The following is a 72,089-nucleotide window of genomic DNA, read 5'->3' on the forward strand; positions in this document are numbered from 1 at the left end:
CCAGCAGTGTCATTCTTAAATAATATTACTTAATTTGAGTGTATATGAGAAAGGAAAGAAAGAGCTAATTATTTGAACTAAAACACCAAAAGATCAAGACTAAAAATATGACAAACCAAACTAATCTGTTTAGTTTTTTGGGTTTTGTTTTGTTTTGTTTTGAGAAAGAGAGACTGGGAGGGGACGGGGCAGGAGTAGAGGGAGAAAGACTCTCAAGCAGGTTCCACCCTACTGTGGAGCCCATTGCAGGGCTCGATCTCATGACCCTGAGTTAATGACTCTGACTAAGATCATGACCTGAGCCAAAATCAAGAATCGGACGCTTAACTGACTGAGCCACCCAGGCGCCCCCCTATTTAGTTTTTTGATGTAATGTTAGTGTTATAACAGATTCCACAGTATTACAACATCATCTTCCATAAATTAATCATCAGTGCCTCTAAATCCTTGAATAGGAGGGCATTAAAAATAATCTCACTACAATAGATATTTTATTGATACAAAAAAGATCCAAATGATTTGGCAGATGGTTATCTTTTCCTCTCTCTCACTTCAAGTGCATCTTTCCAATTTTAGGCTGATTTCTTTTAAAAAAATTACTATGGTGTGACAATTTCCCTTCAAGTCTACTTGATTTGACAAAGATGGTATTTATGCATTAAAAATTATTTCCTGATTAGCTGGAATCATAAAAAGAGTATGTAGCTTTTAAGCATTTTAAATGTCCTTCAGATAAGCTTTGAATCATTGACACTAAAGACGAGCCATGCAGATGTCAAATAAAAGATAAATTTTCCATGCAAACATGTATACCATATGAAAGCCATGCAAATGCTGCTTTCAGAAGAAGAAAAAAGACTTGTTTTTGTTTTGTTTTCTCGAATTAAGTTCTTTCCTCAGAGCACAATTGCAAAGTAAAGATTTACATATTTTTGACTGAAAATATAATTTACATGTCACAAGGTAAGTGACTTCACAATGTGAAGATTTCAGGACACTGACAGTTTTAGGTACCAGGTTATTAAAAAAAGACACGCAGATAGCCACGTTTTATTGTTGAACTTGATTTACTATACACTGGATAGAAATATCACCCAAATCCTTCACACTAAAACTAACTAAAATCTAAATACCTTGAGTATGGAATGGATTCAATGGTGTTTAGATAGTAAACTTGACCTCAAAAATAATGCAGTTATATGAAGGTTGTGTAGGAAAAAAAAAATATATATATATATGATAAGGAATATGTCAATATAGAAAAGTTAGCAGTTGAGAAAAAAATCATCTAAAAGAAGCACAGATTCTTCCATCCATCCTATCAACAAAAAAGGAATCAAGAGAACAAGAAGGAGAGCGTTTCCCTCTGCATTTCATTTATGTGAGTATAAAGAGATTTAACGTTTGTTACATAAATGAATTTGTTAAAGATTATAATGATGGCATTTAAAGAAAAAAATGCCGAATATTAGATCCTATTCATCAAACTCAGCAAGTTTAGAATCATAAAAAGAAAAACTTTTACTAGCTATTCATTTAGTAACATTTGCACAAAATAATGTATTGTCACAGATTGTCAGTGAACTGACACTGTGCCAAGTAGCCTTTGATTCAAACTTGTAAAAGAGTGAGATGAACAAAGGATATCAGACTCCACAGGGAGAAAAAAAAAGAGACAAGACATAGGATCATAGAACCCATAGAATTTTAAAGCTAGACAGAATGAAAAAAACTATCTCATCCTTCTCCTATATCCTATATCTCTTTAGAAAAGCAAATAGAACAAGTAATAATAAGACTTTACTCAAGGGCTGATTACCATGCTATAAAGTAATAATTATATAAATAAAGAAAATGTAAGATGTTATATATAGTACACAAAAGCATATTGAATATAAAAATTACTCCCTCTATAGTTGTATTTATAGAGTTGAAATAACTCAGGCAGAACTTGAAATATCCTTACAAGTACTACTTTTACAATGTCTAAAGTTTAAAGATATATTTAAATTATTTAAATATTTAAAGTATTTTCACTATTCTTCAACTATTTATTTTAAAAATAATTTTTTAAAAATGTATGCTCATACCATCTTGAATAAAATTATGTCTTATGAAATATTTCACTTTTTTCAAGATAGTTTACACATTTTTAATTTGGAATTTAGGGAAATTTTGGTAGTCAGCGTGCACATTCCAAACTCAAGAAGTAGTGTCACTCTATTTGTACATTTACTAGTGTATGATTCACACTAGTATATATATGCATGATAGTGGTTAGTAACACGCTCTAAAATTTATGACATCAAATGCCAACAGTTCTTTTCCTTTGTTTGTTTGTTTCCTTTGTCTATAATATTTATCATATTGTAAAATGTCAATAAATATTAATATTTCCACCATATATCTGCTTTTTAAAGAATTCAACACCTTAGTATTTATATATATTGTCAGAATACAGTATTATCTATAAAACATAGTCATTAAACTTAAAAATGTCAAGTATGCCTTTGGGTTGTTAAGGGGACACTACAATTTTCCATTTGATTTGAAAATAAATCAAGCAGCCACAGCATTCTCAAAGTAACACTATTAATTACTTCTGCTAATTACCTCTGAGCCGAATGAGTGCTTTTGGGGAAGGAGTAAAACAGTCTCCTATGTGGATTGATTTGAGAGACATCACAGAATCTCACCCTTTATCAGCCTGCCTCTAACTTTCCCCCTCCTTGGGGCTAGACTCTGACCTTCCCAGAACAACAAAATCTGTCAGAACTTTTGTGCTGAACTCAAGTCTCTTCTGGACCTTCTGCAACATTGTCCTCTCCCAAGATTAATCTTCTAGCAGAAATAAAGGAAGAAAGGTATTTCTTAAAGAAGAGACACTCCTGTGCCAAACATAATTTATTTCCCAATTTTGACTAAGTTAGTGCTGTCTCTACTGGTGAGTTTATCATTCAGGAGACATTCTAGAACATAAACTGATAGTGATTCATTACTATCTTAGCTGCTCAAGCTTAGAAGAAAAATTATATATTGAAAGAATAGGAATTTTTTGTTCAACAATTTTTTTGGAAAAGGAATTTTGAAAATGTTCCTCCCAAGAGCTAATACAGACCCTTAATTCCCTGTCATAATCACCAGAAAGAGGTGAAGGTCATTTTCACTTAAAGGTAAATGGAAGAGAGAAACAATGTTTTAACATAGTCATGGTGTTCATCTATACACCAATAAACTGGAGCGCCTGAGTGACTCAGTTGGCTAAGTGTCCAACTCTTGGTTTCAACTCAGGTTCATGATCTCCAGTTGTGGGATTGAGCCCCACATCCAGCTCTGTGGTCAGTGCGGAGTCTGCTTCAGATTCTCTCCCCCTTCCCCTCCCCCATGCTCTCACTGTCTTTCAAATAAATAAAAATAAATAAATAAATAAATAAATAAATAAATAAAGAGTACAACAAACTTTTTAACATGAAAACTCATTTTCAACATTTTTATCAATTTAGTTTCAAAATGTTTTCTAGGAAAATGAGTCTCAATTTCATATATAAAACATACATATTTTACTTTTGCTGCCTCCTATAGATTTTTTAAAAATAAGAAAGCCCAAGCGTACAGAATTTGGTATTTGGAAAGAATTTCACATGAAACTTTGCTAAGGCTGATTATGCGTGTGATTTGCCAAAATGAGATAAACACCTGGGTATTCACCAAAATTTGCCTCAATCTTTTTATTTTTATATTTTTAAGAATGGATTCATTAAAAGAAGATATTGTGGTTTAGTAAGAAAAGCATGAGATTTGGGGGCTGATCACTATTGAGTAAATGTCTCACTCTGCTGGTGATCAGTTATAAGAATTGAGACTACTTACCTGATCTGTTGGAAAGGGGTCATCTTAGCTATTTCATAGGGCACCCACGTGGATAAAACTGATTTTTGAACATAAAATTTCTGCTACAAAGCCTGACAAACAGCAGACAGTTAATAATTGGCAGTTTCCTTTCCATTTCATTTTTTACTAGAGCTTTATAAAGTAGTAGTTTTAACGCTTTGTTATACCATATATCCCTTATTATAATGCTAACAGGGTTTACATTCATGTATCGGTCACTGAATTATTCTGCTTAAGCTATGTACTAAGGTCAAAGTTGAGGCTAGTGTAGTCCTTATGGACAGAGCCATTTGGTATATTCTTTACAAGAGCAGTAGATTGCTCTGATAATTGCAAAATCAAAACAGTGCACTGAAGGACCTAAGCCTGCTAGGGAATCAGGTAGCAGACTGTGAGAGTTCTAATCCCAACTATGCCATCCTGGTAAGATTACTCAGCTCTCCATGCCTCAGTTTCCTTATCTAAAAAAAATGGTGATAAAGGGGAGCTGTTGGAGGATGCTCAACTGAACCACACCTGTGGTTGCTGGGAGGTGGGAAGCATTTGAGTATAGGGAAGATAGGGTGGACAAATAATGAGGTATATCACAGCAATTAGAAGCAAAGAACACATAGCAACCTGGATGTATCTTTTTAAAAAAGCACAATGCTGGATGAAAGGTATTAAGAAACAGAATTAATATATAACACAACACTATTTAAAATATATGCATACAAAATAGCAATATACATTTTGCTGGAATAGATGTACATGAAATGTTTCATATCACAATGGTTATATGGGAGGTTGAGCATCAGAGGAGAGTATATAGTAGAAACTCAGTAAATGCTAATTCTCTAGCCCAAACCATAAAATAAATGTAAAGAAAAATGTGTGTGTAAGAGAGTGTGTTGTAATAAAAGCTCTTTCTGATAAGAAAAACATTTGCAGTTTAAAACAAGGGCTACAAACAGAGGACTAAAAACTTCATCGGGACATTTTATGATTTACTACATTGTTAATTTAATTTCCTACTGCCACATTAGCAGTTTCAGAAAAAAAATGAGAACGGGAAATAGCATGAGTGGAAACAAAGCAAATTTAGGATTAGCTAATTGACTAAAAATATTGAAAAAATCTTTTTCAGCTTGGCTGATTTTAATTAATTATTTGTATGCTTTTAAATCTGGCTAGCAAAAAAAATAATAAAGGCTAATTACAATGTTCAAGGATTTACAAAGATTTTAATCTCTATGTCATTTATAAAGCCTGCAATTAGCATATTTTCAAAGAATAGACTTGTATAGCAGGTAATATTATGATGACTCCGTCTTTAATTCAGTTGATTAAATATCTAGTTTTAAATTGAAGTCTCACATAATGAAGAAAACTCCTAATATTTAAGTTTTAAGCTAAGGAGTCACATCTTTAAAATAGGTATATTAAATTTTGTTAATAAAATCAAGTTAATATTCGTAACAAAATTATTGTATTCTGTTAGATTTAGATTTCTATTGAACCCATTTTTCTACCAAGCAGTTATTCAGAAGAAGAAAGAACAATACACCTTGATTTTCCAAAAGAAATAAACTCTTTAAAACTGTCTGTCAACTAATGAAACCACCAATTTAATTACTTTTCTCATTCTCAAGAATATAAAATGGTCTAATTTATAATTAGTGTTGTTATGACAAGTGCCTAATAAACTTATAATGATTTGACATAAGGACTGAATTTTCATTGGAACTAGTGGAAAGTTTTATGAGTTGGGGCTTTTCTAATCCCCAAGCATATTGATGAAATCCAAGTCTAATAAAAAATCATCCTGATCTTTGCAGTTTTCTAATTATAACTTTGGGTACTAAACACTAAAAGTATAAATAAATAATGAAGTTATTGACTCTTTATCAAAAGGAGCAAATCCTTATTGATTTTATTTTTATGCCTTGTTACTGCTTTTTTATGAATTATAATATAAACATGAAAATAAATTGAGAGATGTACAGTATAGCTGTACAATTAGTATAAATCAAACTATTTTCTCATACACCCTACCTACACACACTGATATAATAACAAGAGCCCCGATCTGAGGATAAGAATATGTTTTTGAATGTAAATTCTTCATTTTCAATACTTGGAACAAATCCTTCATTTTGAGTAGCACATTATATTACTTTAGAATGGAAAATTTGATTCCAAAAAACAACCAAAACACAAACCTACACCCACACATTCAGATTATAGCAAGTAAATGTTTTGTAAAGTCTCATTTTTGAAAAGGAAGTGAATGCAGATTTTTCTTACAATGTCCTTGTAATCACACAATATGTTCCCAGGAAATTAAAAGTGGAACAGCTAATCCAATATCCTGCCCTTTGCAGGGGTCTACAACTGATGCTTCCAGGGAAATTGACATTCCCCTCAGATTCCTATGTAGGTAACAGCCAGAACATTATATTTGCTTCCTTTAGAACCTGAGGTGATCCATTTGAATATAAAAATATGACATTCAAATACATTAGATCAATCATAAATTTTCTATCAGCTGAAGAAAACTCTCTCATGGCAAGACAGTAATCAAATAGTTATTCCAAATCTCAGAATATTTTTTCACGTCTCTAAACCAGTATTTCCTTCAAATGCCACACAAAAGGTATCTTAAAAAGAAATTGGTAAATTTGCCATTCTAGTCAATACTAGACAATATATCCCTTATTATAATGCTAACAGGGTTTACATTCATGTATCGGTCACTGAATTATTCTGCTTAAGCTATGTACTAAGGTCAAAGTTGAGGCTAGTGTAGTCCTTATGGACAGAGCCATCTGGTATATTCTTTACAAGAGCAGTAGATTGCTCTGATAATTGCAAAATCAAAACAGTGCACTGAAGGACCTAAGCCTGCTAGGGAATCAGGTAGCAGACTGTGAGAGTTCTAATCCCAACTATGCCATCCTGGTAAGATTACTCAGCTCTCCATGCCTCAGTTTCCTTATCTAAAAAAAATGGTGATAAAGGGGAGCTGTTGGAGGATGCTCAACTGAACCACACCTGTGGTTGCTGGGAGGTGGGAAGCATTTGAGTATAGGGAAGATAGGGTGGACAAATAATGAGGTATATCACAGCAATTAGAAGCAAAGAACACATAGCAACCTGGATGTATCTTAATTTTTTCCCCAAATATTTTCCTATTCTGAGTTTGAGCTCATAATGATTCAGGTACTATCTATGTAACCAATAAATATTATTTTCAAACAAACTTGCAATTGGAATTCTTTTTTGTACTGATTTTTTCTACTCCTTTATTCATTGTCCCCTCCATTTTGCATCTCTAAATCAAGTGTCTTCAGTGCATTTCCTGGTTTCCCAGGGTCTCCCACCAATGCCATACTCCCAGCCCAGGGTCCCCCACCAGAAGACACCACTCAGACCCCCAGCACACTCTCTAAATTTCACTACATATTGTACTGGTTGTTTCATCTTCTAGACCTACCTTCCCTCCATAGGGTATAAGGAATGATTGGCTAGTTGATCTAATAAGTCGTCTTAAACTAAGTTTTCAATAACTGCAGTTAATTTTCTCTATCAAAATAAGTCTTGTCTAAATGCATTGTGGCATTGTGAATTGTATCCTGGATCAGAAAAAGGCAAGCAGTGGGAAACCAGAAGAAATCTAAATAAACTTTGGAGTACAGTTAACAGTAATACACCAATGCTGGTTTCTTATTTTTGATAAACATACCAGCATAGTTTAATATGTTAAAGGAGAAAGAGCGGAATGGATGAGGAGTCTCTATGAAGTCTGTATTATCTTTGCAATGTCTCTGTAAAACTAAAATTAGTCCAAAATAAATTATTTAAAAAACAAGTGTTGCATTTTAAAATAAGACTTCAGTGGATGAACAAACATAAAGAATAAAGAATATGGAAATTTCAGGTATAATGATGGCTGCTGCAAAGAGAGAAATGAAGGTGACTCACTCCTCACTTTACCTTTGCATAAGGGTTGGCTGTGAAGGAAACTGCATTCCTTTGCATGATCTGGTCAGGCCAAGGCATAATCTCAGATCTACTTTTCAGAAAGATGAATCTTGTTGCATATAGAGTGTGGCATTTAGGAAGGCGAGAGAGCACACAGGTGAACAGGTAAGGGGTTGTTGCAGAAATGTCAGGCAAAAGCTGTCCCAGACTAGAGCAAGCAAAGAGAAAGAGAAATGCTGAATCAAAAGATATTAAGAAACTATACTGGATATGGTGAGAGAGAGGGAAGAGTCAAAAATGATTCCTAGATTTTTTTTTTTTTTTTTGCTCAGGTCACTGAACAGATGACAAAAAAAACTGACTGAAAAAGAAATTACAGGAGAAGGAGCCATTTGGATAGAAGGAGGCAAAGATGATAAGCATGCACACACTTATAAGTTTGTGGAAATTTTAAGTAGAGATGAAAGGATAAGCTCAGGAGAAGGGTCTGAGCTGAGATGAAGATTTGAAAATCATCACCCTGAAGGTGACATGGATGAATTTACTGAAGATTACCCAAATAGTTATTGAGATAACCCAAACAGAATGCATATTTAGAAGAGAAAAAGTCAAGTGCCATGCCATAAAAATACACAACCCAGAGATTACTAACCAGGTTATTTATTAAGGAGATTCACAGCCCTATGCTAAGGAATTTATACCAAAAAAAAAAAAAAAGTAGCTGGTAAGGAAAAAACTGATTCTTAAAAACTAATTTTGCTAATGTAAATATTTATATCATGTATCATTATTTATTCCCGAGAAATATTGTAACTGATAAAGAAATTTAAATATACAGATAAATATAGATAGAAATGATCCACATGTAATGCTTTTTAACTGTTTCCATAGACACACGTTTATTTCTCTATAGTCATAATGTTAAAATATCAGCATAGAGAGTTTTCTTTAATATTAAAAGATCATTAAGTCCTATGAGCAACAATACGTATAGTTACATTTTGATTGAAATCAAGTTGATAAAAGCTAGGATGATGAAAAATCCTACAGGAATAATTTTATATTTATTCTACTTAAATAGTTTTCTTGCAAGGAGAGTTATCACTACAGTGTAATTCTTGGTCTACACTTGGTATAATTCCCCCCTCATTTAGATTTCTCTATAAAAGAGATTTATTTCACAGAAGTATAAGACATTAGTAGTTGCACTTAACAGAGATTTCATGTTGCACTGGTTGTGAAATTGAACTAAAAGTCAAAAACATGATTTGCTGTTCCCTTTGGAATAGTATTTCATTTTAATGAGAATTTCACATTGGGAAAATCAAAAATGATTACATTGCACTTGGAAATCTGCACATTAAAAAAGTATTCACAGAGGGATATATAGATAATATATACAATATACACATATATTTTAGACCTCCATCCACAGAAAAAATTATATTGGCTTTATCCATATTTGTTAAACACTACTTATCTCTTTTAACTTCAATGTTGAAAAATAAGTTATATTGAATCTCACCAAAAGTAAGCCTACAAATTTATCCTATACCAACAAATGTCTTAGTCACAATGTAATTATTCAGAAGCTGAATTGAAATAATAAAAAACTGATATTTCTAAGAGTAGACTGGAAAAGTGAGACTTCTTACACTATGAAAAATCATTTCCCAAGAGAATAAAAAAAGAAGTCGCAAAGTAGGAGAAAATATTTGCAAAAGACACATCTGAAAAAGGATTGTTACCTGAAATATACAAAGAACTCTTAAAAATTAATAATAAGAAAACAAACTGACTAATAAATAGGCCAAAGGTCTTAACATACCTCACCAAAGAAGATATAAAGATAACAAATAAGCATATGTAAAGATGCTCATCATATGTCACCAGGGAAGTGAAAATTCAAACAACAATAAGATACCACTACACACCTCTTAGAAGGGCCAAAATCCAGATCACTGACAATAACAAATGCTGAGAAGGATGTGGTGCAGCAGGAACTTTCATTCATTGCTGGTGGGAATACAAAATGATACAGCTACTTTTGAAGACAATTTGGTGATTTCTTACGAAACTGAACATATTCTTACCATACAATCAAAAAATTGGACTCTTTGATATTTACCCAAAGGAGTTGAAAATATATATGCACACAAAAATCTGCACAGCTGTTTATATCAATTTTCTTCATAATTGCCAAAACCTGGACACACCATGATATCCTTCAGTGAGTAAATGGATAAACTGTGGCACATTCAAGTCATGGAATATTTTCAGCCCTGAAAAAGAAACAAGCTTTCAAGTCATGAAAAGACATGTAGGAAACTTCAATACATATTACTATGTATTGGAAGCAGCCAATTTGAAAAGTCTATCTACTACTATATGATTCCAAATATATGACATTCTGGAAAAGACAAAACTATGAAGATAGTGAAAAGATTAATGGTTGCTGGGGATTAGGGACAGGGAGGGGGGTTGGTGAGGAATGAACAGTCAGAGTACAGATTTTCAGGGCAGTGAAAATACTCTGTGTGATACTATCATGGTGGATACATGTCATTATACATTTGTGCAAACCCATGGAGTACAACACCAGGAATGAACCCTAAGATAAATTATGAACTTTGAGTGATTATGATGTGTCACTGTAGATTAAATCAATTATCATTTGTAACAAATGTAGCACTGTGACGGGGGACGTTAATAAAGGTGGAGGCTATGCATATGTGGGGACAGGAAGTATACAGGAAATCTCTTCCTTCTTTTCAATTTTGCTGTAAACCTAAAATGCTCTAAAAAAATGAAGTTAAAAAAACTTTGTGATGACAGAGATGAATTTTGACTCCTCTCTGTCTTTAACTTGCACTGTCCCTGAGAATGTAGGTACTCTGGCTTGAATATCTTACTATTTTAGTTTTAAATTGCCTTATAATACCAAGAAGAATTTTGCTCTGATTAACTGAAGACAGATCCTGCAGGAAGAATATTGATCTTTTTAGGTTATTTTGTGAAAAAGAAGTAAGGTGCTATGTGGAAGATTGTAATGAAATTATTGTTTCATAGAGATAAAACATGGCTATTCTATAGCTAATAATTAATACTCAAAGGTATGTACAGTGTAGCTATTACAATTTAAGTACAATGAATATGGAATGGCTGTTGTGTACATGGACTGACAAATCTGGATAGGCTTTAGAGGACTGGATTTAAAAAAATGCTAAGCATGACTTTAAAATAATGATATTCTGGGACTCCTGGGTGGCTCAGTCAGTTAAGTGTCTGCCTTCAGCTCAGGTCATGATCTCAGGGTCCTGGGATTGAGTTCCACATCAGGCTCCTTGCTCACTGGGGAGCCTGCTTCTTCCTCTGCCTACCACTCCCCCTGCTTGTGCACTCTCTCTCTCTACACAAATAAATAAATAAAATCTTTTTTTAAAAAACATAAAATAATGATATTCCTTTTTATGTTATACCACCTTATGGAACAGAAGTGACTTTAAAATCCATCAACAAAGTTATGAGATAAGCAATGGAATTGTACGCAGGGTTATTGAACCAGATATGGAAAGGAAGAGACCATATTAGACTCCCCAAAAATGTTTAAGGGAACCTGGCTTCCAATTTTAACTCTGTAGCTTACTAGTTTTATGACCTAAGTGAATCATTTTCCACACTTAAAAAAATATAAATACGAATATTTACCTCAAAGTTATTGTTAGTAATTTTGAAATTTATATGAGAAATAATTCTATAAATACTAAATATATTTGTATGCTTATTATTTTTAAGTTGTATTGCCTAATCAAACAAAATCAACCAAAAATGTTGCCTCGACTTTGATGAGTAAAATCCAATAATTGGCAATGTGAACTATATCCCACATGCAAAATGAAGTACAAACTTCCCAATTTTAGAAAATGAAGGCATACACAATGATATAGTCCCATTGAAATTAACAGGATTTCAGGAATCCTGAAATTAACAGGAATATCATATGCAGTTTATATTTGTAATATACATAACAACTGCTTTTTCAAATACAGCATTCCTCCTAAGACTCAGAAGTGGCATCTAGATGTGCCTATACATCATACATCAATTAAGTCAAGAAGAACATCAAGTGTGCCAGCCACTTGCTCAGAGCAAGTGAATGATGACAATAAATTGATATGCTTACTTGCATAATGATAGACAGTAATATGAAAGACAGTGAAGTCAAAAGAGCTCCCCACAAAGTTCTAGCAGACACAAGGCTCTAGTACCCCCTTGGTTCTGTTTTAGAGTATTGTCAAGGATGGTAGGAGAACCAAAACTTGCTTTGTTTTCTGGGGAAATGATTTTACAATAACTCTTTCCAGAAAAGCTTTACAATGACTCTTTCTAACAATGATTCTTTCAACCATTTCCTTGAAAAAATAATAAGAGAATCTCTGGGAACACATAAACTCCCCTTTCAATCTGCATCAAATCATAGAGATGTTGTTAAACATTTTAAAATAACTGGCCTAAGAAGCTGTTAAGAGTCAGCCAAAAACCTTGCAACCTTAATAAGGAGATGGATGTGCATTACCAAATGGTAAATGGCAATGTGTATAAAGAAACTAAGTGCAATATAAAATAAGCAGAGCTTGGGAAAATGACTGGAGCTTTACAGAAAAGTTTAGGAGACTAACTCTTTTAGCAACAAGTAGATCATATAAATTCTAGAAAGCAGGAAATTGAAATATAAATAAAAATCCTGAGTTTCAAAAATGTATGAAATAAGGAATATTGTATTTTTTAAGGGTAAGTGAAAGCATCTTTTTTTTTCATATTTTTTATTATGTTTTGTTAATCACCATACATTACATCATTAGTTTTTGATGTAGTGTTCCATGATTCATTGTTTGCGTATAACACCCAGTGCTCCATAAAAACGTGCCCTCTTTAATACCCAACACCAGGCTAACCCATCCTCCCACCCCCCTCCCCTCTAGAACCCTCAGTTTGTTTCTCAGCGTCCATAGTCTCTCATAGTTCATCTCCCCCTCCAATTTACCCCCCTTCATTCTTTCCTTCCTGCTATCTTCTTTTTTTTTTTTTTAACATATAATGTATTATTTGTTTCAGAGGTACAGGTCTGTGATAAGTGAAAGCATCTTAAAAAAGATTTGCTATATGGAAAACAAAATCCTATTAAATAATTAACTGTTCATTTGGGGAATATAGAAAATCAGTTATATCCTTAAAATGATGACATGAAGAAAAACTATCTTGGCAGAAAATTGAGATTGACTTCATCATCTGTAGCAATAGAGTATTTATAATTTCTTATGAAATGCTTATTATTTTTAAGTTGTATTGCCTAATCAAATGAAAACCGTGAAGATTGTCTTTACTTTAGCAAAATCCAAGTAATTGGCAATGCGATTATATCTCATATACAAAATAAAAATGTAATATTCTCAATTTTTAAGAATAAAGGCATACACAATGATGTAGACCTATTGAAATTAACACTGATTTCATATAATGTATACATATTATGTAATAGTATGTTATTTAGTAATTTAATTTATCAGATTGGAGATATAGAAATTAAAGATAAAAGTTAAACACGGATGGTTATGATTTACCTGTAATTAGTTGGTTTTATTATCGGTAATGTGCTTAGTAAATTCCATTAATAATTTGTCTCTCTAGTTTTTTTTTTTATCTAAATCAAATATATTTACAGATTCCAGGTAGGAGTTCCAACAAAACAGAACAGTTTCATTACCTATGCTATACATTTTATCACTTTGTTCAATCGGAAAAGGCAAATGCTTCAACTCATCTCAACAATGAGTTGAAAAGTGTGTGTAAATGCGAATTAGTAAAAACTCTCTAATGGGTAGTTTGACAATAAGAATAAAAATGTGTATTGTGCATAAAATTTGACCTAGCAATCTTATTTCTAGGATTTTACACTGATATAACTACATAGTAAATCATGTGACCGCAGGAATGTCCATCACAGTATTTTTTACAATAGTGAAAGAAGGGAAACAACCCAAACTTTAGTAGAGGATTGACTAAATACATTATGACATCATTTGCAGACACAAGTTATTATGTTCAAGAAATATATTTACTGATACAAAAAAAATAAAGGTTAATATTAATGGGATCTCATACTGACACATTATAAATGTGATTAAATTTAATTAATTTATTTGTAAATCATTCTGTAGTTTAGAATTATTTCAAATAGATCAATTCATGAAACAATTCCATGAGTCACTGTTTTTCCTAAAGGACAAAAAGAGGTTTAGAGACATTAATATCAATCAGAGTAACATAGGTAATAAGTTATTTGATCCAATAAATCACAAATTTAATATTAACAAGTTTTGTTTGTGCATCTAGTGGCTTTGTACTATCAGGTTTAACTGGAAACAAACTGACAGCACTGCACTAAATTCAGTGAAAAAAGTAGATATTGGCTGCCTAAATACATACAGAACTGATCTCACTAGTGTGAGCACAAAATCCAATTACCTATTCTTTTTTTCCTTTGAATATATGTTAGCATCATGATGAGCATAAATTTGTATCCCATCATTAATTTTGTTACTCAGAGCGATTACCCTAAGATTAACCAGGTCTCCTGTTTATCAAAGTAATGTTTTGAATATTTCTGACTCTGTGCACCTATTTTTAAAAAGTGAAATGTGAAAAGGTCTTTTAATTTATCTGCTTGTTTTTATTAAAGAAAAAAAGGTATCTATGCAAACTGCAGCTAACGTAAGAAAAATAAAATTGTATGAGCACCTGTTACTCTGACTTAAGTATTTGTAACTGAGGAATTAAAGTATTAAGACAATTTCTTAGACTATGAAGGAGAGAGATGTTTCTCAAATGAGGTGTGTCATGAAATTAAAGTAAAACTATAGCCAAATCTTTGCGCCATAGTCTTGCTGCCTGAGGCAATAATACAAATGAGGACTGGAGGTCAACATAGACAGGAAAGAGTAAAAAAAAAAATGGAATCATGCTTCAAACCCAAAAAATCTACATATACAGATTTCCACATTGTGAGTAGGATTAGGTATGGGAACTTATTTATTTAAATAGCAATACTCTAACTCAAAGACAAATTCCATCTTGCAGGTATGTTCATGGCAAGTTAAAGCCATGTTGCCATGAAAAGCTATTGAAGGGGGACATAGAATTTTAAAGTTATTTTTAATTCCAATTTAATTATTTTTATACCTGATGTTATTAATATTATATGTCAATCAATTTTGTTGTTACATATGAAGTAATGTGTTAAGTATTGAGAAGGAATTCAAAGCTGACTAAAAACTTATCTTCGTGGATAAGAAATCTATAAGGGGAAAGAAGACAGGCTCATACACCAGCAGTACCCAAGTTAAAAAGTGATTAAGCATCATATAGATGTGATGGAAGTTCAGAACAATAAGAGACCACTGTCAGCTCTGTGGATGAGAAATGGGAAAGCATGTAAGCCAAATTTTAATTTATGGGCAGAATTTAGAAAATTAAACATGATGAGGCTAAAGCAATTCCAGAGGGGATTTAGAGTATGGACAAAGATACAGAATAGATTAATGGAATTTACATGGGAGCAAAAATAGTTTTCCTAAAGTACAACCTACTTTGAGACAATAACCTTTGGAAGAAAAATCTAGAAAATTGGGTCGGACGCAGATTTTAGAAGATGTCGAAAGTCATCTGAAGAGGTTCACACATAATTTAGTAAGTAACAGAGGGATAGGAAACACGACAGAAAATAATGAAATCATACGTGTTTTCAGTAAGGCTCTTCTACGATATATAGGATGATTTGGAGAGACAAAAATCTGGAGACAGCACAATCAGTTAAGACAGGTTAGTCTCACTAAAAAGTGAGGGCATGGACTAGAGTAATATCGGCAGACCTGGGGAACTATAGATAAATGTGAGAGTTATCTAAATGAGACCTGGCAATATATTATCTTTGTGTGAGGTAACATTAATGATAACTGTGAAATTTACACCTGAGTGGCTGAGAGTAGAGTTTAGTAATAAGCAACATATGAGGAATGAATGATAAAGGATAGAAAATGAGGAAATCAGTTTTGACACATTGAATTTGATGAGCTGAGGGATAACCAGGTTGAGGTGTTTAATAACTGGTGATGTGGCACTGAGGCTTATTTTGATAATTAATAGGGTAATTGCAATATAGCAGTTTTATAGTATTGATGCCTGCGTATATATTGTAATAGCCCATACTTATGGTTGATGTATACTATTTGGTCATGCCAATCTCTTTAATGAAGATTTAGTGGCAGAGTACGTGTAGCCTGGGTAAAGAGGAGCTCTGCATTCTCGTTTAGATCTAGCTGCACTGTAGCAGTACAAATTTTTCACAACTTACTTTCTTCCCTTCTACTGGATCAAGAAGCTGTAGGTGACCTGATAAAAAATTTGTTTTAAATAAACTGATTTCTCAGCTTCATTGAGTCATAATTGATGAATAGGAATTATATATATTGAAGGTATATATGGGATGTTTTGATATATGTATATATTATGAAATAATCACCACAATCAAGCTCATTAACATAACCACCACCTCACATAATTGCCATTTTCTTTCTTAGTGAGTGTGTGTGGTAGGAATCTTTAAGTTCTACCCTTTCAGCAAATTTCAAGTACAAAATACAGACTATAGTCACCATGCTGTATATTAGATCTCTAGAATTAATTCATCTTGCATAACTAAAACTTTGTACCTTTTACCTAATATGATTCCATTTTCCCCTTGAGTCCACCCTTGGTAACCACCACTCTATTCTGCTTCCATAAATTTGACTATTTTAGATTCCATATGTAAAATAGATCATGCAGTATGTGTCTTTCCGTGTCTGCCTTATTTCACTTAGCGTAATGCCCTCAAGGTTCACCCGTGTTGTCATAAATGGTAGGATTTCCTTCCTTTTTAAGACTAAATAATATTCCAAGTGTATGTGTGTATGTACGGATATAGATACAGATATCACCATTGTCTTTTTTCATTCACCCACCGATGGACACTTAGTATTAAAAATAATATTTGTGGGGCGCCTGGGTGGCTCAGTTGGTTAAGCGTCTGCCTTCGGCTCAGGTCATGATCCCAGTGTCCTGGGATCGAGCCCCGCATTGGGCTCCCTGCTCTGCGGGAAGCCTGCTTCTCCCTCTCCCACTCCCCCTGCTTGTGTTCCTGCTCTCGCTGTCTCTGTCTCTGTCAAATAAATAAATAAAATCTTAAAAAAATAAAAAATAAAAAAAATAATATTTGTAAGTTACATATCTGACAAAGAACTTATATGATGTACTATATATAAAGACTTCTCAAAACTCAACAATTTAAAAAAAATAACTAATGGTCTAATTAGAAAATGAGCAAAACTCATGACGAGATACTTCACCGAGAGGATATCTACAAGGAAAATAAATACATGAAAAGATGTTCCCCATCACTAGCCATAAGGGAACTAAAATAAGACCATGACGAGCTATCACTACATACCTATTAGAACATATAAAATACAAAACAGTGACAAAACTAAAGCCGGTGGGAATGTAGAAATGCTGGATCTCTCATACATTGCGGATAGAAATATAAAATGGTAGTCTCTCTGGAAATATTTCATCAGTTTCTTAAAAAATATATATGTGTGTGTATGTATATACATATATACATACATGTACATATGTGTGCAGTTACCAAATGACCCAGCAATTACAACCCTCACTATATATTCCAGATAAATGAAAACATGTCTACATAAATAACCTACACACAATTGTTCATGGCAGCTCTATTTGTAATAGACCAACAACTCTAAACAACCAAAATGTTCCTCAATAGATGAACAGTTAAACAAACAGTGGTACATCCATACTCTGGAATACTACTCAGAAACAAGAAGGAATAGGCTATTCATACACACAACTTGGATAGTTCTCAAGGATACTATGCTAAGTGAAAACAGCCAATCTCTACAGGTTACATACTGCCTGACTTCATTTACATAGAACTATCAAAAGACAAAAAATAGAGAGGTGAGAACAGATTAGTAATTTCCAGGGGTGAAGAGATGATGCAGAGGGGGAGACTGTAAAGGAGAGGGATCACTGACATGATGGAATAGTCCTGTATCTTGTTGCAGTGGTGGTTACATGAATCTACACATGTGATAAAAGGACAGAACTATGTACATGTATAAAAATGTCAATTTTCTCATTTTTAAATATATTTGTTTATTTATTTATTTATTTATTTTTAGAGTGGGGATGAGCAGAGGGAGAGGGAGAATCTTAAACAGTCTCACCTCCCAGCACAGAGCTCAATACGGGGCTCAATCTCACCACCCTGAGATCATGAAAATGAAGAGTCAGATGCTTAACTGCTGAGCGACCCAGGTGTCCCTCAGTTTTCTCATTTTGATATCATGCTATAATTTTGTAAGATGAAACCACTGAGAAAGACTTAGTGAGGAATATATGGGACCTCTCTGTCCTATTTTTATGATTTCCTGTGAATCTATAATGATGTCAATATAAAAATGCTTTAAAAAGGTAAATAAAGCATATTGTATGGCTTAAAATATAAGTCAAAATTATATCATTAATTCTGTGATAAAAATGAATTACTTTGACATATGGCTCTTTAAACACATTGTGGTTATAAAAAGATGGACTCCCTGTATATATAACACTGTCTTTGGGTCTGCATGTCCTTTGCTAAGCTAGGAAATATTTTAAGATTCATCAAAATGTAGTAGAAAGCATATTTGGATTTAGAGAGATCTGAGCTTCACTCCAAGGTCCAGAAGTTGTTAATTTAAGAAATTTACTAGCTATGTAATCATAAGTAAAAATCTTAATGCATTTTCTGAGCTTCAGTTTATCATCTTTAAAGTGAAGATAATAAATAGAAATTGTAGGGGTGCCTGGGTGGCTCAGTCATTAAGCATCTGCCTTAGGCTCAGGTCATGATCTCAGGGTCCTGGGATCGAGCCCCGCATCAGGCTCCCTGCTCCGCGAGAAGCCTGCTTCTCCCTCCTCCACTCCCCCTGCTTGTGTTCCCTCTCTCGCTGTCTCTCTCTCTCTGTCAAATAACTAAATAAAAAATCTTTAAAAAAAATAAAAATAAATAAATAGCGATTGTATAGTTTTGTGGTCAAGATAAAAGACAATTTATAAAGTGATTTCTGCCAACATTCTTCCATTTTAGTTTTAGAATTGAATTTGTCTATATTGGAAGGAACTTACATCCCTTCACAGAACAATGAGTATAACCTACTTTTATAATTGTATCATGACAGGCCACTTAACATATGTTTATTTCTAATTTAGAAACTTCATGAAATAAAGAGAATAAGCAACGTCTAAACTCTGCTGAAATATTTGTAGGAAACTGAGGATCCCCCCAAAAATTCAGGGAAAGACAAATGCTGAAGAAGAGGAGATGAAATAAAAACGGAGTTGCAAACAGATACTAGGGAATAATAATGTGATGCTTAGGTGTGCACATTTAGCCTGCAAAGAGATCCCATGCAATAAAGGGCATAAAGTATGTGAAATCATACTGTAAAATTTGCAAAAGAAAAAAATTTGCAAAAGAATATGTGCTTGGGCGCCTGGGTGGCTCAGTTGGTTAAGCGACTGCCTTCGGCTCAGGTCATGATCCTGGAGTCCCGGGATCAAGTCCCGCACCGGGCTCCCTGCTCAGCGGGGAGTCTGCTTCTCCCTCTGACCCTCCCCCCTCTCATGCTCTCTGTCTCTCATTCTCTCTCTCACAAATAAATAAAATCTTAAAAAAAAAAAAAGAATATGTGCTCTATCCACCCTCTCTTCACTTCCTTTCCCTTCTTCCACCAAGATTGGATTGATACTAGGGTAGCACTTCTTTTAAAATAAGTTATAATGCATAAGCTACTTACATCATTACAAAACTTGAAAAGCTGCCTAATGAGTTTGCACAAATCTTATTTTTAAGTTGCATTTCATATACTTTGCCAAATAAATATTTAAGACCATATTAGGACCCATAAATAACGGCATTAAGATGGGATCCTGAACAAATCTGTTCATTATGTTATTCTCACAGACATGTCTTCTATTAAAAAAGTTAATTTCATAGGTCATCAGACCAATGCTTGATGCATTTGTTCTTTTAAACTTAAACCAAATATCTTCACATTGAAGGATGTACATAACTTGAAATTTTAAATTATATGCAAGGAAAGAACATAGGTTTTGGAATCAGTTAAGCCCATGTTTGAGTCCTTACATGAATCTACACATGTGATAAAAGGACAGAATTATGTACATGTGTAAAAATGTCAATTTTCTCATTTTTAAAATATTTTGTTTATTTATTTATTTATTTATTTATTTATTTATTTATTCATAGAGTGGGGAGGGGCAGAGGGAGAGAGAATCATAAGCAAGCTCAACGCCCAGCATGCAGCTCAATTCAGGGCTCAATCTCACCACCCTGAGATCATGACCTGAGCCAAAATGAAGTCACTTAAGCCAAGTGACTTTTCAGAAGAAGAAACTGACTTTTTCAACTTGTTTCCTCACATATATAATGAGAATCTTAGAATTATTGAAGAATGAAATTAAAAATTCTATATAAAGCTCTCTGCAGGATATGGCATATAATAGAGACTTGCTACTGGCAATCACTCTCCTTCATTAGATTACCTATTAATCTCCTTCTCACTGTTGTTTATTTTTGTTTTCTTTTAATACTGCCAGTATGTCCCTTAGTTTTACATATGCTTTCATACCATATCCATCTCATTTTATTCCTTCTGTAATTATTCACCGGGCATCCTTACAGTGCAAGGTACTATGCCATGTGCTTTGAGATACACAAGACTCTGTCTCTGCTCCAGACAAGAAAATAAGACTGGCACACAATATTACCTTAGGAAACAGGTGATTAATAACATTGCAGTGCTACTCGCTGAAGGTTATTGGTAGGATGGTCCTTTGGAGAACACCAAAGATTCCTAAGAAGTAACTTTTAAGCTATGCTTTCAAGGTATTTCAGAAGACAAAAAAAAAAAAAAAAAAAAAACGGGTAGAGAATTCCAAGTAGAAAAAAAAATCCGTGAATAAGATAGTTCAAATAGTTTCCATACTGTCATGCTAAGGATTTTGGACATACCGAGTAAACAATGGGAAACCACTGAAGACTTTTGTTGTTCAGGAAAGTACACACTGTAAGAGTATCTACGTTAACAACTCTGTATAATCTCCTTCTGCGAAAAGCATATTGTCTAAAAATCAATTGATTGAAAATTAATGTATATAAGACATTTCTGAATTTCCTGTGGCCAGTCTATAAGTCAAACCTAAGCACCGCAGATCAGAAGATTAAAAGGCTCAAATAGTCAAAGAATGATAAATGATAAATTCAATGGAAGACAGTGCTTCTGTCTGCTTCCCGGCAATGCACATATTTGATGACTTCCTGCCTTCTTTATAATGTTGAAAAGAGAGTTCTTAAAGCAATAATCTACAAATTAAGAGAAACTCATTCAGCCTGTCAAAAAATTAAATGGTTGAATGTCCCTAAGTATCTAGCCAGATATTTTACTAATACTTGCTATAAAGAGTGAAGAGTTTTTCATTGCCTTTTTTCCTCCTCCATTCTAGAAAAGAAATTTTGCAAGTTTAAAAGTTACATATGTATTTATTTATTTATAATATATATTTTCATATCTATGAAAACAAAATTATTGAGCAAGGGTAAATGCCTTGTTATGAAGAAAAGAAATGAAAATAATCTTGTCATGTGTTAAGGAAGAAAGGTAATTGGCTTGGTGAAAATTTTATTTGCCTTTCTCGTTTCCCTTCTGGATAACTAAAAAGTAGAGAGGGCCAAGTGGTCCCTAGCTGGAGTTTGGATTTGGTTGAAATAATATAATTAATATTTTTTAATTTGTGTCATCGCTTGGATAATTGATTCTAGTAATACATAATAAAATAAATAGAGCTATTTTTTATAAAATAGTAAAGAATACTGTATGCTATGCTTAAAATATATTTGGATGTAACAGAGAACATATGTGAATTGTGTTTCATCCATTCTTCTTAGGGATTAGTGTCCTCAGATACATGTAGCACCTTAGTATCTTCTCTCTGTTGTATGTTTTAAAAAGCTCCAATGTCCAGAGAACTATTCAACTCAATATTTCAAAATTCCACTCCTCAGACTGTGGTATTTATTCCCTATGAAAATGTCTTGAATATTCTCCTGGGCCACAAAAAGTGAACAAAATATTTTTGGCCAAAGATGTATATAGATTCCAGTTGCAATTGTGTTCTATAAATCATATTACTAATTTTATTAATATCTCTCATGACAGCTATGTTGCCCTACATGTTTTTGCACCGAACAGGGAACGCTACCAGATAGTAAAGCAAAGAAGTTTAGCTCCGGAAAAAAGTCAAATAGTTGCTGTGTGTACGAGATGGAAACACAGAAATTTGAACTATGGGGGAGGAAAGTCAATTAAATGGTTATTTACCTCTATGTTGTTAAAAATCTCAGCTGGAGTAAAGAAAAACTGCAAGGAATTAATGAACAGATATTATGAAGACTATGAGATTATAATGTGGAGTTAAGTATTCTTTACTGAAAAAAAAAAGAAAGAAAAGCTGATCTTTTGATTTAGATAACACTTTTAGCTCCAGTCATTTCAAACTATCCAAATTTAATCCTAATTAATTAAGTATATGAATCCATTAAAATGTAAAATGGCATTTAATTTTTAAAACATAAGAAAAACATTTTTGCTTGCATCGGAAAGCTTGTTAAACTTCTAAACTACTTCACTTTACTGAAGCAGATGTTTCTTTGACTATCAGTGACTTGGTATTCTAAGATAACACAAAGAAAGTACATTCAGGACATACAACATGAGATGTGACTAGCAAGTAATGTGACTGATTTGTCAACAAGCATACAAAGAACTAAACATCCAAATGAACATTATATTTCTAAGCAGACACTTTGGGAGATCAGACACATTTCAGTGGTGTTGCCATTGCTCAAAACATTTCAAACTTCTCCATTAGAATGCTCTCAGAAATAATTTATGAACCATACAAACTCAGGCTCATTGCTTTATAAATTGCACCTCATATAGCCGTAACTTGAAGCAAAGCAGAATTGAAAAATATAATTTTCTCTTTTGTTTAAAAAAAGAAACTTACATTTTAAAGTAGTCTCCAAAGAAACTGTTTTTATATAAATCCAGAAAAAACAATTGGAAAAGTAATAATAATAATAAAATTCTTCCTTTTTCCTTATAATTTGAATAGAAACATAATGTGGCCTAAGAAAGCAACTTGGGGCGCCTGGGTGGCTCTGTCGGTTAAGCGGCTGCCTTCAGCTCAGGTCCTGATCTCAGGGTCCTGGGGGTCGGGCTCCCTGCTCGGCGGGGAGTCTGCTTCTCCCTCTGCTCCTCCCCCTGCTCGTGTTCTCTCTTTCTCGCTTTCAAATAAATAAATAAAATTTATTTTATTTTTAAAAAAAGAATCAATGCAACTTTGTTGTGAAGTATCATCCATCTAATCTCAACTTTGTTGATCCTGTTTGTTTTTTCAATGACCACCTTGGCAAATTTTCTCTTTCCTCATTCTTCTTAACCTCCTTTAGCTATCTGACACTCCTGATCATCCTTTCTTTTTCCCAAAATGCTATGAACAGTGTTCTTAAAGGAAATTCCACACCACTCTATATCCTTAGCCTTTTCTGAACTTACTGTGCTGTCCTCTTCCCCCATTCAGGTAAGCATTACTCTATGTACAGAAGTTATTAAAGTATTTAAATACTTATTGAATAAATAAATAGGCAAGCCCTTGGTTCTCTGCTCTATTTTCCTGTGCTATTTCTCTTGTTAAACTAAATATCATGGGTGTGACTATCACCAATGCTCAAATATCAAGTCCCCCCACTCTACCTCTCTCTTTCCCTACCACTGTCCAACTGTGCAAATGTAAGCAAGTTATTTAAACTCTCTGAGTCTTAGTTTCCTCATATGTAAAATGGGGACAAAATTATTGTCTCTCTCATAAAATAATGCCCAGGGAGATAGTGCTTAAGAAGTTCCTGATACATTTTAAATGTTCAATTATTGGGTTTTGGGGGGTTTTTTTGATAAAGATTTTATTTATTTGAGAGGGAGAGAAAGAGCACAAGCGGGGGAGAGGGGAAAGGGAGAGCAGTGTGCATTACACAAATAATGAGTGGGTGTTATGTGGAAGGATGTATGAGAAAGAGCATGCTCGGGCGCCTGGGTGGCTCAGTTGGTTAAGCGACTGCCTTCGGCTCAGGTCATGATCCTGGAGTCCCGGGATCGAGTCCCGCATCGGGCTCCCTGCTCGGCGGGGAGTCTGCTTCTCCTTCTGACCCTCCCCCCTCTCATGTGCTCTCTCATTCTCTCTCTCTCAAATAAATAAATAAAATCTTTAAAAAAAAAAAAAGAGCATGCTTGCAACGGCATTGAACTCAAAATAGAAATTTACAATTTTTGTTTTAAAGTTTTAATATAAAATAAGCCTATTCTTGGCTTGTATTTCTTACAGACTTAGTATGGCTTTTACCAAGAGGGTCTTTAAATTTTGACAGTTAATTTTTCTAAAATGTACATGTTCAAATATATATTTTAAAGTTAGTACTTCATTATACACCCCCAGCAAAACAAAAAGTCTAAATATGCTTAATGATTCAGTTTTTGCATGACATAAGAACATTGCTTAATGGTGCTTGAATTAACAAAATGAATTGAGCTAATTGATGACATCCCTTCTTAATGAGACACTGACTTTCTGAGTCATCTCTTCTACCTCTGTCAGTCTCTTTGGCCCAGGGCCACTTGCCTAGTAGGTGCCCTTTTGCATGTCTATAGATCAACTAAATGGGCTTGTTTCAGTGCTAAATCAGGGAGAAGCAGATTTTTGTGGTCTTCTGATTCCTTTCTTTCTCCCACCCTGAAAATCATCAATCTTTCAGGAGTGTTAAATTTACTTTGAGGGTCATAAATATATACTGGTGGAATTTTACTACTGTAGAACTCTGTTATATTGAGATAAAAGCTTGATGAAGCATGGGGTTACCTGTACAAAACTTTGACTCCAAATAAAAACACCAATATATGGACTTTATTTCAATAAATATACTCAAGCATTATTACCTTCAACATCAGCATTGCAAAAAGAAATATTGCCATGAGATTCATGGTTAAAAGAAATAGAGAAATATGTGTTATTAAGCTATAAAAAGTGCATACATTTTGAAAAAATATAATGTCTTGTACTAGAACATTTTTATCCACGAGTAAAATTGTGAAAATAATTAAACGCGCATAGTTGTTGAAGATAAGTGTATTAAAAGTAGAGTTTTCCTTAGACTTTCTGAAAAATCAAAGAACAAAGGGGAAAAAAAATGATCTTTTAAACAGAAGAAAGACCTAAAGGTGAATATTAAATTTTATATACTTTTCTTTCTGAGTTGATCTAACCTCATGTGAACAATAGTTGTCTGGTAAATGGATGTACATGAACTTTAGAAACCAAACTTTCTAAAGGAATTCATTTCAGTTATGCCACAGACTCCGAGAAGTGTCACGTTTATTCCAAGAGTTATTTTGTTACTTAGCAGTTTAAGTGTTTTGACCCGTGAAAAGTTAACAACAAAACGAAAAAAGCTGAGCATAGCATGATTTAAAGAATGCCAATTTGTAACCCAGGGGATAGGTATTTGCATACTAATTGTAATGTTCCTGCTGTCACATTACCTTCAGCTTGAAGATCAGTCAGAAAAAGAAATTCGGCATCATCTGTGACAGACAGTGGAAAGAAAAATGCCAATGAAGTGAGTTGCTGTTTAAAGCTATTTTTAATCTCAGAAGATGTACAAATGAAACACTTGAGCCTTCATTAGTCTCGATGTTTTGTTTCCTTCATTTATGATAAATATGCTAATTTTTGTCTTTCTTGCTGATTTATTTTTTCCCTTTTCTCTATTGATTTCTTTTTCTTTTCTAAAATATGTCAACAATTCATGACTTGCTTTTGCAGTTAATTCTTTATATTTGCCAAGATAAAGAAAGGTTATGCAGGGGAGAAAAAAACAGTGAGTTCTTTTTTTTTTTATGTGAAGCTTTTCAAAATTATTAAGTGTTAGAGTTTGAGACAAAAGATACATATGATCCTTTTTTTTAAGATTTTTTTTATTATGTTATGTTAATCACCATACACTACATCATTAGTTTTAGATGTAGTGTTCCATGATTCATTGTTTGTGCATAATACCCAGTGCTCCATGCAGTACGTGCCCTCTTTAATACCCATCACCAGGCTAACCCATCCTCCCACCCCCTTCCCCTCTAGAACCCTGTTTGTTTCTCAGAGTCCATAGTCTCTCATGGGCCGTCTGCCCCTCCGATTTCCCCCCCTTCATTTCTCCTTGCAAAAATTACTCATTGTTGCGATATTTATTAAGAAATTTGAAAACAGATATTAAATGCTGGGTAAGGAAGCAGCTATCATTTCCTGGGGCACATGGACCCCTTGCTTGAATTTCCCATTCTCCAGCACACTGCTAATTGAGTGTGAACAGCTAAGTTGTTGGATTCCACATTTCTTAATGCAGTACAACTGGTTCTAGCTGGCACAATTAGCAAGATCACTGGTAGCTTTCACGCAGTTCCCATCTGGCCTGGCTCTTCTCCGGACACATAATGTCGGGACTGCTGGCCTTGATGGTGCCCGCTTAATGAAGGAAACAGAAAGGAAATCAGCCAAAACCCCATGAAACACTAAGTGCAATTTTGGCTCCAGATAGATGGTGAATTTTCATGGCAAATATGAAAAGTTACTCTGATTATGCCTCACAATTATACAGGAAATGCACACACAGTCACAGATGAGAAGAGTCAGACAAAAGCTTTGTCAGAGTTACAACTAAAATCAAACTAAAAGAAAGAGAAAGAAATGATAGAGTGGTACATTATCCATTTACTTAAGGTAAAACATACCAAGTAAAATTTAACCAAATCAGTACATTTTTAAATCAGCCACCTTCCTTTTCCCCCCCAATTTAAATTCAGTAGTTTCTTTCTTAACATTTGTATAGTTGCATTTTTTAAAACATAAAACATATTTCTCACTCACATCTGACATGAGAAATGTCCTATTTTCACTTGACAACGTATCAGATTTAAGAATCTATCTTCTGAAAACTTTCTGTTGAGTACTCGATTACTGCAATTTAGCTATTATTTACAGGAAATATTTGTATGAAATGCAATAAACTCTATTACAGAAAAAGCATTTTCAAAGTATTTATTATAAATGTTCCAAAACATGAGCAAAGTATGAGCATATGTGTGTTGCTTCATTCATCCTAGGAAGGATTGTAAGGAGAGTTTGGGTTATAAGGAGACACACCTGGGTTTGAATTCTAACTGCCCATTAGTACTTGCAAGATATTGCACCAGTCATTAGCATCTCTGAGGCTCCTTACCCACTGATAATGTAGAATTAAAACAGACTGTCATTTACAAGATTAAATAAGGCAAAGTAGATGACATGCCTAGCACAGTGTGGTATAGATTGTGAACATTCAATGCATTGTTGAACATTTTGATGCTGGTAAAATATTATTTCAGTTCATTCATATATAACAATAATTTACTCTTCCACAGAATTCTAAATATACAATCAACCCAGAATTTAAAAATTTAAACAGCAAATTAAGAACATTATTCCTTTAAATAGTTGCATCTTGCCTAGCTCCGGAAAAGGGAATACTGCATTTCCACTGACCTCCCATCATATTAGGTAGTCAAAATTGAACCTTTCAAGTCAAACTTGAAATTGGTTAGAAAATAGTGAGCCGAGAGCATCCCGGGATTTGTCACACACCAGCAGGGATATTTCTTCAGAGAGCTGAAAGGCAGATTTTCCTTTTATAATAATGAGGCATTTGGTGGGTCTTAAGTAATACTGGAATATCCAAGTATCTCTAATTCTATTACCTATAATATTCTCTATCCTTAGAAAATAATATTCTAGTATACCTCTCTAATTCGAAACATTAAAACTTTTCTTTTGTCCTTGGTTTTACACTATTCCTCAGACTTCGTTTTCTTCCTTTGTTTGTACAGTTTTCCTACATTAATGAAGGTAACAAGAATAGCTACCATTTATTTAAATACTTCCATTTCTCAAAGGCCCCTTTACATCTGATAAGGTTTTCACTGAATATTCCCTTTTGCTTTTGGTGTAAGCAAAATCTGGCTCTCCCTAAATGACATGACTAGCCTTGATGCCTTCTAGAATGGATGTTATCCATTTTCTCCAATTTCATATTCCTCAGGGATGAGAGTGAGGACCGTGGTCTGTCGTTCCCCCGTGATGTTTTCACATCATGTCTCCTCTTCCTTCCACCATTAATTACACCCTTTGAAGCTAATGCAATGCAGTTCTCACTCTCAATAGCCTTCTTATCACTATCACCTGCCAGCATCTTGAAAGCCATTGATCTGCTTCCATTGAAGGCTTTTTAATACCTGCCACTATTTAGGGTTTGGTCATTCATTCATTATTTGATTATATGTTCAACAAACATTTTTGGACCAGAAATACTGTTCTTGGTAGTGGAAAATAACAGTATTTATTCCTATCATCAGAGACCTTACACAACAGGGAAGTGTATGTTCATCCCTGAATGCTTTTTGCCTAGATTGTTTCTCAGGGGTTTTTGCTTTGTTTGGTTTTCTGTGTGGTTTTTTTGGTGGCTATTCCTCATTCAAGATGGTTGTAGTGTGTGGCCAGGCTTGGGCTCAGAATTCCTCACTGCCCTGTTCATTAACATATATTTCACTCGTACTAAGTGGTTTGCAATCTGAATACTATTAACCACCAAATACCAATCTTCAAATAAAGACAGTTATTTAAATGTCCGTTTGAATGAAAAACCACTATTTCAAAATGATTTCACAGAAAATCTTACATCCCTAAGATTTAGTAAATCAAGGGAGAAAGGAAAATCAGCTGTCCACCATCAGGAAAGAAAGTTTCAGACAGGAAATGCAAGTAATGGAAGAGAGTAAAATGAATCTCCAGTCACAGAGCCCCTTCTATGTACCCTCTATAAGGAGAACTATTATTATCTGAAAACACAGTCACATTTGCAACAGCAGAAGGGAGCACAATCAATCCCAACACAAATAATAAAAACAGCAGCAAATTACAAGAAGTAATACAATATAAAAGCATAGAGATCTCTTCACATAGCACATTCAAGATCAATCACCTTGATATGCAAAGGTAAAATTTTATAAGAATGACTAAATATGAGACTCTATTTTATCATCATTTTAATAAAAAAATTTAAATTAGCTCATCCCTTTCCATAAGTAAGTCATTTGCACACAACAGCTACATAATCTAAGATTTTTTTTTTCTGGGTAGCAGATGCTTTCTATGGATGGGAGCTTATCTCATCAGGATCTTAGTTTATTAAGGGGAATAATGCATGATATATTTGCATCTCAGAAACTTTATACCTTAAACCTGATTTACTATTTTTTCATCACATCCCCAAAAGTATACCTTCTTCAGAAGACTTAAGTCTATAAATTTATGACTGCTTTGGAAAAGATATTACTCTGTCCTGACAGATTCCTAGATTTAAATAAATCATCCCAGAACTGGAAGCATACCAGTCTAAGGAGAAATAAAGGCTGATTCAGAGTGGGGCAAAGCCTTCTCAAAATACTATAAATAAACACTTCTAAGATCATCACATGTTAGAAATCCTTAATTGAAACTTTTTTTAAAAACTTTTTTGAGAGGGCGCCTGGGTGGCTCAGTTGGTTAAGCGACTGCCTTCGGCTCAGGTCATGATCCTGGAGTCCCGGGATCGAGTCCCGCATCGGGCTCCCTGCTCGGCGGGGAGCCTGCTTCTCCCTCTGACCCTCCCCTCTCTCATGTGCTCTCTGTCTCTCTCATTCTCTCTGTCTCAAATAAATAAATAAAATCTTTAAAAAAAAAAAAAAAAAACTTTAAAAAAAAAAACTTTTTTGAGATACCTAATTATGACATGGATAATTTTATATACTGTGAAAACTTAGAAAATAGTTCATTCATCACTATTGCTATCATGACAACTTTTTGGGAATAGACCAGAGTAATGCCACATAAATTAACAATCAATATATTTATAGTTGAGAAGAAATCCACTATACTTCATAGAACCATGAGCAATATCTCTCTTGTGCCTTTATTAGAATGTAAGAATTTGCAAATATTAATAACATCGTAAGCTAGATTAGTAAATAATTGCTGATGTCAAGTTATATCCCAGTCTATGTTGCTATTGCTGTGCACTGTGGAAAACATTATACAATTTTTGTTGACCTTTTGCAGTTTGATTAACGGTGCAAAACTCTTTTAAATTATGTAATTCAACAAATACGCATAACTCAAATATTACTATCGGTCATAGAAGAAAAAGATCACAATGCTATTGTCAAGGGTAGATGTTGTTTTTACAGGTCACCAACGACAGAAACAATGGTGTGGTCTGAAAATATGGACACACTTTTAACCAACCAAGGTAGGATCTGACTAAGTTTAAAAATATAATGATTAAAAGTAAATCATTAAATTCTAAAAGTTGTAGTTATTATAAAATATGAGTTTGATCAATATTTGAAGCATAAGATTCCCAGCAGTCACACAAATCTAAATGGAATATAGGTCCCAAATCTCAATGGAATTAGGTTAGACATAAAATATGACATGATTATAGCAATCCAAACATTAGCACAAAAAGAAAATCCCAAACAGGAACTAAGAAATTTGTCGTTTTCTTAGACTCATTATCATTTGATGTATATATATTGGCTATTCTTATTACAAGTTGAAAGACACATACAAATTATTGAAAAGTTGAAAATTTAAATAAATCACTTGTTTTGTCAGGTCTCAGAGGCTAAAAACAGTTTTAAGTATTTATTTCAACTGAAATTCTAATTTTTAGTGAAAACAAAAACATTTAAATGTATTAATATGTACATGTGTAGATATGTATTTATATTATTTAATATTGGCTCAATAAGGTAACTTGATTTTCAATAAATAAAATACCCCATAATTTGATTCAAAGTAGTCATTTGGAACTTCTGTTTCTGTTATAGACAATTCTGTTTTGCAGCAGTTTTATTTCAGTTGTATCTCATACAGGAAAAAAAACGGCTCTACAGAGACATGTATTAAAATATGTTTAATAATTAATATTGCTGGTACTAATCAAATGGAATTTCTACTTTAAATTTGTAAAATAAATATCAGAAGATTAGAAAAGTTTAAAACATAATAAAGTTGGGGGAATTCTTCATAGCTGTTTATTCATATGAAAAATTAGATTGAATTAGACAAAATTATTCTGATTTTATGATTCTTAAATAATTAATTCCTAAAGCATAGACATAAAATAATCCACATCACTCCTAGAATCCAACTAAGGACATATACTAAAGACATCAAAGACATGGAATTGCATTTTTGTAAGTTTTGAATGGCATGTTTCTTTTTTACTTAAGTGTATAACCAGTGGGACAGATCAGGCTTACTAGAAGCCTCGAGAAAGTATCTCTGCAGGTGGTGAGTTGGCTGGCTGGAGTAGGGGAGTTCTGGGGGACAGCACCACAGTACAGAGGCATGGAAGATGTTGAGCTGAAGGCAAATGCTTTCATCTGCACATCTCCTGAGATTTTCTATTTCATGCCCACATAAAGTAGAAGAGTTGTAGATTCATTTGAGCAGATGTTTGGTTTTTGCTTTTTATAATACCAGAAAAATAGCTTGGAAATAGAAAATGCTTTTTAATGTTTTAAACAGCTAAGTGACTCACCAGATTATCTGTTTTGTCAACTTGGGGATATGTCTTGCAGGTACTGTGCATTGGCTCTCATGTAAGTTTCGACACCTAGTGTTTATTCCATTTGTCAGCCCCTGTTAAGCCTAACCAGTAGCCATTCCATTCTGTAGAGAGTGCCCTCAGAGAATATCATTTTAATTGCATGTAACATATTGTTCCAAAGTCACATGACATCTTTTGATCATTCAAATTGTATGTAGAGAATAGAAGCGTATTTCAATAAAATAGTGTGTCCAAGACAGAGATAACTAGCTCATTTTAGCTGTTTATTCTGTTTCGTTGTGTCCCGAACTGAGTGTTGGGAGAGGGAAAAAAGACAATAGCTATTATCTCTGAGTAGTCCTTCATTAAAATTGCAGGATGTGAGAAAATAATAAGTTTCCTGATCTCTAACTTCCCATCTCTCAGGGATACATTTAGGTAATCCTCAGTGGGAGGAAGCCTCATATGCCTCAATGACACATATATAAAATATTGCCAGTCAGGAATCTATAATTTATGGTAGAATAATGGTATTCTTTCAATACCATTAAAGTATACTTTATCCTCTCTATAAAATAGATTTTAGCATAAATTCTGTTTTGAACCCTCAAATTCATCATTGTTCAGACAAAACTCACAGAAATTTTAATTGAATGTTACTAAGAAGATTTTTATAACCTAAATTTGTGTCACAGAAGCTTCTTGGATGTATTTTTAAATGCAATAAATGTGTAGTTAATTGAATTTTTTATAGTGCTCACATATTAACGACATCCACATTCTCCAATATTTCTACTGAGAATTTTAATTGGTACCTGATAACCTTTTGCAATGGCTTGTTATTTCAACTGTATTTCGAATAATAAAAAAAAACTAAATCTATTTTTAATTTCCCAATGTTTTTAGATGCTTTTATCTTGCTCCCTGAAGCCTTTTCTATTTTCTCTCACTGAAATCACTTTGCTTCCCACCTGCAGCAACCTGCAAATATATGATTTTGGTCCCTTTTCCATAAACTTTCTCTTACATTTTCTTTTCCACTAGTTTATTTTCCCTTTCCCCTGATTCTCCACAAGCTCTTTCGTCCCTACTTTGGCACTAGAAGGATCAGATCTCTGAGTATGCAGTCAGGGAAGAGCTGCTTTGAGCAAATGCAAAGGGTTCCTCGTGGCAGATGGAAGAGAAAGTCACCAATGTTTTGGAAGGCAAATCCCTCCTGAGGCAAAAGCGCTGATGTACATTTTCCTGCTCAGAGAGATCCACAGTCTCATTTATAAACAGATACTGACCTCAGGCAGGTACAATCTGTGAAACCAAATAATATGAACTCAAGGTACTACCTTAGTCCATTCAGCTGTGGGAATGTGATAATGACCTTCCTAACCTGCTCTCTAACTAGAAGCACAATCCTTTTTTTTAAGACATATATATTTATTGCAGGCAACACTCACTATTTATGCTACCAATCCCCTCAAAATTACACTATTTTAAAAATTCCTGATGTTAAGCTTAAATTTTCATTAGTCAAAGACTGATATATTTCTCTTTCTCAATTCTCTCCAATACCTTTTGTGTTATAAAAATAATTAGATAACCAGATCTTTTTTTTTTTGTCCTTTTTTGTTGGTTTGATTTTCTTTTTTTATTTAAATCCAATTTGCCAACGCTACTCATCCCTAACTCATTTAGCAAGAATTACCTTCTTCAGTGACCTCTAGATATACTAAAGAAGAATATTTCAGGGCACATTTTGATGAGGAAAATAAAGAAAGGAACAATCTTAATCTCAAATAGGAATAATACACATGTAAATTTGGCTGAAAGTTGGGGCGCCTGGGTGGCTCAGTCGTTCAGCGTCTGCCTTCGGCTCAGGTCATGATCCCAGGGTCCTGGGATCGAGCCCCACATCGGGCTCCCTGCTCGGCGGGAAGCCTGCTTCTCCCTCTCCCATTCCCCCTGCTTGTGTTCCCTCTCTCACTGTGTCTCTCTGTGTCAAATAAATAAATAAAACCTTAAAAAAAATTGGCTGAAAGTCAAGTAATGGGGAGAAGTGGTACCTATGGGAATCACAGGCTGCAAGCGCTACCTGTTGTTATTAAATTTAAAAGAAATAACATACTAATTGAGGCAAAGTAAACAAGCCTGCAAGTAAGTGGCCTAAAGTTTCTGGAGAAACGCATGCTCAGGAGAATACCTGGGAGCAGGAGAAAAATACCATGCACAGGCTAAGTAAGAGCAGGTACCATGAGGGAGAATGGGGACATCAATGTTTTACTTAAGGCAACACTGGGGAAAAGCTCATTCATTTGCTTTATTGACTTAAAATTGCCTAATACCACATAAAACGAAGAAACACCAAGTCACACCAAGTATCTTGCTGGTTACTTTCTTGGCTTAGAGATTTGAATTGGCCAATATATTCACTCAAGATTAACAAATGCCAGTCCTTCCTTCTTTGCCTTGAGCCCAAACCCACACAATCTAACTCCTTAGCATCAAATTGTTTCCTCACCAACTCATAGCAACACAGATATTCTTTCCTCTAAACACAACTCCTTGATGTTTCAGATCTAGAAAGAAAAAGTACAGGTTAATGTGTTAATGGAGCTAATTGGAGAAATAGAGACAAGAATATCTTATGTTTATGATTACTGATCCAAAATAAGGTTTCTAAACCTAAAAACAAAAACATATAACTATATAGAGAGGGATGATAAATATTTACACTGAATACTCAGTGAATGCTTATATATATATATATATTTCATTATATATATAGCAATCTAAATATATATATAGATTAATATATTAATCTATATATATAGAGAGATTTTATTTGACAGAGAGGGAACGCAAGCAGGGGGAGTGGGAGAGGGAGAAGCAGGCTTCCCGCAGAGCAGGGAGCCCGATGCGGGGCTGGATCCCAGAACCTTAGGATCATGACCTGAGCCGAAGGCAGATGCTTAATGACTGAGCCACCCAGGTGCCCCCAGTAAATGCTTTATTATACAATGTATTCATTTTGGTTATTTATACTGCACTGTATGATATACAAAAATTTTTCTTTTATATTTAATAGCTGGTTTGGATGCTTTTTGAACATTTCTAAAATCAGAGTTTAGTGAAGAAAATGTTGAGTTCTGGCTTGCCTGTGAAGACTTCAAAAAAACAGAAAGTGCAGAAAAAATTGCTTCTAAAGCCAAGATGATTTATTCTGAACTCACTGAAGCTGATGCCCCTAAAGAGGTGAGTAAAATATTCCAGGATAGTGAATATTCATCTCCTAGCAAATTTGCTCCCAATTATAAGACACTTAATCCATCTAAAGGGAAATCAAATTGTCGCTATGTATTCAAATAGAAATGTCTGTAAACTCCAATAGAAGTGCCTTAAGATGATCCTATTTTTTATTGACTCAACAAATCTTTTCAACACCTACTATGTGCCAGATATGACCAATATTTTTGTTTCCTTAGCACAACATGCAGACTCTTGAAAAATAGTGTCCATTATCTTAGATTAAATCACTCTAAAATTTACCCTATAGAAATGTTACTTAAATGTGTTCTTGCATTTCAAGTTCACTTTTGTTTTCCCTTTTATAAATCATGGTGGTCAAGATGGAATAGAATTCTAGAATAGAATAATTTATTTAAAAATTAAGGATAATAATAAAAAAAATTAAGGATAATATGTGGGGGGAAATAGGACTACTAACCAACAGCATGAATTCTTCATTTTTAATATTTTGGATGTCCACATTATGGCATGTAATGTCTTAACTTTCCAAAGAAAGAGTTAGCTTACCTTTATTTCTTTGAGGGTAAAAATAGCCAAAGCTGTGAGACAATGTTTCAGGTAATCAGGATCCGCCTATGCTGCTTTAAGATCAGGAAAGGAGAAAGGGCCTTCCAGGAGAAACCTGGAATGACTGATAATAGCCCCCCCCCCAAAAAAGGGTTCAATGTGTGTAACAATTCATTTATATTTGATTTCATTTCCAGAACCAAAACCATGATCATCTCCATATGCCCTTTACTATTAAAACTTTGAGCAATTTATAATTTAAAACGATTTCAGCCATGAGAGATTGTGGACTCTGAAAAACAAACTGAGGGTTTTAGAGGGGAGGGGCTGGGGGGATGGGCTAAACAAACTGAGGGTTTTAGAGGGGAGGGTCTGGGGGGATGGGTTAGCCCGGTGATGGATATCAAGGAGGACACGTATTGCATGGAGCACTGGGTGTTATACATACACAGTGAATCATGGAACACCACATCAAAAACTAATGATGTAATGTATGGTGACTAACATAACATAATAAAATAAAATTTAAAAATAAATAAATAAAATTTTTTCAGTTCCTCACTGAATATATCATATAAGCAAAGAATTTTAATGCATAAATAATAAACAAAAAGCTACACTGAATTACTAGTACCAAACATAAACTACTAGTACGAGTCATCTTTCCTACGGAGGCAAAACACCAATTTCCTCCTAGGGGATAGTTATCATATTTTCTGATCCAAAATTAGGATTCATGGTGTGAGAAGGGTTATTACACTTATGGGGACAAAGAACAGAATAGATGAGATGAAAACACTTACAGAAAATCCAGGACATAAAGTGGCTGTATTAATAGTTCAAGTTTTAATTGGACATTACTTACTACAGCATACATTGGCTAGTATAAATTTACACACATATGAGCTACTAAAGCATAGCCTGGAATTCATGGGGGGACAGTGAAGAGGGTGAAGAATTTTAACTGCTGTGGAGCTATTTCAACATTCATTTCCCAGTCACCATCTAAGAACCAATAAATAATTCTGAAAAATTGAAAATACAGTATATGAGATTTGTCAAGTTGATTAATGTGTCATTCCCTAAAAGGGCTTGAAATCAGCTCTAAAGATATCCTATTTATTGTGATATTGATTTGAAAGGCAGATTTTTTTCTTCTTTATGAATTCAGCTAATTAACAGTGATTGTTTTAGAATAGCATTCTCAAACATTTTGCATGAGAAGTCTTCTAATAAGAAATGTCATCTTTTAATTATAGCTGAATTCAATCTTACAATATATAATAAATTATCAATTTTGACAAAATAGTTTTGTTTACTTTCCTAATCTTTTCTTCTAAAATAAATTTATATGGTAATAATTTAAATAAATAGCACAGTTAAGCATATAAAACTTGTATGACTTTTTATACTTTGTCCATCTAATTAATTTGACTAAATAAAATATAATTAAATTTATGGCTGCTTTTCAAGTAATAATTATGTTTTCTCCTTGAAGTATCTAAAAATGTTATCATCAAATATGACAAAGTTCACTGAAAACAAAAAACTATATAGATATATATTTGAAAGTCATTATCTTTCTTATTATTTGCCATTAGTTGTTTCCAGTTCAACAGATTACTAAATTTCACTTCCCAAATTACTAAAGGGCATTTGCCTTTTATATTATGTATCAGTTACAGTTTTCAAGGTATTTCTCTGTAGTCCATCGGTTTTATGTTAAATATAATACAACTGTGAGTATGTTGACTCATTAAACTGATTTTTTGAGTGCCTGCCCCCACAATGAAGTCACAAAGCAGGAGAGACTGACATGTAATAAAACCAGTCAAATACACAATAAACAATATAATAATAAAGCCACATTTAAAGTTCATTATTAGCACACTGGAAAAGTGATTAAATCTGGAGAGTTAAGGGACGCATTTTCAGGGTGATTCACACATGAAAAACATATGTCATGAAAAGAGTAATATCAAGACGCAAATGAAGAAAGAATATTTCAGACTGAGGGCACAGTGATATAACATGGAGGCACAAAGCTGCCTAGTGTTTCCTGAAAATTACAAACATTTTGATATTGCTAATGAGAAGTGGGGGATGAGTTGGATAGGCAGTAGTAAAGATAAAAAAGGGTGGGAAGTATTCTAGATTTATCTAGTAGGCAGACTTAATAAGACAAGGTCATATCTCTGATATGGAAGCTGGAAAACATGATTTTCACAAGTAAAAAAATTAATCCAAGAATGAGATTTATATGAGAATATTCTCTACTTTTCCATATTCAATTATAGTTGTATAAGTGACTCATAAAGAATCAAAATTACAACTAATTTTGATAGAAAATCCTAAAGTAAAGAACAATGGCAAAGTCATGCTATGTAGAGGTCTATTAACTCATATTTATTTTCTTTTCAATTTCTCATGTCTCTATTTCCTCATCTATAAAATTGCTAGTATAACTGAATTTTTAATTGATGCAATTAGACAATTTATAATTAGACTATACTAAACTTACTAAACAATCCCTTTTTATAAGTTGACATTACTAATGGTTCTCCGTTTCCTGTTCTAACAGGCAAAGACAGCACACTGAACAAAACAACAAAAATTGAACTTCTAGGTCTTGATGAGAAATGATAATAATTGTAACTAGACTTTATGCCCTCTCCCTTACAGGATTATCTTTTCTCTGGTTTCTACACTAATAGAGAGTTAGTGTGATATAGTAGATAATTGGAAATTTAGAGATACCTAGACCTAAATTCAAATCCTGTAGTAATCTTGTGGTACGCTGTTTTATCTCTCTGAGCCTCAGTTTCCCTCTAATAATTTATCTAAAAAGCAAGCACATAACACACAGGACACATGAGAATGATGAATGAGATCACATGTCTGTGGTTTATATCATGCAGAACAGCTTTTAGGAAATTGTAATCCTTTTTGTTTTTTTTAAACAAGTCACTATAAGGGCTATAGTTTCAACCTGAAAACAACCATTATAAAAAAACGTTAGCAAAGCACTAGTTTCAGATAAAAAGAGCTATTCATTGAATGGACTATACCTAGGTAGTTTCAGAAGAAAATACTGAGGGGAAAAAAAAGTATATATATAGCCAGGTATTTTAACTAAGTGATTTGAAAAAGAAAATTATTAGACAAGCCGTATTTTTTACTTTTTATTTTTTTAATTTTTTAAAATATTTTATTTATTTATCAGCAAAAGAGAGAGATAGAACACAAGCAGAGGGAGCAGCAGGATGAGGGAGAAGCAGGCTACCTGCTGAGCAAGGAGCCTAATGCGGGGCTCAATCCCAGGACCCTGGGATCATGACCTGAACGGAAGGCAGACGCTTAACGACTGAGCCCCCCAGGCATGCCGACAAGCAATATTTTTTAAAGTGCCTCTACTTTGCACACAATAGGAACCTATAAGTGTAGGGCGCCTGGGTGGCTCAGTTGGTTAAGCGACTGCCTTCGGCTCAGGTCGTGATCCTGGAGTCCCGGGATCGAGTCCCGCATCGGGCTCCCTGCTCGGCAGGGAGTCTGCTTCTCCCTCTGACCCTCCTCCTTCTCATGCTCTCTGTCTCTCATTCTCTCTCTCTCAAATAAATAAATAAAATCTTTAAAAAAAAAAAAAAAGAAAGGCGGAATGTCTTTAAAAAAAAAAAAAAGGAACCTATAAGTGTAAAAGAAATTCATAAACTTTTATTTATTCGTCCTTCAATTTGGACCACTCATTTCATAATATTTGGAATTTTAAGAAAATAATATTACTTGGTTTCAACAGAATGGAACTCTTCAAACCCTTCAAATAGTATTTTCATATTACTGAAAACACTGGCAGATTTTAAATATTCATGTTTTATTTATATCATTTATATATATTATATTTCTGTCATTCTTTTTATTGAAAAGGAAATTACTCAGGATGGAAAATATGTGATTAGAGAGAAAAATGTTTATGTTTATGTTGATTGTCATTCTGAGATAGTAGAAAATGTTCCAAATCATACAACAGTGTAATGTTTAAAATTATATAAATTCAACTGCATATTATCACACTGCCAGTTTTTTAAGTCAAAGAATATTAGTATGAAATATTTAATTCTTAAATGTACTTATTAAATGGGGCACCTGAGTGGCTCAGTCAGTTAAGCATCTGCCGTCCGCTCAGGTCATGATCCCAGGGTCCTGGGATGGAGTCCAACGTTGCTGTCATTTGGCTCCCTGCTCAGCAGGAAGTCTACTTCTCCCTCTTCTTTTGCCTCTCCCCCCAGGCTTGTGCGTGCTCTCTCTATCTACTCAAATAGGTAAATAAAATCTTTAAAAATAAAATAAAATAAAAAAGTATTTATTAAATGTGAAGACACCATAACTCATAAAATAAAGAAGAAACTATAGTCATAGAGGAAAAGGTATCTTAATGGGCGTGTGCAGGACACTTTTTAAAATATCTATGTCTGTTTTTTTGCTTTTATTTTTAAGTCAGTATAATGTTATTTATTGACATATTTTATTTCACATCAGCAAATGCTTATTCTGTGTCTACTATTCACCTCCTTATAAGATAAAGTACCTCCGTGAAAGGGCAGCTCAGTTTAGGCAGGAGAACAGATTAAAAAAACACTGAAGTATAATGCAATATGTTGTGTGAACTAGGCAGCTTGATAAGGAAATGCAAGAAAGTAAAATAGGTTGAAACTATGGTTTGGCTCAAAAGAAACTTTGAAGCTAGTTGGGTAAAAAAAATGAAATTTATGAAACTAGGGAAAAAGAGCAAAACAACAAATGATTAAGTGCAAAAAAAAAAAAAATTTACAGAGGAAACTTTGCATTATACCTAGAAGGATATAATGATTGGATAGTAGTGAGACAAGATATTGAGATAAGGTCTTTATTTTAAATAAGGTTAGCTTTAAACAGAATCTCAAGGAAAGGAAATAGATATATGAATTATTGGTAGAAAGAGGCCCATGAAAATGGGCATTTGGAAGCATGTCTTGATATTACTCTCATGCCAATTTTGTATTCTCCATCTTAGATTCAAATGTTTTCTTTGCATTTTTAATGCCACTTTCCCAACATGTGGATGTTTTTATCCGACCCCACAAATTGCTGCTTATCAACAGTGTCCCCCAACTCTAGTATCATCTCCAGATATAATGAGTTTGCTTATTTATTAATTTCCTAACTTTTGGTTCACTCATCACTAAGTGTCTAGTATATGCCAGGAAGCATGCTGGTGCAGATAAGAAAAAAGACAGAGTCCCTGGGTGGGTAAAGCTAACCATTTTGAGGGGAAGACTCCAGTTAAAAAGTAATCCAATAAACTTTCATGAGAGTCATGGTAGGGAACACAGGTGATGTGTAGCATGCAACAGGAAAATCCAATTCTAGGGGGATGAGAAAATGTATCTCAAAAGAAGTAATTTGTGAGCTTTGACCGGAAATGGGAGTATAGAGGGAATTAGACATAATGGGAGAGAAGGATAGGAAAGGAAGACAAAGAGGAAGTCAAGTAAAGGACCAGCCAGTGCCTAGGAGGCTAGTCCCGTAGTGAAGGAAGCCTAGCATGGTATGTCTCAGAGGGGAAACTGAGGCAACTGCACTTCCTGGATCCCAATAATTTCCTCCTCCTTATTTATTTCATCTTAAAATAAAGGGCCTCTGAAAATGTAAGAGAGAGAGAGAGGAGAAAAAGGAGGAGATCGAGGAGGACGAGAAGGAGAAGGGGTAGGAGGAAGGGAGGTAAAGGAAGGAAAACAGAGTTAAAGAAATTATAAGTGACATCTCTGCACAATGCTTTTACGTGGACTATCTCATCTGATCATCATGACCACTATCTTGGGGAGGTATTGCAATCATCCACACTGCACAGGTGAAAATGAAACTGAGCCCTAGAGAAAAAATAATGAGTCCTGCAGTCGTAAAGATACAACGGGTCATGAGAGGAGAGACCCACAGCCCATTCTCTCAGGTTTCAAATTCCTTTCTCCAGATCTACTATTTATTTTAAATGTTTGTAATACAGCCTGGGAACCTTGATGTTTATGCTAAAGGCAAAAGCATAAAATTATCTTGGCACATAGAGTCTATCTTCCTTTCTATCAAAAGCTTTATTTCTCTTCTCACATTCTCTTTGTATAACTTCTTAAACCACGAAGTTTAGATTCAACTATGGCATTAAGAGGGGAAAGAGTTGCAGGAGTACTTCTTCTAAATAATCTGCAGTAGCATTTTCGCCCTCTGAAAAACTGGGGGCTGCATTTTAACTTGAAAAGAAAACACTCAGGTGTTTTTTGAACTTCTGTGGGTCTCTGTGCTACTGAAATTAATCTTGGATTAGCATGTTTGGGTTGGTAAATGAAATCAGTCGATCGGACTCCTTCTCAGCTATTCCAGATAGCTTTTGCTCACATACATCTATTTTTAGCAATCCATATACATTATCCATCTACATTATGTACATCTATTTTTGTCAACTTATGTGATTGCATGTGTTATCATTTCTTCTGTTTCTTTTGCCCGATTTGAGATGTTAAAACTACCCCCCAACATGTGTCACTGATTTCTGTCTCTAAAACCAGTAAGAGCAAAAGGATGAAGTCCTGTGCAGGGATGGATTCCTTCAAGATGTTACAGACTTTGCCATTCTCAATTTTAATAGCCACCCTTGAGAAGATATTTCAGGATATTCGTTTTCCTTTAATGATGCCAAAAATGAAGTAATACAAGAGGTGTTGGTGGTGATTAAATAGAATTATGCAACCAAAAACATGATTATGGGCGGCTTTAATTTGAATAGTAATTTTTAAGTTTTGTTGTGAATGAGGTCTAAGAGGCTGCCTGCTCCATTTTAGTAAGGTGTTTTACATATGCATGCACACACCCTGTGCATAATGACAGTCTCTTGCTCCACTATATGTTCTAGATGAGGAAAATGCTATCTAATTTGAATGTGAGAACACAATTGAAAACGTTTCATTCAAATTATGTAAAAATATAGAAAGCAGAGTGGAGGGTCACGGGAAAACCAGCAGATACCCTTTAAAATGTATTCTTCCTGATAAAATAATTTGTTGGAAACCAAAAGGATTTAACACTGCTGGTGAAGTAAAGAGGAATTTGACTGCCATACCTTGTAGTTAACAATATCCCATGAGTATTAAAATATTCTGGGTCTTTAGAATAAAATTGTTTTTAAACAACTACCCCAAACATCATTCGGAAGGCAGTCATTTTAATGCAATGGATTGCTGTCAATGTTACCTGTGTCAAGGCCTTTTCAAAACTGACAGAATTTAAAAGCCTCTAGATGGTTGTGATGACATCTCCACTGTCAGAGATTCGGTAAGAATCACAATTCTTTTCTGAGACTGACAGTGCAGTGGGCTCAGATATCTAAGATAATTCATAATCTTTTGAAAAAATAAGCAAAGGAAATATTATATTTCTCAGAATCCTTGAAACTAAAGTGTGTATCCATACAAATAAAATGCAAGTAGCTATCATATTAGTAAGTAATGTAACTCTGTTTATTTCATTAACTGATACACTGTTCAGCCCAGGCTCTGGACCTAAGAGTTTGACCACTCAGCGAAGTCTAAGCTTCCCTGTAACTCCCAAGACTCAACATCATACCACTGGAAAGGTTGCATATTTAGAAGGTCACTTCCTGATGAGATCTTAACCTTTGATCTACTCCAAGCTCAACATCTCTTGTCTTACTTTTTGAGATAGAAATTTATCCATGTATCTTCTGGTAGAATCCAGCCAAAAATCATAGTTGAGATTTATGCAAAGTTGAAGATGCAGCTCACAGACATGGCCCCAGGAGTGATTCTTTTAAAGATATCTAACTATCTCTCTACATATATTAGGCCTAACATTTTCACTTTTTTTCCAGTTACTGAAATTTCAAGGAATTTGAGAAGAAAAGAGAAGACACTTTTGATAGCCTAATTCTAATACCTCACCCAAATTGACTTCTCAGTGGGCATTTAACAAACTTGATCACTCTCTCTTAATTGAAATACTATCTTCAATTGATTCCTAGTGCTTGATTTCCTCCTTCCTTACTGACTGCTATTTAGCAATTTCTTTTACTGGTCTGACTCATAACCCAACAGACACTATAATGAGAGAAGGTAATCCCCTTCATTTTCTGCCTACATTCATTCTCCCAGTGATTTTCTCTGGCCCCATATTTTTATTTTTTTATTTTTTTAAAGGTTGTATTTATTTATTTGAGAGAGAGAGAGAGCACGCATGAGTGAGGCAGGGTCAGGGGGAAAAGCAGGCTCCCTGCCGAGCAGGGGATCATGACCTGAGCCAAAGGAAGACTTATAACCGACTGAGCCACCCAGGTGCCCAAGGTCCCATATTTTTAAAAGGGCAGCTCAAACTTAACAAATTCAAATATGAGTCCTGATTTTCTGTTCAAAACTTTCTTCTACCTGAGTCTCCCCATCTCGGTTAATGGCAGTTCTGTTCTATTTGCTCTGGATAAATAATTGGTAGTCATCCTTGATTTTCTTCCACTTACATCCCATGTCCAATCCATCAGCATTTTCTATCATCTCATTCTTCAGAATATTGCTAAAAGCCAGCCATTCCTCAAGATTTTGTCCCTCATCCTAGTGCGCTATTCAATCACAAGTTCCACGCATTCTACTTTCTAGATATTTTTAAAACCTATGCACTTCCCATAATTCCCTGTGACATTTCACAGCCAAATTCACCATCACTGCCCACCCAAACTTTTGGTAAGGTTTTCTCATTTTTCTTCCTTTTATCCACACCCAGCTATGATACCACATGGCATCCAGTGATATGATTTTTTTTTCAAACATGTGTTTACAACATGCCCTTACTAAAAATTCTTCCCATTGCTCTCAGGTTAAGTAAAAATTCCTTAACAAGAACTACACAAGGTCCCACATGACCTGGTACCTTGATTCCTTTCCAGGTTCTTGCCTTTCCTCCTCTCAAAACCCACTGGGCTTCTTTTGGTTTACCTGCCCATGTGCAAGTTCCATTCTTAATCTATCTCTTCATGATAATAATTCAAAGATCTGCTTAAGATCTCATTTCCTTCAGAAAGCCTATTTTTTCCTTTGGATTACTTTTCCAAAATCTGTCTTCTTGATTAATTTTTCACTTTGATCACCTTTGTATCTTCAGATCCTTCACACAATTCCTAAGCATCTACTCAATATGATATTTCAAATAAATAAATTCTAGGAATGACTACAAATAAAATGCCTACTTTCTCAGATATATGTTAGTTTTTTTTTTCCCAGAAAAATGGGAATAATAATACTGTATATCATATAGTTGTGTGTAGGTGACATAAAGTAACCATAGAAAGACAGTATATCAGTACTAATAGTTAATAAATAATAACAATTATTATTTTCAGTTAAAATAATCACACCTAAATATCATTATGATTATTTTAGAGATAATACCAGTGTTCAGATATTTAGCCAGGGAAGAAGACAGGGTAACCAATGGAAAAAAATCTAGGATGAGACTTGGGATAGAACTGAGAGAATGCATAGCTGCTTTGCTCCTATTTGAGGGGCATGCAGGGAAAAAGGGAATTAGCAAAAGAAATAGGGAAAAGACAACAGATTAAAAACAAGTTAATTCCATGTCATGAACTATTAAATTCCCTTTGCAGTGACAGATCTTCCTTCTCTGATAATCAGATTGAGTAATTAATGCTAGCAGCAGCCTTTGTATCTAAATTTATTTAAGCAAGAAATCAAATTTCTTGATTTCTAAATCAAAATAATGCATAATGATAAGGAAATTATAGTGACTTTCCTTCTGTGGCCAAGGAAGGCTTCTCAGAGGATATTCAGCTTAAGCTAAATGATGAAGGATAAGGAAAATCTGTACAGAATGAAACGGTGGGGGTGAAAGCGATTTTAGATGGTGAAAACAACATAAACAAGCTTTAGGTACAAGATTTGCTTTGGGAACAGAGAGTAGAATAGTTTTATATATACTGCTAAGGAAAGTAGAAGATTTTGAAACAACACATTGAAGTCTGAGTGCGAGGAAGATCAAATGCCAAGGTAAGATATTTACAGTTTATGTTATAAAGAAAAATGGATTTTCAGCTGAATATTCATATGCTGAAAGTGATATTTTGGTGAAATTGATATAGTTATACTTTCACATGTGCAGAAGGGAAAGACATTGTAAGAAGAGGTATCAAACTAGAGGTAAATTTCAGAATTTGGGATAGAGATTCCATTATAAAAGGCTGAACTGGAGAAATAGGAGTGAGAATGAAAAAAGCCATTGTGAAATTACAAAATAAAAGGCAAATGAGGGAAAAAATAGGGAGAGAGAGATCAGAGGAAAAAGAGGTGTCAGAGATGTTTCCTATGATTCGAGCTTGAAGAACTTGGAGAAAAATAATGACATTTATACAAACATGTGGGTGTGATGTTTTGTCACTGACATTAAGCTGAATTGCCAAGACACAGCCTCATAAGACTACTAATTATCTCCTGGGATTAGTATATCTGCTCATCACTCAGCTATCATGGCTGATGTTGGCAGTTCCTTGGTCGGAAAACAGACAAGTCAGAAAAATGAGAGGGATAAATCAGAAATACAAGCTTCATCTATTTTAATAAATAACATTAATTACCAGTACATGTTGAAATGGAATAGTTCCCTTTAAAATTTAAACATCATTTTTAACAAATATAGAAACATTTTTTCACTTTATTTATGCAGTCTATATTCGTTGAGTCCTTACATGGCACAAGGCATAGAGAAGGAGGCACAAAATGTAAATATGGTCTAAGTAACACAAAATCCTTTGACAGATCCAAAAAGGAAAGAATCCATGAGTAAACTTCACAGGGTAAATATTACTTGAACGTAGCCTCAGGGCATCAAAGATGTGTGTGAAAGACTTGGTGAGAGGAGTGACTTTCGGTAGACAAGGATGGTATGAAAAAGATGTTCATAGGTGGGAAAATACAAGGAACTTGAGGGGACGTGTCTAGCTTGGTAAAAATACAGGGCACACATAGAGGAGAAAACAAAATGTGTAAGTTAGGACTCTGTTGTAAAGGCCATGAATGCCAAAATCAAGGCTTCGGACTTTTTAAATAGGAAATGGGGAGTTATTGCAGGTGTTCAGTTCTGATTAAAATAATAATAAGCCAAAGCATGGACTAGGCACACACCAGCCCTGCTGTCAGTGAATACTCCCCCGATGAATGAATGCCTCAATGAGATAAATTGCTATATTTACTATTACGGGGGATACAAAGTTAAGCAAATTGCAGGTGATGCCACTTAGTAATTAATGGCACAGCTAAAGAAGAAAACAGGCAACATTTATTCTCATATCCCCACAACATAGGATAGGATTTATGAAACAGACTACCCTAGATGTTTAAAAACTCTGCAAGAGCTTGACAACAACCACTATTCACTGATTCCCCACTACAAGTCAGGCAGTATTCTAGGTCCATAGCATATCATCATGCCACTTCCCTCCTCAAAAACCCTTCAGGGTCTTCCTATTGCTTCTAGTAGAAAAATAAGAACTCCTTACACTGCACATAAGCCCTACAAGACTTGTAGGCAAATCTCATTACAGGAACTTTCTCACACTCTATATTCCAGCCATCCAGGCATAGTGGCTTTTCAGAACATAATGAATTCTTTCTTGCATCTTTGCATTTGTTGTTTTTTCTGCTAGAAATGTTTTCCCCCAGAGTCTTAGAGGACCAGCTTCTTCTCATCCTTCAAGTTTATTTCTAAAATAATGCTATTTATTTAGTTGTTGGTTATCATTTCCCAAGTATAGAAAGCATTTGGTACATAATAGATCATCATAAATATTTGTGGAATCCATGAATGCAAGGATCATTTTATTTTAATTCTTATAAAAACTCAGTCAGGAACTACCTGGCTTAATGATGAGGAAGGATTGCTCAGAAATATTAAACTAATTCAAGCCAGGTCACCAAGGTGCTAAGTGTTAGAGCACAGGTTAGAAAATTATCCCAAAGTCTTTCCACTGCCCTCCACCATCTTCCTTTATAAAGAAGGAGAAATTGATTCCAGATTTTGAGGCCTTCAGAGAGTTGTAGCATTTGGCCTGGAACTTTGATGGAGGACGTAAGAGGATGATCAGAGAAATAAAGGTGCAGATGTGGGATCACTGAGTAGCTGAAATCCCTTAAGAAGGAAAACATCTGTGAACAAAGAGTGGCCTTTTTCTGATTCTTTTCTAATTAAAAGTTTTTTCTTCTTCTCTTCTTCCTAGAATAATAATATTAAAATAATTGATATTAAACTTATCTCATTTAGTCCTTGAAACACTTTAAGATAGATGCTGTTACTCTATTATACTGTGGAAATCGAAGATTAAAAGAAATTATAGAACTTGTCTCACCCATATGAATAGCAAGTAAATAGCTGAGGAAAAGCTTGATTATAGGTCTGCCTGCCTCTTTTAACCTCAATTCAATAAGCACGAATTGTCATTTATAGTCTTTCTTTTACCAGACCCCCAAATTATGGCATTTTTACAATTTCCCCATTTTGTCAAGAGACATTTTAATTCTCTTCAACAAATATTTATTGATTGCCTATTATGTGGCAGATACTCTGCTAAGTGCCAGAAAATAGAAGGATGAATAAGACGGATATAGCACCTGCCTTTCTTGAGTTTTTAATTCTAAGATTCAAATCTCTTTTGCACTTCATGAATATTTTCAATTTAAATTAGACAACTTGGATGTGAAATTTTCTGCTTCGCAGAATATATCCTGGAATATGTATAGAGTTAGACAAGCATCTTCCCAAGGTTTGGGGCATTTTACAGATTTGCAGATGAATGGTGTGTTCCAATGTAATAGATCTCTCTTAGACCCTGATGAGGATATTTGTGTATGGTAGTGGTTTGGGGACAAGGATATACACACACACACACATGCACACACATATAGGTATATTCTGTGGAAGGCATGGGAGTCAGTGAAGAGGGGGATGTTATTTGGTTTATTTTGGCAAAAAAAAAGAAATACAAATTAGAAAAAAAAGCAATGTTGTGTGGGAAACAGCATGGGGAAGTATAGAGAATGGGAATGTGTTGGTAGAATCCAACCTACTGAATTCTAGTTTTTGTTCTGACTTTGGAAAATATACTATTGGTATTAGGGTTAAAGTACTAGAAAAAAAGGATTTATGGGAAAATAAATTTAAAATCATGAAATATCTTGTTTTTCACCTTTGCCATTTTTTTATAATCTCAAAATAAGGCTTTGCCTCTGTTTTCTGTCAATGCCAACCCTCTCTACCTAGAAAAAATAATTATTTTTTAAAGAGGTTATTTATTTATTTGAGAAAGAGAGGGAGAGCACGAGAGAGATAGAGATAGAGCAAGGACCAGCAAGGGGAGGGGCAGAGGGAGAGGGAGAAGCAGGCTCCGCTCTGAGCAGGCCAAATGTGGGACTTGATCTCAGGACCCTGGGATCATGACCTGAGCGAAAAGCAGACACTTAACCCACTGAGCCACCCAGGTTAATTTTTTTTTTTTAAAGATTTTTTATTTATTTTTTAGAGAGCGAGCGAGAGAGAAACAGCATGAGAGGGGAGAGGGTCAGAGGGAGAAGCAGGCTCCCCGCTGAGCCGGGAGCCCGATGTGGGACTCGATCCCAGGACCCTGGGATCATGACCTGAGCCGAAGGCAGACGCTTAACCAGCTGAGCCACCCAGGCGCCCCACCCAGGTTAATTTTTAGTCTCTGGTTGGTCTCTTCACATCCAGCATGCCTTAGTTTGCTGCTGGCTGCTTCCCCAAATGAGCATCTTTTTACTGTCCTCCCATTAAAAATATGAAAAGATCACACACACAAAAAAAAAAAAGAAAAAGAAAAGAAAAATAATTAAACCAAATACGTGTTCTACATTCCAGGAAAAAAATGTATGACTTTTTCTGCTGTTGTGCATCAGATTAACTTTGCGTTTAGAAAAAAAATTCAAATAATATGTATATCTACCAACTGTATAAACCATGTATTCCTTGACTAAACTAATGTAATGATATGCAAACTTATTTCCACAGATCAACATTGACTTCAGTACCAGGGACCTCATCTCAAAGAATATTGCAGAACCAACTCTCAAATGTTTTGATGAGGCTCAGAAGTTAATCTATAGTCTTATGGCCCAGGATTCTTTTCCTCGATTTCTAAAGTCAGAGATTTATAAGAAACTGGTAAATAGTAAACAGGTTGGAAATCATAAGAAATGGTTCCCTTTTTTGTAAGAAGGTAAATGATAAACTAATAATCAGGTTGTAATTTGGGGAAAAACAAGTGACAGAAGAAATCAACTTTTAATCAATATACTCAAGGCTAAAATGTTTTAAATATACAAAAACAATATAATTTTTTTAAGGTTTAGAAAACATTTTTTTTCCTTCAGCAGAAGAATACTTTTATATATATATGAAGTTTGAATTTTTAAGTCTTTTGTTTAGAATTATTCATTTTATCTTTTTTAAGAGAATTTTGAGCATATATATATTATATATATAATATATATTTTTCTTATTTTTTATTTTATTTTATTATGTTAATCACCATACTTTACATCATTAATTTTGATGTAGTGTTCCATGATTCATTGTTTGCATATAACACTCAGTGCTCCATTCAATACGTGCCCTCTTTAGTACAAATCACCAGGCTAACCCATCCCCCCACCCCCCTCCCCTCTAGAACCCTCAGTTTGTTTCTCAGAGTCCATAGTTTATCAAGTACTTAGAAATCTCCTACTGGAAGAGTACAAGGGAGTTAATAGAGATGTAATACACTCTTAAATCGTAAGTGGATATTCTCATGACATTATGAATTCAAGAACTATATATCTTCATGTTGCTGAGTGGGAGCCTGTTTAGCACTATATACATGATTTTAAATGCCATTTACATTATTCAAACCTTACTTCTGTAAAAAAAAGAAATTCTGAACCAAACACAGCCCTCCTTTTAGTGTATTCAGCTATGTCCTTTTAATCAGGATCTGCCACAGAATAATGTGGTGATTATCTAAATTGCTATGGCCCTCAGATTAATTAAAAAGAAAATTGCAAGAATGTGTGTGTGTATATATATATATATATATATATATATATATATATATATAATAACACCATGGATCAAAGTTTGTCAAAATATATCACTTGGTTCAATTCAATGGCATTCAATTCTAGGCATATGCGTAGAAAGGGCTCTGAGGGTGCAGAGGACTGATTTTCTTGGATTTATAAGAACGTAAGGAAAGAGCAGGAATAAAATGGATAAATGAATGGATAAGTCCTTATATAATGAACTGCATAGCAGTAATTGTCCCACAAAATAAAAAATTATTGCAGCATATCTACTTGAATTGGGGAGTTAAGTATCTATTCACTCATTCAGTACTGGAACTTGTTTATGGAACTCAAAGAAATTTTCAAAATGCATTTTTGAGATGTTCCTAAAATTGTTTCTTTCTATATATAAGTATGAATAATTCCATGTCAATATGAAAAGCTATAAAGATTCAACAGATCTTCCATGTTTTCATTTTATTTGTAAACATTTATTTATTTTTGTTAGTATCTCCAATTTGGGGATTAATTCAATATTTAAAAATAGAGGACAAACAGCATGGCTTGCTTTGTGTTTCCACAAAGTGTTCATTTGATAGGCAAAATTTTGTCTCCTCTTTGTCATGAAAAATAAACACTTAAGCACATGCAAATGGAATATTCCCTATACATTTGCAAATTCTTTAAAGGAGGGCATCACACACACTGACTGTGAAGTATTCAGTGCCACCTTAAAGGGGCACGTAGTGAGAAATAGCTACATACTTTTCACCATTTACTCTAAAGGTTCCAACCTTAAGTTAGTCTCTCTTTCAATATGAAATTTAAAAATTATTCCCAGGGGGGAAAAAAAGATGATTCCCAGAGATGAAAAAGAATGAAAAAGACTTTACAAGTTAGAAGGAGACTTAGAAATTAAAATTACATCCCTCCTCTTAGACACACAACACACGAGCTCTCAGTTCTTCCCGCCAGTCTCACAGCTGGTAAGCGGCTTCCCAAGGTGCCACACCACCAAGAACCTGGTAACCTTCTCCCAAGGTGCCACACTGCCTCTTCCCACAGCTGCTGTGTAGACTCCTTCCCAGCTGGAACCGGGCTGGACGCCTGGCGAGCTCAAGTCCTACTGATCCTCAAACACCCAGGCACTGCTCCTTTCATTGAGTATTCCAATTGATTTTTTAATACTCTGTGTGCAGCTTTCTTCTTGTTATCCCAGAGTAAGACTTGATGTTTAATGCCTGTCTCTCAGTTTTCTCTAACAATGCAGGGGAAGCCCCAAGTCAAACTTACACTACCTAGGAGTAGGAGATGGCTGATAATGAGTAAAAATATGGTAGGTGTCAAAACAACTTGTTGAAAAATGGGAAGCTGAATGACCCCTAATTAAATAGCCATACTTTCCTCCCACTTCCCTGACTCCCTCCCCCTCCCAAGCTATAGTTGTAGGTTTTCTGATTTAATAGGACAGAAAAAGGAACAATTGCGATTTTTGGAATAAAAAAAAAATCAGGTTTTTGGAATACTTGGTAGTAAGGATTTTCAGTAAAATACCAGATGTATAACATACACATGTGGCTCTATTTATGTCTCTTTCACTCCATATCCTATTTGATTTTATCAGTTATCACTGATGAGCAATCTTATGAATGGAATTTTTAAATAAAAGAGATTAGCTTGCAAAAAAAATGAATAACAACATTAACATCCCTGGTAAAATATTTAAATATTCAATGAGTGTATAATGGCATTTTCTAAAAATAGGTCATTGGCTTTAAGAAATGAAGTGCTTATATTAAAAGCTAAGCTAAGCAGTAGAATAGTAATAAAATTACAAGATATTGTTATAGATATAACCTTCAAATTATGAGTTTTTTTCAAACATGATGTTTTCTGTTTTCTGACGGTTCCTACAGAATATATTTTAAAGCAATTTATGTTTGGCCTCCGTTAGATCAGACCTAAGCAAATTAAATTATATATTCCTTAAAAAATCTTAGCTTTTTTAACCATCCAATGCGGAACCAGGATCCATGAATTTATTCAAAACCCTTTTGAATTTATTTGACTATCAAATAGCAATAATTCATCAGTAATGATTACTTATTCTTATAAATTTATGCAAATATGGTTTCTTGTATTTGCCTAGAAAGGATCTATTTCAGCCTCAAAATAAAACCAACATTTTTTTTTTTTTACTAATACTATATTGTAAAACTCTAAGACCTTTAGGGCATTGCAAACATGAGCTAGTATCAAACTTTACCTTCCCGAAACTTTTTTTTTAGTTTGTCTATATATAGAATTCACTCTTCTCACCTTCAGTGCTTTACTTTTCTCTAGAGTTTTCCCAATTTTTTGTGGTGCAGTAACTATGTGTGTCTGATGAGAGTACCATTGATACAGTAAAGACAGAGAAAATTTTTTTCCGTTTCCTTTCTTATATCCTTTCTTAGAAACTTAGTATCATCTTGGCTTTTTTTTTTTTTTTTTTTTTTTTTTATTTGACAGAGAGATAGCACAAGTAGGCAGAACGGCAGGCAGAGGGAAAGGGAGAAGCAGGCTCTCCGCCGAACAGGGAGCCCGATGCGGGGCTCGATCCCAGGACCCTGGGATCATGACCTGAGCCGAAGGCAGCCGCTCAACCAACTGAGCCACCCAGGTGCCCCTCATCTTGGCTTTTAAACAATAGTAGCACTCTGGCCCATAACTTTGGAGAACAGGCTAGATTTCTTTCCTGAATTTCAAGAAAAGTTCAAATCTATTATCTTGAACTTGAAATTTAGCTTGAATTGACTTTCCTTTTGTTTAAGTGGATGTTGGTCAGCTCATCTTCCCAATCATATATTTCCTAACATAAGCAATCAATATGAATCGTTGCAAAACCTTTTTAAAAAAAAAAAAGCATTCTAAGAAAAAGATTCTTTTTGTCTTGAAAGACAAAAACAGACTATTTGGTCTCAGTATCACTAGCACATTTGTGTGCTATGCAAAAATTCTATCTCTAGCTTTCCCCCACACAATTTCTATGTAACAGTTTCACCCCAATTATATCTAATGTGGGCCTGAGTTGCTTCCCAAGCACACGGTCATGTAATTTATTTCATGGCGATGCCAATTAATTTAAAGTGAACCCTTTTCACCACTATGTGAAAAAGGTTGGATGTTGTCTACAATAGCAATCAATTATTATATGACTAAAGAGTCGCTCATTCTATGTTCCTCTTATTGTTTTGTCAGATCTGCCATTTCATTTTAATGGGACATCATCAGGAAGGAATATCAAATGACAACTATTTACTTTAGCTATGTCATTTCAGAAGAATTTTTATAGTTATATACAATTACTATTTATAGTGTATGTTCGACTATAAATTGCATATATGTAATTAGCTCTAACAATAAATGAACAGACATTGGTGTGTTTCCAAGTATAACAGAGGTGGGAAAATAACATTTTTTAAATGACTTCATTTCTTTAAGAAACCACATTATTTTTTCTCCTTATTTTAAGACACAAAAACAGGATTGGATGTCTGGTAGAAGAAGAAAGAAAAACAACAAAGTTTAACCAGGTTATTGTTTAGCCATTAAATATTTATGCCTTGTGTTATGTGTTATATCTAGATTAAAACCAGCTATGAATATTTCTGAGAAAAGAAAACTGTCTTGTTCAATTCATATGCTTTTCTGAGTAATGATTGTGTAATTAACTATTCCTGGATATCTCACATAAAACCTTATTGCATTGACTTATATTTTTACAAATGAGAATTTTGAAGCAGTTAGTTCCTTACAAATATGATGTATTTTTTTGTTCTAATACTTTTAACTTTTTATGCATTTAGGAAAATAAATTGTAATATTTGGATCATTAATTTTGCAAATAATGATGGCTCAGATACAAAATATAATAAATATCTGGCTCTGTTTAAAAACTGATTTAAAAAGTTAAAGTTTTCATAATGTAGATATATTAAATATTCTTGCATTTATTTCACATAGATTTTCATTACTATGTCTATTTTTAAATTATCCTCTTAGGACTTTAAAAAGTAAATATTTTTGTTCATGATGCCTTTGAATTATTGTTTTTGGTCTACTTTCCAAATATGTCATGTTTACCATGAAGACATTATCATGAATTCAAAATCATAAGACTCACTTTCCTTACTTCTTATAAACAGAAAACACAGGGGGAATTCTTATTATTTAGTAGGAAAAGTGTATTTTAAAATTAATCATTCAAAACAGCATTTGTTTCATATCTGAACATAAATCTTTCATGGGATCATAACAAAATCCGTAATTAAAAACCAAGAGCACTTCAAGGGAGATTTAAATGTGGAATTTATGATTGATTAATTACAAATTTGCTTTTAAAGTATTGTTTATTGTCCAACAATTCTATAGATTCTTTTAAAGGATTTTCTTTTTGCTAGAAGCTGTCTTTTAAAATGAGTAAATAAACCCTAACACTGGAAGGTTAAAGATTGATTGGAAACTTCAAACCGTGAGCCCTAACTGTGTTTTAAGCCACATAAAAAGCCATTTTCCCAAATGTTGTTCATATATTAAGTGGTAGAAGCCAATGGAGAGTAAAAGGTATCACTAGGTAGTGATTTTAAGTACCTTCGATTTCTCAATGACATTCTAAATGTACTTATATATATACATTTTGCTTAATATAAGCAAAATACATTTACTTTCTCATTCTGTAATCAATTAAAATGAAATCACTAGCCCTGAAACATGGATGAACATTTCTTAAGTCAATGTTGAAAAACTATAATTGTATATTCATGTGTTTTAATAACTATCATCTGATCGGTTGAGTTTTAAGAATTTCTCACTGAGTTAAAAATTTTGAAGTGAGCAGTGTAGAAGACAAAAAAAATTTAAGTCTTCAAAAAATGTGCCACAAACTGGAAAGACAGCAGATTTGTACAGCGACTCACAAAGTATTTTCACAGAGAAAAGTAATTTTTACCTTGTGTAAAATATACAATTAAAGAACTACAGCATACATGATAATTGCAGGATAATATATGTGTCTATAAATTTTGATAATTAATATCGTTACATATAAAATATATACAGACAAGGCTAGTTAAAATGGGGTCAGCCAAGACTTAGAAATTGAGAATCAATGTGTGAGAAATGCAGTGGCCATCCACCAGAGAAGAGCCAGAGAAAACATGAACAAAGCATGCAACAACATATCAAAACCAAAGGTAGAGGGCCCAGTCTGACAGGGAAAGAAACTGCAAAAGAACTCCTTGTAGTGGTTCTTTGGGCCTTGGAAGAATGGAAGAATAATGCTAAAACTAATAGAAATATCTTGTTAAAAAATCAGAATGACTGAAGGAAGATCACAACTTGGGTTCACGTTAAAGGTATTCAATGTAACAATAAAGTTGTAGGGCTGCCTATGTATGTCCTGTGGTTTTGAGGAATATAAAAGAAGTCCATGTTCCTCTTCAAGTGGCTAAAACCTCTTCCTCCCAGCTTCCAGGAACAGTTATAAATGCTCAGGTCTTCCACTTTTAATGAAAAAGCTGTCTCCACACTTAGTCCCTGCTCTATTTCTCCCATGGTGTATCCTCTTCACAACCAAGCATCAGGAAAATTTTATCTGCACTTCATCTTCACCCATCCTAAATTCATTATTTAACTTAGTACAAGTGGGGCTTTTCTCTTTGGCTCTCACTTTTCACTGAAACTGCCATGGCTGTTTGAGACTAAATCTAGTGACCAATTTTCAGGGCTCTCATTATGGTCATTCTGAGGTTTTGAACACCCTTAACTGCTTCCTTCTTAAAATCAACTCGTGTGGTCTCTGTGATGCCCTTCTTCATTCCGTGGCTGCTCTTTTTCCATCAGCTTCATGGACTCCTCTTTCTCTGCCTGCTTCTTTATTTTCCAAACTTAGGTTTCTGTTCTTGTTCTTGTTCTCCTGTCCCTCAGTACACTCTTCCAGGGGTATCCACACTCCCCAGTCTCCACCACGATGAGTATTTTGACTCCTGGAGTGATTCAAGACCCATGGGGTCTGAAGCTTAGACAATATAGAAGGAACACAGAATTCTGGATACAAAATTAGGTTTAAAAAAGTAAATACATACTTAAACAAAAAAAATCAGGTTTGAGAAGTTGAAAAAGACCACAATACTATAGAAACCAAAAAACTAATACACTTTCCTTAATTAACTGTCTGGCATGACTCTATAATTTACTCCATTTCCATTATTTTGTAACATTATAGAAAGAATGGAAAGATACATCAGTCTTTCATTTGCATGGATCATCAGATGTAGTTTTTTATTACTGATATATGGAATGCAAAATACTTGAGACTTCTCACACAGATAAATTCGTTCTATGTGGTGTTCTATAAATTTATGTCTGACAAAGGAATTTTTTTATTTTGTTTTTAAAGATTTGATTGATTTATTTGAGAGAGAGAGAGTGTGTGTGTGAGAAGGAACAGAGGGGGAGTAGAGGGGGAGCAGAGGGAGAGGGACAAGCAGAGTCCATGCTGAGCGCAGAGCCTGGCACAGACGTCGATCCCAGGACCCCAAGACCATGACCTGAGCCCAAATCAAGAGTCGATGCTTAATTGACTGAGCCACCCAGGCGCCCCTCAGACAAAGTTTATTTCTTGCAATTCCCTTCAAAAAAAAATGAGGCATTTATAATTCTGTATTTCATTATCACATACAACCATGAAAGAAAAGAACTTCTGTTTGACCAAGCATTGTAAGAGCCAAATTCTCCACTGAAAGTTTTATACATCTGCATGATTAGGAGAATTTCCCAAAGAACAACTTGCAGTTCCAGACATTCACTTTGTTTCTCTTCCATGACCCACATTATTCTATACTAGGCCCCTTGGGACACTTGGCCCTGTCTCTTCACATTATATCAGACAAGTCAGCACATGGGGAGTAGACGTGTTTCTAAAAACCTTTCCTGATTCAGGATGGCTAGCAATAACTCGGTTGTGTGGGGATATGATTATAAACATCCTAACTACTTTATCCTCAACCTAAACTATTGTATCATCATCACTTCTCAGTTAGATCCCCAAAACTCACCCAGCCATTGTCAAGAGGGAGAATGTGTGTGTGGGAGGGGGGAGGGAGCCAGAGTGGAAAGGAACATTAGTCTTAGAAAATTGTGGTTAAAATACCTCATTTTTGCAAATTTTACAAAAGCATATGACCATGTGAGCATGTTATTAGGGTCCTTCCCAGAGCCATGCTAGTGAAAGCCTTAAAGTTTATCTAATCCAGATGGACCTCTCCTCCTAGCTGTTACACAAATATCTCAAGTTGTACACACTCAAAAATGATTTGGCAATCTTACGTCCAGACAACGGCGCCTCTCGTATCATGTGCTATTCCTTCAGTTATCAGTCACCCATCACCTAGGTGCCTGACTCGAACATCAGGGAATCTTTTTTACAATTCTCCTTCAACCTCCTATCTAAATATTTGCTAGCTGGGCGCCTGGCTGGCTCAGTCGGAGGAACATATGACTCTTGATCTCAGGGTCTTGAGTTCGAGCCCTATATTGGGTGTAGAGATTACTTAACTACATAAAATACAAAAACTTTAGACAATAAATAAATAATTGTTACCTGCAACTGATCCAACTTATTTCCATCCACACTGCCGTAGTTATACCACTAGCCTAGTTCAGAGCCTCACCATTTCTTCTGCTTTTCCGACAGCCGCCTAATGGGCACCCTCTGTGCCGGCCTTACCACACTGTGATTCACTTTTATATTTTGCCAGACAGAAAAAGCTTTCTGAACTGAAAATCGTATGAAGTCGCGCTGTTGCCTAAACCCTTAACAGATACTCATTCTGCTCAACACAATTTCCAAACTTCTTAGTCTGGCATAGCATAGTTTCTGCTTTTTTTTTTTTTTTTTTGAACCACACCTCTCATCTATTCTCTACCCCTTGTCTCTGCACCATCCTATAGTCCGATAATATTAAAATATTGTCGTTGGCTACACCATTGTCAAGTATTTACATTCGTTGCTCCTTCTGCCTAAAATATCACCACCTAAAGAACTGCTTAAATTTCTCTGGTCTTGGGGCGCTTGGGTGGCTCAGTTGGTTAAGCGACTGCCTTCGGCTTAGGTCCTGATCCTGGAGTCCCCGGATCGAGTCCCGCATCGGGCTCCCCGCTCGGCGGGGAGGCTGCTTCTCCCTCTGACCCTCCTCCCTCTCATGCTCTCTGTCTCTCATTCTCTCTCTCAAATAAATAAATAAAATCTTTAAAAATAAAAAAATAAAAATAAAAAATTCCTCTGGTCTTTTGGAACTCTTTCCATGATGTCTTCTTTGACCACTGCTGCTCCTTCCCGGGTAAACCCGTTCTGAGCCTTTATTAGGGTAAGAACAGGTATTATAACTGATGTCATTTTCATACTAAAAAATGCATTAATTGGGGCACCAGGCTGGCTCAGTTGGTAGAGCACGCAAATCTTAATCTCAGGGTCCGAAGTTCAAGCCCCACCCTGGGTGTGGAGCCTGCTTAAAATAAACAGACAAATAAAAATGTCAAAGCCTTCATGATCACAGGGGAAGTGCTTTAAGTGAAAAACACAGGAAACAAACATTACATATAGAATTATCTCTGCTATTTAAAAAAATGCATTAATTTGGGGGACAAGACTCTGACACCTGGAGGGTACTGTGGTGGTTTTTAGGTTTGCCATATTTGTATATGACATGTTGATATCCTGTTAAATGTTCCATGAGAGTTGAAAATAATTTAAATTTCCCACTAAGGCAGACGCTATTAACTGTCGTAAAAGCTGAGATTTTTTACTCTCAGGAATCATCAAAATATCTACTCTAATATCTTTATGGGTTTGAAGTAGTACACTCCTTATTTGATCATAAATCATCTTGTTCAACATGATCAAGACCAATTAAGGTGAAGAATCATAAAAATAAGTAAATATATAAGAAAATAAGTATTAACTAAGATATTTTTACTCTGAATGAATCTATTTTTTGGTTTCAGCTTTTTTACCTTTGTCTTTTGACTCCATACCCACAATCCAGATTCTTCAATTTATAGTTCCAGTTTCTTTAAAGTGAATGAGAACTTAAAGAAATAATCTGAGTGCAGATATTCTTCCAGATTTTTATTTTCCAAATGTGGGAGCCCAGTGTAATTGTGGGGTCAGCAGTCAGACTATTTATAGTAGTTCCTTACATTTTCTGAACTTGGGCAAAGAGAAGAAAGTTCAGCTATTTAGAACAAAATGTATACCTGCTCCTCCATGCCTTCCACATGTCTCACCAAGTGCATGCTGGGTTATAAGGGAAGAGTCTCTCTGTGACTGGGCTTTTAACCTCAATTAGCCCCAATCCACACCTAAGAAAACATGACTACCCTGTTATCATATTAAAAGGTAATAAACTTTCAAGTTGTTACTGTGCCATGAGGCATAAAGCTATAAGAGAGAGGCTTTACATATAGCATAGAAATTTTCAAAACTAGGCACTTCCCAATAGAGGCCTGATCATAGTCAAGCACACCAAACTTTTGCTGCTGATTCACTTACACTTAATTGCATGGCAATTATTTAGCAATTCACCCTTGTCTAGGCTTTTCAAAGCATTCAGTTTGGACTTCATTGAATCAACTCTCTCTTTCTGCACTGATTTTATTTGTGTATTATTTAATTAAATCATGTATTAACAATAATGACTAAAACTTATGTAAAGAGAAAAAGAAAAAAACATTTCCCTGTCTTTTGATAAACATACAATTCTACTGGTAGGAGGAGATGAGCACTAGCTATGAGGATTCAATGTTGCAGAACTCAAACAGTATGTTAATAAAACATGGAGGGGGCACCTGGGTGGCTCAGTCAGTTAAGCATCTGCCTTCAGCTCAAGTCGTGATCCCAGGGTCCTGGGATCGAGTCCCACACTGGGCTCCTTGCTCAGCAGGGAGCCTGCTTCTCCCTCAGCTTGTGAGCTCTCTCTTGCTCTCTCTCTCTCTTTCTCTCTCTCTGTCTCTCTGACAAATAAATAAATCTTAAAAAAAAAAGAAAAGAAAAGAAACTGGTTAATGTCCTAGAGAGTAATATAGCCATAATCTTAGGATATCTTTTCTGCCAGACATAAATCTATTGCTTCTCAAATGGACAAAAGTCATTTACAACTTATCAATTTATAAGTTATCATCTACCTTCATGGAGTCTGAATCCTGATCAATAGTAAATAGTAAATCAAACAATGGTTCATTCCCCTAGAGCAAGAGTTGGCAAATATTTTCTATAAAGTGCCAGGTAGTAAATATTTTAGTATTTATGGGCCACATAAAGTCTCTGTCACATACTAATCTTTGTTTCATTTTTTAATAACTCTTTAAAAATGTAAAATCCATACTTAGCTCAAGGACTGAACAAACACAGGCCTCGGGCCAGATGTTACCTGTGGGCCATAATTTGCCAAAGCACTGCCCTAGACAATAAAATAATCCTTGGATGAGCCTGTTGCACTAGGTCCTAGCATGACACTGAAAAAACTTGCAGTCTTCCGTTTTCTCCAGGCTTGGGGTAACTTTTTAGCCATACAAATGAAGAAGCAGAAACAAAGAGAGTAAATTGGCTCAAAATTCTAAAGCAAGATCTGTAACTGGGACTTGAGTTTGATTTCAATGCCTTGTTCTCTCATCTCTTTTAATCACATATATGCATCCAGACAGACACAGACACACACGCACAGTTGTTACACAGTTTTCATGAACTAGTTTAAAAAGAATTTATTGGGCTGCCTGGGTGACTCAGTCGGTTACGTGTCAGACCGTTGATTTTAACTCGGCACATGATCTCTGGGTCAAGAGATCGAGCCCCAGTCGGGTTCCACACTCAGCGTGGAATCTGTTTGGGATTTCGTCCTGCACTCTCACTCAGGTGCTCTCTCTCGCCCGCTCTCACTCTCTCTCTCTCAAATAAATGAATAAAATCTTTTTAAAAAGAATTTATTTTACTTATGTATTCCTTTTATATTGTGATACATAAGATGTGTAATAAGAAATCCAGTCAACATTGTTTTCCATATTGTTATGTTGGGTAGTTGTAATCATAGCCTGTTCTATCTGCAAAAAAGTCAATGTCAGTTGAGGAGTAAAAAGTTAAAAGAGAAGAGAGAAGAACCTAGAAGGAAGGAGTAAAAGAAAATGAAGAAACTGACTAGTAAGGGCCATAAAGATTTTTATCACTTTACGAGAGTTGTCAGGGTCCAGTAGGGAAAACAAAACCATTCTGGATATGTTAAAGAGAGCACATTTAATACATGGAATTAGTTATGAGTGATGGGTGAGCTGAAAAGCTAAGAAAAGGATGGTGATGAAATGCAGAGATTAACATCAGCAGGAAGCCACTTTTGCTTTTCGGGCTCGAAGCACACCAAAAGGAAGGGGTGTAGTGGCCTTCAAAAGCCAGAAGTGCCTGTTCTGGCCAGAACACCATGGTGGTGGTTGACTGGCAGAAGTTGGAACCACAGAAGGAGGGCTATGTTTAGAGCACTGGAGAAGACACAGTCACTGTTGGAGGGACTACCCAAGACAGAGAGGAGGGAAAACACTGTGGATTCTCCCTTCCCCACGCCATTCACCAATTCTTGTCTATTCTCAAGACTAAGCTTTCATTTCTGCACAATAAAAGTTGCCAGTCCCTGGTAAAGCACCCAAGTTAATTTATAAAAGGTAATGTGTTAAAAAAGGGGGGGGGAACCCCTATGAAATATATATAACTCCTTAATCTCAAACATATTTATCGCTATTAACATTATAATTATCAAACACTGACTATTTTAAAAACCTGCTAAATTTGCATGATGAAAAAAGGACACTATTATCTCTGAATTTGCATTTTTCAGATAATTCTAAATCTTAAATATAGTAACATAGTTATGCTGAATTATTTTTATTACCTCTGCAGTATGAAATTAAAAATGTATTTAAATCTTTCTGTAAGTGCTTAATGAAAATTTCTATCTTATGAAAGATATGTATTATGAAGCTATATTTTGAGTTATTTAAAACTGTTGTTTAAATTAGGCTTTTTAAAATTTTTGAAAGTGCTACCAAACTTATAAACAATTATAATGTACCATGAATTTAGGATAGTATTTAGTAGTAATTAAATATTTGCAAGTTTTAAAATACAACCATATTTGAATGTGAACAAACATAAACATTTTTATTAAGCCTGAATATTTCAGAAACATGCCTTGAGAAAAATACGATTTCTTGGGGACATGAAATGTGAGAAAATAATTGAAGAACCTTATGGTAGAAACTATTTGAAATTTTTTAAATGTAAAACTTTTAAGATTATTTTTCTCCCATGAATAAAATGTTAAGCTTAGAAAGTTGCAACTTTTCAACAAAACATGCAGTGTACCGGCTGTCAAAAGGCAACACAATACATTATGCAAATGTAGTTCTGCCCTCACTGTAACACTGAATAAATACACATACTGTATCATAATGAAACATGTCTTCTTAGTACTCTTCTAAACTTACCACACAACAATTTAGCTATCAGTGAAGGGTTAGTTAGCATATGTTACAAGTATTTGTTAAAACCTAAGCTATAATTAATTCTATATCACAATGCTTAAAATAATATATCTTACCTTACTAGTCTCACTTACTGTGAAGGGTATGAGATGTTATCTCATTTTTAAGCTAACAAGTTAGCCTGCTAAAATTCCATAAATGCTAGCAGAAGACACAAGACTCCTGAATCTGAGACTAAAAAATGTTATTACTCATAGCAATAGTAGTAGCCAGACTATCAGAATCCTTGAGTCTTACTTCCCACAGGGCAGTATGGAAAGGGACAGGGGAAGCTGCTTGCTCAGTGGTTTGTTATAAGAGAGAAAGCCTGAGTTTAGAGATCTGAATCTTTTATAATGAGCAGTAAACATGGCTATCCTTTGTTCTGGAGAGACAATATTTCCTAAGGCTGTTTGCTACAAAAACATCCTTGAAAAATTAGACCGCAACAAAAGTGGTCAGTGCCTCTGTATTGTATGGATGGAGGTTTTTTGTTGTTTTTTTTTAAAGATTTTATTTATTTATTTGACAGAGAGAGACACAGCGAGAGAGGGAACACAAGCAGGGGGAGTAGAAGAGGGAGAAGCAGGCTTCCCGCAGAGCAGGGAGCCCGATGCGGGGCTCGATCCCAGGATCCTGGGATCATGACCTGAGCCGAAGGCAGACGCTTAATGACTGAGCCACCCAGGTGCCCCTGGATGGAGGTTTCTGTGATTTGTCCTGTATAACTGACAACCTGGACCTGCACGGACGCAGGCAGGCTAAAGAATGTTGTGTGCAGGGCACCTGGGTGGCTCAGCCATATAAGTGTCTGCCTTCAGCTGAGGTCATGATCTTGGGGTCCTGGAATCTAGTCCTGAGTTGGTGAGCAGGGAGTCTGCTTCTCCCTCTCCCTCCACCCCTCCTCCCTCCTTGTGCACACGCTCTCTCTCAAATAAATAAATAAAATCTTAAAAAAAAAAAAAGAATGTTGTTTGTGAGTCTTGTGTGCATGAGTGATCTCGGGAGCCTGATTAGTTGACATTAGCTGGCATCCAGGTCAGAATTGGCCCTTCTGGTATGGATGCTAAGAGATATAAATTTTGCCTTACATCCTCTCTGGCTCCAGGCTGGCTGCTCCCCCCTCCCCCAGTGGAATGGGCGGGGTGGGGGGGGGAAGCAGGCACACCTAGCCCAGGCTCCTTGAAGATGTAAAGACACAGGGAGGAAAAAAAAAAGATGTAAAGACATAAGGAATGCAGTTCGCTCCAAACTACACATAGGTTTAACTTCAGACCCTCATCATTTGCCCTATCGGGATGGCCAGTTGGAAGTCTCAGCTGAGACGAGTTTGCTCCGCCCAGGCCTCTCAACTGGGACTCCAGCCTGGCTGTCTCCACAGGGCTTCCCCAGCTGATGAGGTTGGATTTTTTTTATTGTTATGTTAATCCCCATACATTACATCATTAGTTTTAGATGTAGTGTTCCATGATTCATTGTTTGTGCGTAACACCCAGCACTCCATGCAGAACGTGCCCTCTTTAATCCCCATCACCAGGCTAACCCATCCTCCCACCCCCCCTTCCCTCTAAAACCCTCAGTTTGTTTTTCAGAGTCCATCGTCTGTCATGGTTCATCTACCCCTCCGATTTCCCCCTTCATTCTTCCCCTCCTGCTATCTTCTTATTTTTTTTTTCCTTAACATATATTGCATTATTTGTTTCAGAGGTACAGATCTGAGATTCAACAGTCTTGCACAATTCACAGCGCTTACCAGAGCACATACTCTCCCCAGTGTCTATCACCCAGTCACCCCATCCCTCCCACCCCACCCCCCACTCCAGCAACCCTCAGTTTGTTTCCTGAGATTAAGAATTCCTCATATCAGTGAGATCATATGATACATGTCTTTCTCTGTTTGACTTATTTCACTCAACATAATACCCTCCAGTTCCATCCACGTCGTTGCAAATGGCAGGATCTCATTCCTTTTGATGGCTGCATAATATTCCATTGTATATTTATACCACATCTTCTTTATCCATTCATCTGTCGATGGACATCTTGGCTCTTTCCATAGTTTGGTTATTGTGGACATTGCTGCTATAAACATCGGGGTGCACGTACCCTTTCGGATCCCTACTTTTGTATCTTTGGGGTAAATACCCAGTAGTGCAATTGCTGGATCGTATGGTAGCTCTATTTTCAACTTTTTGAGGAACCTCCATACTGTTTTCCAGAGTGGCTGCACCAGCTTGCATTCCCACCAACAGTGTAGGAGGGTTCCCCTTTCTCTGCATCACTGCCAACATCTGTCATTTCTTGACTTGTTAATTTTAGCCATTCTGACTGGTGTGAGGTGATATCTCATTGAGGTTTTGATTTGGATTTCCCTGATGCCGAACGATACTGAGCACTTTTTCATGTGTCTGTTGGCCATTTGGATGTCTTCTTTGGAAAAATGTCTGTTCGTGTCTTCTGCCCATTTCTTGATTGGATTCTTTGTTCTTTGGGTGTTGAGTTTGATAAGTTCTTTATAGATTTTGGATACTAGCCCTTTATCTGATATGTCATTTGCAAATATCTTCTCCCATTCTGTCGGTTGTCTTTTGGTTTTGTTGACTGTTTCCTTTGCTGTGCAAAAGCTTTTTATCTTGATGAAGTCCCAATAGTTCATTTTTGCCCTTGTTTCCCTTGCCTTTGGCGATGTTTCTAGGAAGAAGTTGCTGCGACTGAGGTCGAAGAGGTTGCTGCCTGTGTTCTCCTTTAGGATTTTGATGGACTCCTGTCTCACATTGAGGTCTTTCAACCATTTGGAGTCTATTTTTGTGTGTGGTGTAAGGAAATGGTCCAGTTTCATTCTTCTGCATGTGGCTGTCCAATTTTCCCAACACCATTTGTTGAAGAGACTGTCTTTGTTCCATTGGACATTCTTTCCTGCTTTGTCAAAGATTAGTTGACCATAGAGTTGAGGGTCCATTTTTGGGCTCTCTATTCTGTTCCATTGATATATGTGTCTGTTTTTGTGCCAGTACCATACTGTCTTGATGATGACAGCTTTGTAATAGAGCTTGAAGTCCGGAATTGTGATGCCACCAGCTTTGCTTTTCTTTTTTAACATTCCTCTGGCTATTCGGGGTCTTTTCTGGTTCCATACAAATTTTAGGATTATTTGTTCCATTTCTTTGAAAAAAGTGGATGGTATTTTGATGGGGATTGCATTGAATGTGTAGATTGCTCTAGGTGGCATTGACATCTTCACAATATTTGTTCTTCCAATCCATGAGCATGGAACATTTTTCCATTTCTTTGTGTCTTCTTCAATTTCTTTCACGAGTATTCTATAGTTTTCTGAGTATAGATCCTTTGCCTCTTTGGTTAGATTTATTCCTAGGTATCTTATGGTTTTGGGTGCAATTGTAAATGGGATCGACTCCTTAATTTCTCTTTCTTCTGTCTTGTTGTTGGTGTATAGGAATGCCACTGATTTCTGTGCATTGATTTTATATCCTGCCACTTTACTGAATTCCTGTATGAGTTCTAGCACTTTTGGGGTGGAGTCTTTTGCGTTTTCCACATAAAGTATCATATCATCTGCAAAGAGTGAGAGTTTGACTTCTTCTTTGCTGATTTGGGTACCTTTTATTTCTTTTTGTTGTCTGATTGCTGTGGCTAGGACTTCTAATACTATGTTGAATGGCAGTGGTGATAGTGGACATCCCTGCCGAGTTCCTGACCTTAGGGGGAAAGCTCTCAGTTTTTCCCCATTGAGAATGATATTTGCTGTAGGTTTTTCATAGATGGCTTTTATGATATTGAGGTATGTACCCTCTATGCCTATACTCTGAAGAGTTTTGATCAAGAAAAGATGCTGTACTTTGTCAAATGCTTTTTCTGCATCTATTGAGAGGATCATATGATTCTTGTTCTTTCTTTTGTTAATGTATTGTATCACGTTGATTGATTTGCGGATGTTGAACCAACCTTGCAGCCCAGGGATAAATCCCACTTGGTCGTGGTGGATAATCCTTTTAATGTACTGTTGGATCCTATTGGCTAGTATTTTGGTGAGAATTTTTGCGTCCATGTTCATCAGGGATATTGGTCTGTAATTCTCCTTTTGGATGGGATCTTTGTCTGGTTTGGGGATCAAGGTAATGGTAGCCTCATAAAACGAGTTTGGAAGTTTTCCTTCCATTTCTGTTTTTTGGAACAGTTTCAGAAGAATAGGTATTAATTCTTCTTTAAATGTTTGGTAGAATTCCCCTGGAAAGCCATCTGGCCCTGGGCTTTTGTTTGTTGGGAGATTTTTGATGACTGCTTCAATTTCCTTAGTGGTTATAGGTCTGTTCAGGTTTTCTATTTCTTCCTGGTTCAGTTTTGGTAGTGGATACATCTCTAGGAATGCATCCATTTCTTCCAGGTTATCTAATTTGCTGGCATAGAGTTGCTCATAATATGTTCTTATAATTGTTTGTATTTCTTTGTGTTGTTTGTGATCTCTCCTCTTTCATTCATGATTTTGTTGATTTGGGTCATTTCTCTTCTCTTTTTGATAAGTCTGGCCAGGGGTTTATCAATCTTGTTCATTCTTTCAAAGAACCAGCTCCTAGTTTCGTTGATCTGTTCTACTGTTCTTTTGGTTTCTATTTCATTGATTTCTGCTCTGATCTTTATTACTTCTCTTCTCCTTCTGGGTTTAGGCTTTCTTTGCTGTTTTTTCTCTAGCTCCTTTAGGTGTAGGGTTAGGTTGTGTATTTGAGACCTTTCTTGTTTCTTGAGAAAGGCTTGTATTGCTATATACTCTCCTCTTAGGACTGCCTTGCTGCATCCCAAAGATTTTGAATAGTTGTGTTTTCATTTTCATTGGTTTCCATGAATTTTTTAAATTCTTCTTTAATTTCCTGGTTGACCCATTCATTCTGTAGTAGGATGCTCTTTAGCCTCCATGTATTTGAGTTCTTTCCAACTTTCCTCTTGTGATTGAGTTCTAGTTTCAAAGCACTGTGGTCTGAAAATAGGCAGGGATGATCCCAATCTTGTGGTACAGGTTGAGACCTGATTTATGACCTAGGATGTGATCGATTCTGGAGAATGTTCCATGGGCACTAGAGAGGAATGTGTATTCTGTTGCTTTGGGGTGGAATGTTCTGAATATGTCTGTGAAGTCCATTTGGTCCAGTGTGTCATTTAAAGTCTTTATTTCCTTGTTGATCTTTTGCTTAGACGATCTGTCCATTTCAGTGAGGGGGGTGTTAAAGTCCCCCACTATTATTGTATTGTTGTCAATGTGTTTCTTTGCTTTTGTTATTAATTGCCTTATATAATTGGCCGCTCCCATGTTAGGGGCATAGATATTTACAATTGTTAGATCTTCTTGTTGGATAGACCCTTTAAATAGGATATAGTGTCCTTCCTCATCTCTTATTATAGTCTTTGGTTTAAAATCTAATTTGTCTGATATAAGGATTGCCACCCCAGCTTTCTTTTGGTGTCCATTAGCATGGTAAATGGTTTTCCAACCCCTCACTTTCAATCTGGGGGTGTCTCTGGGTCTAAAATGAGTCTCTTGCAGATAGCATATCGATGGGTCTTGTTTTTTAATCCAATCTGATATCCTGTGTCTTTTGATTGGGGCATTCAGCCCATTTACATTCAGGATAACTATTGAAAGATAGGAATTTAGTGCCATTGTATTGCCTGTAAGGTGACTGTTACTGTATATTGTCTGTGTTCCTTTCTGGTCTATGTTGCTTTTAGGGTCTCTCTTTGCTTAGAGGACCCCTTTCAAGATTTCTTGTAGGGCTGGTTTGGTGTTTGCAAATTCCTTTAGTTTTTGTTTGTCCTGGAAGCTTTTTATCTCTCCTTCTATTTTCAGTGACAGCTTAGCTGGATATAATATTCTTGGCTGCATATTTTTCTCATTTAGTGCTCTGAATATATCCTGAGTCCTTTCTGGCCTGCCAGGTCTCTGTGGATCGGTCTGTTGCCAATCTAATATTTCTACCATTGTAGGTTACAGATCTCTTCTCCCGAGCTGCTTTCAGAATTTTCTCTTTGTCTCTGAGACCTGTAAGTTTAACTATTAGATGTTGGGGTGTTGACCTATTTTTATTTATTTTGAGAGGGGTTCTCTGTGCTTCCTGGATTTTGATACCTGTTTCCTTCCCCAAATTAGGGAAGTTCTCTGCTATAATTTGCTCCATTATACCTTCTGTCCCTCTCTCTCTTTCTTCTTCTTCTGGGATCCCAATTATTCTAATGTTGTTTCGTCTTATGGTATCGCTTATCTCTTGAATTCTGCCCTTGTAATCCAGTAGTTGTTTATCTCTCTTTTTCTCGGCTTCTTTATTTTCCATCATTTGGTCTTCTATATCACTGATTCTCTCTTCTGCCTCACTTATCCCAGCAGTTAGCACCCCCATATTTGATTGCACCTCATTAATAGCCTTTTTGATTTCTACTTGGTTAGATTTTAGTTCTTTTACTTCTCCAGAAAGGGTTTCTCTAATAACTTCCATGCTTTTTTCAAGCCCAGCTAGTATCTTTAAAGTGATGATTCTGAACTCTAGATCTGACATCGTACTAATGTCCGTATTGAGTAGGTCCCTGGCAGTCGGTACTACCTCTTGTTCTTTTTGTTGAGGTGATTTTTTTCCATCTTGTCATTTTGTCCAGAGGAGAATAGATTAATGAGAGAACAAAATGCTAACCGGGTAACAACATTCCCAGAAAATATGCTCTAAACAAATCAGAAAAGACCTGAAGCAGTGGGAAAAGAAAGGGAAAGAGAGAAAAAAGAAAAAGAAAAAGAAAGATAAAAATAAACAAAAACAGAACAAAACAAAACAAAAAAAACAGAATGTGATCACATATGATCAGGCTGGTATATAGATCCATGCCACACACTAGATTTTGGGTGTATTTTGGTCTGTTAGAAGAAAGTGCCTCCCAAAATTTTAAAGAAAGAAAAACTTATATATGTACAAAAATAAGGGTTGATATGATGAAGGGATGGAATATGACTGTAAAGATGAAAATTATAAAATATTTTATAAAAGGAATTGATAAGAAGTTGTTTGAAAAAAGAAAGAAGAGGATTTAAAAAAAAGAAAAAAAAGGGAGCGAATGTGATCAGGCAGGGGAGTAGAAAAAACCATACACTAGAGATTTAGGGTATATTTTGATCTGTTAGAAGAAACTATCTCAAAATTTTAAAGAGAGAACAACTTATATATATATGCCAAAAATACGGGTAACTACTATGAAGGGATAGAATATGACTCTAAAAATGAAAAATAAAAATGTTTTTTTTAAAAAAGGGATTGATAAGATGTTGGTTGAAAAAGGGAAAAAGAAAAATTCAAAAAGAAAAAGAAAAGACAGTTAAAAAAATTAACTTTGAAAGACTAAAGAATCATGGTAAAAAAGCCATGAATTCTATGTGAATTATTCCCCTAGCGCTGGAGTTCTGCCATTCTCATTGATCGGTAAACTTGGTCTTGGCTGGCTGTTCTCGCTGATCTTCTGGGGGAGGGGCCTGTTGCCATGGTTTCCAAAAGTCTTTGCCAGAGGCAGAATTGCCCTGCCCTTGCCCGGTCCGGGCTAAGTAATCTGCTCGGGTCTGCTCTCTAGAGCTTTTGTTCCCTGCAAGCTTTCCGACAGCTTTGGAGGCGAGAGTGAAAATGGCGGCCTCCCAATCTCCGCCCCAGAGGAGCCGAGAACTGGGGCCCCACTCCTCAGTGAGCCCCCAGAGAAAAGCCGCCAGTCACTCCCGTGTCCCCGGTCTCCGGCCACACTCCGTGCTCACCCGGCCTGTGACTGCGCGTTTCTATCTCTGGCACCCGACCCCGGGTGGAGTCTCCAAACCCTGCAGATCCCTGCGGTGCGCTCCTGCACCTCTCCTCCCGGGGGAAGAAGGTGAGTCTCCCCGGATCTGCCGCTTGTTGGGTCCCTGCTGGAGGAGCAGTGGCCCGACTGTGCCGCGGATCACGGTTTATGGCAACCCCGAGCTGAGAGCCCGCGCCTGGGCTCCGCCTCTGCAGCCGGCTTCCCTGCTCCGTTACCTGGGAGCTCTGCCGCACTCAGGCACCCCCGGTCTTTCTGTGACCCCGAGGGTCCTGAGACCACACTGTCCCACGAGGGTTTCACCCCCTGCTTAGCCACCAGAGTGACGTCTCTCAGTGGAGCAGACTTCTAAAAGTTCTGATTTTGTGCTCCGCGGCTCTATCACTTGCCAGAAGCGGCCGACGGAGGCCCCTCCCCCGCCGTCTATCCTCCCGAATATCGCCTCGGACTCACTTCTCCGCACGTCCTACCTTCCAGAAAGTGGTCGCTTTTCTGATGAGAGAGTTGTTGCTCTTCTTTTCTTCGATCTCCTGCTGAGTTTGTAGGTGTTCAGAATGGTTTGATCCCTATCCAGCTGAATTCCTGAGAGGAGACGAAATCCAGGTCTCCTACTCCTCCGCCATCTTGCTCCGTCCCCCCCCCCCAGGTTGGATGTTTTAAGTACCCAATGTGATGTAACTCTGTCTTACTCTCCTTTACTACTTACTATTGCCCTCATCTATGCATAGATTTCCCCTTTCTTCTTTCTCTTTCTATTCGATTTTTATAATAGCGATAAAGTGGTTTTTCCCCTTGGAAACTGAGAGTACAGCTGCTGTGAATCTTTTCCTCAAAACAGCCTCTACTGGACGCCTGGGTGGCTCAGTTGGTTAAGC

General features: G+C 35.4%; 1 protein-coding gene across 1 annotated transcript; it reads left to right on the plus strand.

Moving 5' to 3' along the window:
• The first annotated feature begins 25,760 nt into the window (after positions 1 to 25,760).
• Positions 25,761 to 49,957, plus strand: RGS21 (regulator of G protein signaling 21). The gene is given in 4 exon segments (XM_021686648.1): positions 25,761 to 25,771; positions 30,447 to 30,523; positions 34,911 to 35,077; positions 49,754 to 49,957. Coding segments are annotated over 4 exon segments (459 nt in total).
• The last annotated feature ends 22,132 nt before the right edge of the window (positions 49,958 to 72,089 follow it).

Source organism: Neomonachus schauinslandi, chromosome 6 (assembly GCF_002201575.2).
Source record: "Neomonachus schauinslandi chromosome 6, ASM220157v2, whole genome shotgun sequence".
NCBI classification, from domain to species: domain Eukaryota; kingdom Metazoa; phylum Chordata; class Mammalia; order Carnivora; family Phocidae; genus Neomonachus; species Neomonachus schauinslandi.